Here is a 60948-nt window from a genome sequence, read left to right as displayed (position 1 = left end):
CGTGCTGAGTAAGCATGCAACCCATGCACCACACTCCCACCCATCAGGCCAAAAGGGAACTTGTTTAAAAAATGGGGCCGGGGATTTAGCTCAGTGGTTTCGCTGCCTGCTGTGCAAGCGCAAGGACCCGAGTTCAATCCCTGGTACCAAAAACAAAACAAAACAAAAAAAAACGGACCCCTGCTCCCACCATTAAAAAGTCTGATGGGGCCGGGGATTTAGCTCAGTGGTTTCGCCGCCTGCTGCACAAGCACAAGAACCGGAGTTCGATCCCCAGTACCAAAAAAAAAAAAAAAAAAAAGTCTGATGTCTGATGGTAGCTGGGGATTTAGCTCCGTGGCACCACGCCTGCCTTGCAAGCGCAAGGTCCTGAGTGTGATCCCCGGCATCAAAAAAAGAAAAGAAAACATAAAAAGTCTGATGGTAGCTGGACAGGGTGGCACTGGCTAGAATTCCAGCACTCTCCGAGGTCAAGGTAGGATCACAAGTTTAAATCCAGTCCCGAAACTTAGTAAGACTCTTTCTAAGTAAAAAACAAGCAAACAAACAAACAAACAAAACTCTGAAGGGCTGGGCTAAGGCCCAAGTTCAATCCCCAGTACAGAAAAACAAAAAAAAATCTGATGGAATCCACCCAGCTGGAGCAGGCATCAACAGGTCCTAAGTGCTCCCCAGCTGGACAGAAGCAGTGCAACCACATGGTCCTGGTGGTTCCCAGCCTGCTCAGCTTTGGCCTTACTGCCGTTTGTTCAAGTGGATCCCCTGTGGGGCTTTGCTGTCCATCCTGTCCCTGACTGTCCACTTGATTCCCTCCCTTGGAAGCCACTGCTCCCCGAGAACCAGTCAGAGGTCTCTGAGCACATCAGCACTCAGCTGCTATGCCAGCACCCCCTGCACCCTCATTTCTCCCCTGACCCCACTTTATTTTGCTCCTTGAGCTCCAGACACCCCGACATGCCCGCCTTGTGCTGATCTGGGGATGCCTCTGCCCCCCTGGAAGGTGGGCTGCGGGGGAGCAGGGACCTGGCCTACTCCTTCACTGCTGTGTGGTGCAGCCTGGACAGGGCTGGAGTGCGGGTGCCTCAGTGTTCTGTGTGCAGCACAGAGCCAGGCTGAGGACTTGCTCTGGAGACACAGGGTTCATGGGGTGCTGTGGCATGCCCCACACAGAAGCAGGGGTCAGAGCAGAGATGCTGGCAGGATAGACCGAAGGGCACTGAGCTGCCCAGAGAGGAGGACAGGGCCAGGGCTTGCCACAGTGATGACACATGGCACCCACAGGGCCCTGACCTTCGTGCCTGGGACACCCAGGATGGCTGGGGCCGGGGAGAGCCAGCTCCAGGCCACTTCAGGGTGGGAGTTGGCATCACCTCTACCTTGCAGCGGTCATCAAACATAACCTTTCATCAGCAGCTGCAGGGGTGCTGCAAACCACAAATGCCCTTGCCAAGGGGGAATGGTAAGGCGGCCAGCTGGGACCCCAGGCCTTCCTGACCCATCCCAGGGACAGACAGCCAATGTGAGGCCAGAGGGTCAATGACTCACCAAACAGTGGTTGTGGTCAGGACTCTGGTGGAATGGCAGACTGCTGTTTATAAGGGCCATATGGCATCCAGAAATGACTGTCCGGTGTGCAGGAAACCAAGGGCTCCAGGCCGTGGGGCTGGGCTGTGGCTTATCCTGGTCCCTGGGGAGCCCGGGACAGCTCCTGCAGCCTACAAGCCCTGGCTTTGCTCCTCAGCCCAGCTCCCTCTTCTGGAGCCATCTCTACCTATGCCCAAGGTCTGGGGTGAGCTGTCCAGTGGGCTTTACATCCAAGACCCCAGTGACCTTCGAAGGCAGCAGCTCAATGCCCATGATGCACAGCGGCCCCTCCAGCAAAGCTGTCTGCCCAGGCCCCTCCTAGAGGCTTCCTGCCTCCTGGGGCTCTGCACTGTGTACAGCTCCCCTCCTTGAAGACCGAGGGCTGGGGACTCTCAGTTGCTATGCAACCTGGGGAGTCACTCAATCCCTGAGGCCCTGCTGTCCTTATATGCAAAGTGGAAAGGGGTTCTTGTGCAGATTCAATGAGGCCCATGTCGGGCACAGGGCAGCGCTTTATAAACACAGGCTCCTTCAGGTGGACTTCAAGTTCAGTTTAAAAGCCCCATTCAGATCCCCGCCAAACATACTCTGAGCCATGGTCCCATACTCTGGCAAGGGGGTCTAGGGGATACTGGATTTGGCTCACCCCTTCTTTAATGGCCTGGGGGGGATCGCTGACCGCTGGGCCCTGGGCTCCTCCTCTGCAGAGTAGCTGTCCCCTCAAGCACACCAGCAAAAGAGAGCACAAGGCCCAAACTGAGGCCATGGGCAGGGGAGCTCAGGAGGCGTGGTTGGGGCCTGGCATTGCAGAGTGGTCTCTACAGAGAGCTGGACAGGAGCTGGAGGGAGCAGAACTCCAAGAGCTGGGAGGCTGTGTGTGACAGGGTGAGTCCGGGGGACGAGGCGGCCTGAGCAGCAGCGGGAGGGGTTCGGGGCCTGTAGCGATGACTGCGGGTCTGAATGACAGTGCGGCTCACAGCTGCTTGGCCTCGGCCACCCCAATCCCACCTCCTCTCTCAGCCTCCCTCCCTCCCTCCCAGTGAAGCATCCGGAGGCCACAGCCCAGGATGGCAGCCAGAGCCCAGGCCCCTCCCCGGGACTGTCAGGCACCCTGCCTTGGGCTTGTTCTCAGATCGCATCTGGCCCTGAGTACAGCAGGCAGAGTGTGGAAGCTCCTGCAACTTTGGCATCGATCTGCCAGTAACCATTTGTGCACCAGACTGCGTGCTCCTTTCTGTACATGAATTAAATATATTATCTGCCTTTGTGCTGAGTCACAGGACATTCACAGTACAGTGGGGGAGGAGAGAGGGCTGGGGGAGCCCTGATGCTCCTGGGCTGGGATGGGGGTGCGGAAGGAGCCAGGCTCGGCCTCTGCCCTTCAGGATTCAGCCAGGCTGACGCCTTGGGGATGTGGGGTGCTGAGGAGGGGTCCTCTTCGGGGGCTCTTACCACCCAACCTGCTCCCACCCCACTTCCTCTACTAGGGCTGTGGCATTCACGTGCTTCCGCTCATGACCACCCTCTGAGCGCACTGGTGCCAGGGTCAAGTGCACAGAGCCACAGGGCGAGGGAGGGAGGAGGGGACTGGGAGCCATGTCAGCGCCAAGGCGCAGAGGCTGGCCTGGCACCAGTGTCACCGTGGCCCTGCATATCTCGGTGCTACTCTCAGGACCCTGGCCCGGGCCTGACTTATCGGTGCTCGGGGATAAGACAGGCAGAGCAGTCCTTGGGAAGCGGACAGGCAGGAGCTGGGTCAGAGCTCCAAGGACAGCGCACACTCTACCACTTGCCAGTTAAGGCAACTCCATCCAGATCAGGGACACGGGAAGGGCTGGTGGAGGCAGGGAGCGCTGCTGGGCATCCCTGTGCTGCTCAGCCTTGGCCCAAGTGGGCCCTGGCAAGGAGAAGGGGGCAGGGATCGAGGGACAGGACTGCTGTTTCTCCTGCTGCTCCAGGGAACACGTGCCCTTGAGTCCCACACAAGGTGCCATGGCCCTTCTGGCTCTCAGAGGAGGGAGGTGGAATGTGTGCAGGCTCCATGGGGGCCGAGGGGGGCTGCCAATCCGGAGAGGCGGGCAGGCCCTGGGGGAGGCATGGTGGGCCTGCATCTGGCCCAGAGCTCAGCGCAGCATCTGGATTTTCCCATGCAGGAGGGGCCCTCGCTGAGCCCCAGTGCTTCGGGCTGGGAGCGGCTCCTCCCAGCCCGTGGCAGGTGACAGAGGGTTGGTGTCCAGGCAAGGCCACCAGGAGGTTATGGGGGACAGGGAGAGGAGGCAGCTGCGCCCGGCAGGGCTGCCCAGTCTTCCAGGCTGGCCCCTGGCTCTTGCTCCTCGGTCCTCCGGCAGCCACACAGGCCTCGCCCTGCCGAAATGTGTGCTTCACGTGACCTCACATCCCTCGCCACAGCAGAGCGGGCACAGCTCAGAAGATGCTCTGCCGCCGGTTCTTCCCTCGTCCTGCAGAACGGGGTGGGGTGGGGGGACGACCGCGGGACTTCAGGGAGGAGTCGGGCTGAAAGGTGCCCAAGATCTGGAGGGTCACTCATCCCCCACTCTGAACAAACAAGCACAGGAATGTGCTTAGGACTGGGGCAGTCCTGTGTTCAAATCCCGTCTGTTGTGACTGGGAACATTAAAGGTGCCAAGGCTATGGAGTCTTAAGGGTGAAATAAGAATGCTCGGGGAGCACTGGTCAGGTCCAAGGCCACTGGCTGGTGTAGGCAAAACAGTTCTCTCAGTGCAGACTGGCCAGGGGCTCAGGTGGGGAGAGCACGTGCACCAGAGGAAGCCCCTGTGCCAGAACCACGCTGACGTGGCATCCTGTGGGGTGGAGAAACCTCCCAGGAGGAGCTACCTGAGGGGGACCGAGTTGAGTCCCCAACACAGGCCCAGGCTCTTCTGGAGGGAGCCCCCACTGGGGACAGGTGGCTCGCCCAGCCCCTCTAGCAGGGAGAGCAGTGGGGGCCCTACCTGGATGCTGGAAAGCCAAGCCACGGTACCCCGGGTCCTGCTGGAGCCGAGTCTCCCTCAGGGAGAAGATGGAGGCAGCTGGGGGAGAGAAGTGGGACAGGGAGAGGGCTGGGTGGCGCCCCCACTGTCTCGGAGAGCCCTTCCGTCAGGGCCAGGCCCACAGACTCTGCCCCCTGAGGTCCAAATGAGAACCCTTGGCAGGGACCCTGCCTGCATCAGGCTGCTCAGTGGATCTGAGCCTCTGGCCTCTGTTCCCTCTCAGCCACCCCTGGGTCCGGGGTGGCCCCGCCCCATCAGACACTCACTGTCCTCGAGCTGGTGCACGTGTTCTCCCAGAGACCGGAAGTAGGGGTGACTCAGGGCTGCCTCTGCTGAGGTGCGACTCTTGGATTCGTACTGCAAACACAGGGTGGGCTACTGGGCACTGTGGGGACCCCTACAGGCACTGCAACCTCCGTAACAAGTTAGGCGGCCAGGGTGGGAGGGCCTGGGGTCAGCGGCTGGCCCGACCCGACCACGCCCCAGGCTGTCTCAGCCGCCCAGGTGTCCAGCCAGCAGAAATGGGACTTCAGGGAGGGGCTTCCTCCGGGGATAAAGGTTCCGATGCGAGGCCGCATGACCAACACTGAGTGTGGGCACGACTGGCAGGTACACTGCCCTCTCGCTGTGCTGTGCTTGCTTCAGGACAGGTGGCTCGCTGCACCTCACAACCTAGGTGTATCCTCACCACTATCTTACGAGGTATGAGCTATCAATTCCGTCTTGCAGGTGAGGAAACTGAAGCACACACAGGTTCTCTGGAACACCCCCAAAGCTACCCAGCCAGTAAGCGGGAGAGATGCGCACAGGAGCCGCGGAAGTTGGGGCCTAAGGCAGGAGGGGCGTGGGGTGTCGATCCTCAACCCCCGGGAAGGTCACTCACCAGGAGGAGGCCGGTCAGGAGGTTGATGCCGTCAGTATCCAACCTGAAAGGGGAGGTGCTGCTGCACAAGTTCTTTCTGGGGTCGTGAGGGCGTGGCTACGTGGGGGCGTGGCTACCCGGGCGAGGCTACCTGGGGGCGTGGCTGAGCAGCGGCTGCGGCAGGTACGCGGGGAAGTTGTAGGCTCGGAACTCTGGCAGTGTCGTCACACCGGGCCACGTTTCTTCTGTAGGGGTCCCTGGAGGGACGAGAGGGGGTGGAGAGGGCGTGGGTGAGGGGCCAGGACCGACGCGGAGGAGTGCGAGGCCGGAGGTGGCAGCTAAGGAGTCCTGCTGGGCGGGGTGCGGGCGCCCTCTGGCGGCCAGAGCAAGGGTGCGCAAGAGACTGACCGAGGAGGCGGAAGATGAGGTGCAGCTCCTCCTTGACCGTGGAGCCCGGGAAGAGGGGCCTCCCTGTGGCCATCTCGTAGTGGATGCAGCCCACGCCCCTGCCGGAAGCAAGGGGCAGGGGCGTGTCAGGGAGGAGCGGCCGCCCTTCCTAGGGCTGCTCCATCCGGGTACCAAGGACGCCCTGCCACTGTGGCAGGAGGCGCCTGGAACTGCCCAGTCCGCACTGCAGCCCCTCCGGGGGACGCCCTGGGTCCTAGGGAGGTGCGACCTCCCTCTCCCTCTGGGGTGCGGGCCTCCACTGCCTGGTGGCCCGGCTGGAAGAGAGGCCCACACCCTGGCCTCCTAGGAAGCCCTGGGCACAGGCATGGGGAGCATTCAGCAGAAATCTTAAGTTTTAGCTTCAAATTTGGACTGGTTTTTCATTTTATGCCAAGTCTTGGATTTGTTAATTTTGACGTAAAAATAAAAGTATTCCTTGCAAAATTACCACTAGGACTGATGCTTGGGGGAAATTCATCCTATTTACTGTAGAGAGGGGCCCTCCTGTACCCTCAGGTAACCCCCAGGCCCCTACTTCAGAAGCACGGGATTGGGGGATTATTTAAGACGGGGAAACCCTAATCTGCTGCAGGCTCATTTTTTAACATCCGCAGAGGCAGGGGCCACGCGACTTTTACTTAAGGAGTTAGGTGGTTCTTTCTGGAGTCCCCTTAGTCACACTCACCACATATCGATGGGCGTGGAGTACTCTGTGGACCCCAGCAGCACGTCGGGGGGCCTGTACCACAGGGTCACCACCTCATTGGAGTAGGTCTTCGTGGGCACGGACTTGGCCCGGGCCAGGCCTAGGGACAGCGAGTCACTGACCTTTGCTCACAGGGTTGACTGCTGAACCCTGCCCATGGCACCCACATCCTGGGGTGGCCCCAGTGAGTCAGAGTCAGACCCCACGCTGCCCCAGCCTCACCGAAGTCGGCCAGCTTCAGCTCGCCTCTGTCGTTGATGAGCAGGTTCTGGGGTTTCAGGTCCCGGTGCAGGATCTTGCGCCGGTGGCAGTAGGCCAGGCCCCGGAGCAGCTGGAACATGAAAATCTGGGGAGTGGGGAGAGGAGAAGTAGAAGGTGAGAGCCTGTCCCCCTGGGAGACCTGGCACCTCTGCCTCAAGGCCGGGGTGGAAACAAACGGGAGCAGGGATTGCAGGGGGCCAGCAAGCACAAGTCCCTGGGGGCCTGCCTGGCTCCTCCCGCCCTATGTCCCTCCTGGGCCCCGGACATGGGGGGCTCCCAGCCAGAGGGGAGGCCCGGCTGCGTGGAAGAGGCAGTGAGCGTGCAGGAAGCCCGTGTCCCCAAGTTGGAGTGTGTCATGTCAGGGTAGAGTGGGGCAGGAGCCGCCTGTATGGGATATGTGCACTTAGTTCTTTAACAGACACCGGAAGGGGCCATCCATCCCTCCAGGGTCCTGGAAGTCTCCCTCCCTGCATCCTGGTAGGCAGTGCAGGCTCCCAGCTGACAGATGGGGAAACTGACGCTTGGCATTAGAGCTGGGCTTTACAGCTGGACTGTGGCGGAGAGCTTCTATCTCTGCTCTGGGGCAAGGTCCCCTTCCCAGGCCTTGGCTCACTGCATCGAAGTGCCCTATCCCTCCTTCCTGCACTTGAAGCTCTGAGTGTGCTCAGCACCTGGGGCCCCGGCATGATGGGAGTCAGGAAGGATGGGGTGCAGCCTTGGAGGCCCTCACCTTGACATTGTGCATACTCATGAGGTTTCCACAGTGGTCTAAATACTGCTTCAGGTCACTGTCCTGCAACACAGAGCCTGGCTCAGTACAAACTCAGGAGAGGAAGCCCCTCCTGCGCAGGGCCCAAGGCCCTAGTGGGACAGGTTCCTGGCTCTTAGGTACTCCCACCCAGGAGCATCCGAGAGCCTGATTCCAGAACAAGGTTTGGGGCTCCCTCCCCATCTCTCCTGTTCCCTCATCTCCCTCCTCACACTACACCCCAGCCACAGGCAGGAGAGGCCGCCAGCCTCAGCCTGGCTCACCAGGTACTCAAACACCAGAGTGAGGGACCGGTCTGTGTGGATGAGGTCATGCAGGGTCACGATGTTGGCGTGCTTCAGGTTCTTCAGCAGCGACACTGGGGAGACAGGCCTGCCTGAGGCCCTTATGTCCTCTTCCTGGGGTCAGCAATGGCCTCCACCCCAGGCTCCCAGTAGGACACAGACTGCTGAGCCTCCCTCAACCCCTGTGGGAGTGTGGGTCCCAGGCCACTGTATGTACCCTCTCGGATGGCAGTGCAGGGTGCCCCCTCCTCATGCTCCAGCCGGATTTCCTTCAGGGCCACCAGATTCTGTGTCAGCTTGCTGCGCCCCTTGAAGACTGTGGCATAGGTGCCCTGGGTGGGGGAGCATCCACCTGTCAGCTCTCAGGTGCTGCTCTCTGCGGCCCAGGGTCCTCCCTCCTCTGGTGCTTGGGCTGGGCCCTTTAGTACAAGTGCCCTTCACCTTTCATGAAATTCTGTTTCCCCCAAAGCCCACTTCCTCTGTGAAGAGCCCTTAAGAGCTTCCGGGTCAAAATGGATGCCCTCTGTTCTGACACCAGTGTCATTTTTCCTCATCCTTGGGAAGGGGCCTTTCTCCTCCTGCGAACCGGAGCCTGCCACCCCAACACAGTGCTGCAGAATTAGCTTAGTGACACAGCCTTAGCTGTGCAGCAGGAGCTAAGTGCTTATCATGTGTCCTTAATCCTCACCACAACCCTGAGGAGAACAATTAGTCCTATTTGACAGAGGAGGAACTTGAGGCACAGAGAGAGGTTGAGTAACTTGCCCAAGCTCACAGAGCTAGTAAGTGGTAGACCTGGGATATCAATCCAGGCGGAGAGTACTCGCAGGAACAGACTGGACTGTGTGCAGGGCCCATGGGCTGCTCTGTCTTCCAGTCCTGTTCAGGACCAGGGGCCCCAGCAACACTTGCTAAAGGCTGGGCCAGGCTTTGTGGCCAAGAGGGTGCAGCTCTCGGGGAGGGACTGTGGGGGCAGGGCCTGTGTATGTCACTGGAGGAGACGCCCCAGCCCTTACCTCCCCTAGTTTGTCCAGCTTCACGTATGTTTCCAGTTTCCCAAAGCCGATGTCTGACTGGAGGAAGACAGGCTGCTGTGAGATCCAAGGCCCCAAAGGCCTCCACCTCCAGCCTCTGGGAGGGAAGGGAATGAGGCCCCCGGTGTGCAGAGGGAGCAACTCAGACCATTTCCTCCATCCCTGTGATGGCAGAGGGCCCCTCAGCAGTGTGGAACCTTCTGCCTGTGACCGTCAGGGATGTGGGGCCACCCTGCTCCCAGCTGTCTTGTTGGGATTACAAGCTCCTCCCAGAAGGCGTGTATCTTTTTCTCCATCACACGAGGGTGTGTTTGGAACCCACTTCTCAGTGCCTCCCATGGGCACACCTCTTCCTTCTAGCTCTTAACAGGGCAGCCCAGAGAGGCTCCACCCAGAGAGGCTGATTCTGCAGGTGTCTAGAGTAGGCCCAGGGTCTTTGTTTTGTAAAATGCTCCCAAAAATGTGACAGGTGCCTAGGACTGGGAAGCACAGGCCAGCTGGTCTACCCTGGGGCTCAGAGCCGGCTTAGAGCTTAGCTCTGTTGGGACCCTACTGGAAATGCGCGGTCTGGGAAGACCCGCGGTTTGAAGCACTGTGACCAGCAGGTGGCGCCAGAGGCCTAGAAAGCTTTCCAAAAACCACTACTGGCCTCAGCTGGGCCAGGCTGGGCCGAGCCAGGGAGATGGGGCCTACCTTAATGGTCTCTGACCCTCTTGGGACTCACCAGTGAGGCTCGGCGGGACATGCGGCTGAGCGGCCTGGGCAGGTCTGAGCTCTCTAGCTGTAGCTTCTGCAGGAACTCCTGTGGCAGGCGGATGTCCATGGGCAGGGAGAGCCTCTTGCTGATGTCCTGCAGTGGCAGAAGGACACTGCACTGGCTCTAAGGGGGCTGCAGGCCCACATCGTCGCTCTGGGCCTAGCTTTCTCTGTAGAGCAATCACAGCAGGCCCAGATCCCAGGCCGGGACCCAGGCTCACAGCCTCTTTGGGGGTGTCCCAGACACATATGTGAACACCTGGGGTTGCTATGTGACCTCAGGAGGTTCTTTCCCCTCTCAGGACCACTGTATCACCACCTGTGCAGAGGGAGAACCTGCAGCTCCTGCCCTCGCAGACACTGTAATTCTGTGAGCTTATTTTCCATATTCTTGGCACACGTATACGGGGCAAAGAACAATAGTCATGTTGTTCTGCCTTTGCTATGTTCCAGGAATGTCCCGAGCACTTGGCATATATTAACCCATTTAATCCTCACCAAGACCGTTCTAAGGACAAGGAGACTGTTGGACACAGGCTGAGTAACTGGCTCAAAGTCACAGAGCTAATGAATAGCACAGCTGAGATTCGAACCCACGAAGTCTGGCTCCAAAGCGGCTCCCCTCCTGGGCATACATCTGCATGTCCTGCAGCCAGGAAGGAAGGGAAGCCCTCACCTCCATGGAGAAGCGGCGCTGGTTCTGCCGTCGCCGGTACTGCATGCTGGGGGACAGTCGCCCGGGCTCCTCCCCGCCGTCTGTGGGGGAGAAGGGGCTGGGCTCCAGGGTAGGGTCTGTCCCAAGGGGACCGAGCTGCAGGCCTGAGAGGGACAGGAAGCAGCCATCAGCTGCCGTCCCTGCCACCATGCCCAGGCCCCAGCACCCCCATCCTCCTCCCCGAGGCCTTGGGGACATCCAGCAGGGCCTGGTGGGACAGTCAGGGCAGGAGAGGTGTGGCGAGCCCGCACCCTCGTTCCTCTGGTTGTGGAGCTGGTTGAACTGCTCCGTGAATTCGGCCAAAGACTCCTCGATGGTCTCCGTGCGGGGCACAGACAGTGAGAACCGACGCCTAAAGTTCTTCATCTTGTTCATGATCATCAGGAGCCAGCGGTGGGGTCCTGGGAGGGAGGGGTGAGAAGCACAAGACAACGCCCAGGTGTACCCCAATTGTGGGTTCAGGGTCCCCTCTTCTCGTCCAGCCTGCTGTCCTGCATGCTGCAAAATTGTCCTCCTCATTCTTTTTGGTACTGGGGATCAAAACCGGGCGCTGTCCCTCTGAGCTACACCCCCAGCCTTTACATTTTGGGACAAGATCTTGCTGTTGCCCAGACTGGCCTAGAACTTGCTATCCCCGCTTCAGCCTCTTGAGTAGCTTGGGTCACAGCCTCCAGGCACTGCCCTCAGAGCTGTGTCTTCTCCAGAGTCCAGGTGCTTTGAGGGGAGTACCCAGCCTGCTTCCTATGCCCTCAGATCCCCTTCTCCTGGGGAGACGGTCACGACCTGCATCAGCTGGAACAGCAAACACCTTCACTGCTGAAGGCAGGGAGCCCCCAGGACTGGCTGGTCCCAGGCACCTAGTAAGCGTGCAAACATGTCAGCAGCCAGGGAGCCTTCCTGGCCGATGAACCTCACTCACGTGGCCGAGCCCCTCTGCACACCATCTGGTCCAAACTCCTGGAATACTCGTACTACAAGTGTGTCCCCTGCTTGTCCTGGGCCCACAAGAGCCCAGAAAAAAGAGGAAAGGGTTGAAGGAGGAAAAGTGGGCAGGGGATCTGGCTCAGCTTCACCCCTCTCCAGCTGAAATATGGGGACCAGGGGCAGGGAAACAGGACAGCCCCCCGGGGAGGAAGGCGGAGTCCTGCGGCCCCTCCTATGCCAAAGTGTTGAGAACAGGGTGGATACCCTACCTGAGAACACAGTGGAGGGGTGCTCTGCTCACCCGGGCCCTTCCCCAGCCAGAAGCAGCTCCCCCTGGCTGCTGGGCCTCTGACAGAGTCCTGAACACCCAGTGGGGCTGTCCCGCCTCTGCTCCATGGCAGGGGGCCTAAGTCCCAGTGAGCCACCTCCTCATCCTGCTCTGTCACACTGCCTTCGCTGAGCTGCCATGGGGATAAGGAGGGACCAGCAGGCCACACAGAGGCCCACATCCACCCCTGCCGAGGCCTCAGGGATGGCCCATGGAGGGAAGGGCCCACCCGCCTCCTCCCTGGCTCTACCCACGCACCCGCAGCCCACTCCTGGAGGATGCTCAGCCGGCTGCTGGCCAGCACCTAGTTGCCAAGGCAACCGGGCCCCTCCTGAATCCTCCTGGTTTAAGGGATTATGGGTCAGTAACACGTTTGCTTTGCTTAATGATCATGCCCTTGTGTCCTCAGCCAGCCTGGAAAGGGTCCCCTCCCAGGCCCTGCGTGCTCCTGGCTACCCCACACGCAGGCCTGCTGAGCCCAGGCCGGTGCCTCTCAGTATCAAGCTCAGATACTTACTGCCAGCCAAACAGGGAGCCTTGCAGGCTGACTCAGTGCTGCCCAACACATCAAGGGCCGAGCACCTGATGTGTGCTGTGTGTGCGAGGCTCGGGTCACACAAAGCGCAGTCCCCATCTTCACGCAGTTCAGCTTCCGCACGGCCCCCACCTGCCCTAGACGGTCCTGGCCCCCCAGCAACACCCGCTCCCTGCCAGCCAGCTTCAGCTGCTGCCTGGGCTGTGTCTGCAGACGCTCGGACAGGAGGCTCAGACATGCCCTACCCAGCAGCTCCCATTTCCCAGCAGGCAGGAGGGCGGCAACATCAAGCATTGTAAAAAGAAATTCAGATCCCTGGTCTCACCCTTAGCTTCTGGAACTGAAGCTCTCTTCTCTCACCCATGCTGCGGGTCAAACCCAGGACTGCCTTGAGCATGCCAGGCAAGGAAAATGTCCCCTTTTTTTGAGACAGCTCACTAAGTTGCCCAGGCCAGCCTCAATCCTGTGACCTTCCAGCCTTGGTCTCTGCAGTAGCTGAGATTTCGGGCAGCATCACAGTGCGCAGGGGAAAGTGCAGTCTTACACAGCATTTCCCACAGTCTGCACTTGGAGCCACAGTTGGGATGCATTTTGGGTGCAGGGGAGGGCTAATTCTCTGCCAGGTTTCCAGACTGGGCTCTGTGCTGAGGCAGGAAGGGAGACGAGCAGGAGGGAGGGGCCCAGGGGAGCAGGAGTCCCCGGGAGAGGAGCCATCTCTGCCCTGGAAGCAGCTCAACTGCGCTGCACAGGCTGATGGCCCGGATCCCTCCTGGTCACTCTGGGGGTAGGCGTGTGGCTCCAGGCGGGCTGAGCTGGCTAAGAGAGACCAGCCACACCCCTTTCCAAAAGCAGGGCTTCCATGTTAAGCCACCCTGCAGCCTGGGCTTTACAGGACGGCGAGTTGCACTGGTGGCTCAGGAATCCCCCGGGAGCTGCCGTGAATCTGGCTTGGGGTGCAGGGAGCTTCTCCAAAGCGTTGGGGCGGGAGGGCCCCAATTTCTGCAGGACAGAGGACAGCCACACTAGCTTCTCCCACAGTTCGGTTAGGAGCAAGGAGCCACCAGGGTAGGGGGCTGGGCTGGTGTGGAGGGTGTGACAGGGTGAAATTGGGAGCAGCAGACTTGAGCAGGGACATGGGGCCACAGCAGTGCAGGAGGGTGGGGACCAGCTGTCCTCCACTGCCACAGAGGGATGGTGGTCAGATGCAGGGATGGGCTTCCTGATGGTGATGGCCGAAGCACAGCGAGGACGCCTCTGTCTCTGCTGGGGACAGTCAGCGCGTTGAACTTCACAGGGTCTTGGGTGTGACAGGGCAGACAGGTCGAGACTGGTCTGTTGCTCCCAAGCTCAAGACACAAGATGCTTCTGTCACATTTCTCTTGGTAGAGTCAGCTCCTCAGATTTGGGGGCCGAGGGGGAAGGGAGACAGGAAAAAGGCCTGTCACCTTGGTGCTGTCTGCCTCTCACCCCCAGCTGGGGACAGAAGGGTTCAGTGTGACATAGCCTGAGGCCAGTCCAGGGCAAGGCACAGTGTGGCCTTTGTGCTCAGGCCAGGGAGCCATGTGGGGCTGTCTTTGTGCAGTTGGTGCCAGGGAAGAGCAATGGGTGTTGAGGGGTGCTGGGCAGTGGGTGGTGTGGGACAGCAGCAGTGGAGGCCCTCAGAGACCCAGCCAGCCTGCCCACTGCCTCCCTCCCAGGTAAGAGGGCACAGCTGTCCACCTGCCTTTTACTTCCTCCTGGGCACACACCAGCCACCAGCACTTCCTGCCGGAACCAGAAAAGTGGGTGGCACAGGAGGAGGAAGGAGGAGCCAGGGGCACTGTCGGAGGCCACCATGCACCCTGTAAGACAGGGCCAGACTCCACCGGGCCAGCAGAGGAAGCCTTCATTCTGTCCCTTGCCCAGCAAGGACGAAGAGGCTGGGACGGGAGCCACTTGCTCAGAATCATGCCGCGATTTTCTGGTTGCTGCCAGGAGCAGACCCACCACACTGCTCCTCTCTTCCGGCTGGAGCCTTCCTGAGCCCCGTGCCTTCCCTGTGGCCTCAGCTGAGTGCTGTCCCGTGTTCCAGGTCTCTCCCCTCCCAGTCTCATCAACAGCTGTGTGAGCCCAGGCTCAGGTTCTGGAGCCACCAGGAGCAGGCTGTGCGATCACAGGGAAGTGACATAATCCCTCCCAGCCTCGCCTCCGTCAGTCGGTCAACAGTTATTTCTTGAACACCTACTACACACTTGGCAGTTACAGGCATGAGAATCCAAGGTAACGGAGATGGACATTCCTGTCTTTGTTTTTTTTTTGGCTGGGGATGGAACCCAAGGCCTGGAGCATACTGGGCAAGTGCTGTACCAGAGCCACATCCTCAGTTCCTCTCCCCTGTATGTGCTAATGGAGAAAAGGGGACGCAGACAATACAATAATATGTTAGATGGTGGCAAGTCCAATAAAGGAAAATCACGCAGGAGAGAGGAACAATGTGAGATGTACGGTGTTGCAAGTTTAAAGACAGTGGTCAGGAAGGCTCCCTAAGAAGATGATGTCTCAGAAATGGGGGGGCTCCAGGTGGAATTCGGGGGAGGCAGGCCACAAAGAGAAGGGCAGGTGCGAAGGTCCTGAGGCAGAAGTAAGTGGCAGGCAGTGTTCTAGAGCAGCAGTCTGGCTGGAGAGGGGCCCAGCAGTCCATGCAGAGCAGCCACGTTGGGCCTCACAGGTTATAGAAGGGTCTGAACAGATGAGCGCAGTGGGGTAGTTGGTAAGAAATGGCTGGATTCACTTTAGTTTTGAAGGGGAAGCCACTGGGATTTGTAGGTGTCTAGTTTGCACTTGGGGGCGAGAAAGCAGTCACGCAGGCGAGACTGGAAGGATGGAGCAGTCGCTGGGAAAGCTGAGGGGTCCTGGGAGTGGATGTTCTGGTGTCAAGTGTGGCACTTGGTCTGCCTGCAGCTGGACTGGCTGAGACGCCTCTGAGATTAGCAAAGCCACTTCCGGACCTGCCTGGGTGGGCTGCGGGGTGGGGCCTAGGGGACCCTGGCTGGTCCCTGGCCTCCTCTTCCTGCTTCCTGGATGCCATGAGGTGAGCAGCTTTCCCCTGCCATGCCCTCTGTCATGATGGTTCTGCCGTCAGCTGGCCATGGACTGAACCACTGAAATGTGAGCCAACACAAGCAGTTCCTCCATGTAGGCTGTGTATGGCAGGTGTCTTGTCGCAGCGGTGAAATGCTGACTAATACAGGAAGACCAGGGACTGGGTGCTGGGCAGGTTAAGTGTTTGACATCCAAGGTGGGAGCTGACACCGCACAGCACTGCCCAGAGTGTCCAGGAGACGCTGGCTGCTCTCTCAGGTGCCTGCTCAGACATAGCGAGCAGCCAGGAAGCAGGCTCCATATAAATTCCACCAGACAAGCCCTACACACTGCCCTTCCCCCAAGTGCTGGGGCCCTGGGACGGAAGACGGCCAAGCAGCACGGGGCACGGTCAGCCACAGGGGACAGGGCCACAGGGCCACCAGGGCAGGGCTAGTGCCAGGCAAGGACCCTGGCCACCAAGGGGATAGGCCTCACGCCCTGCGTTAGGGGGTTAGAAAGCTCTGATGCACACCAGGTATCTGTAGTCCACTCAACTTGTAGCCCCAAGTCTGTGACCATCGTTGCCTGGCCCAGGGCTGCCCCTGCAGGCTGCAGAAGGGGAAGCCAGAGGAGGGGGCTGGCAGAGCATCAGGGCTCTGAAGTAGCCTCCGCTGCCCGGAGGTCCCAGCCGGGTCAGGCATGGAGAGCTGGAGCCAGGTTCACCGCTCCCCCCGGACCACCAGGTGCCTGCGGGCACACACGGGCACCTCCTGAGTCCCAGACACAGCATCAGATGCCCCCCCAAGTCCCTCTTTACAGTGTTTTGTTTTGGATCAAGGTCTCCAAGAGCCCAGGGGCAAGGGATGGAGGCCAGAGCTGCCCACTTCCTGAAGCCCAGTGTGTCTGATCCTCAGTCCCCAGTGCTGCCTGCCAACCAGGACCCTGGTGGCTCCCTCTGCCTCTCACTCCCTGCCCCCATCTTGGTCACTCAGCCACGCTGGGCCTTGGGTGAATTTCAAAGACCTACAGGCCACGGTCGACCAAGTTTGCGGACGTCAGAGGCGCACCTTCCTCTCCCTGAGTGCGGTGCCTGCAGGGAGTGGGCAGATAGCATCTCCTGCATCCTCCAGCTGACCCCGCTCAGCAAGGGGCAGACAAACCTCAGGGGGAGCTAGTCACCCCGGCTGCCCGGAGCTTTGGCAGTGGCAGCAGCAGAAATCCGGGAGCCCCCTTCCCTGACCTCCCCATGCCCCAGCCAGGATGGGAGAGGCCTGGGGCCTTCAGGCTGGCCAGGACCGAGGAGGACAGACAGGCCTGCATTCACCTTGCCCGGAACAGATGCTCTGGACAGTGACAGGACTCGGAGAACACTGCCACAGTCTCTGCTCAGGATGCAGGAAGCAGGCAGGACGGCCTTGAGGGACAAGAGGGGCAAACCTGCAGGAGGCCAAGCGTCTGGGGCTCGGGGTCCTCTGCTGGGGACAGATCAGCCCTGGACCCCACAGTGTATTTTTTCTGTGTGTGGAGGGGTGGGGGCGTGGTGAGTGGTAGCGAGTGCAGTGTCTCACTCTGGTCAGAAGCATCCTGAGGGTCATATGTGTCCAGCCCTGTTCTCCAAAATTCTCTACTGTGGGTGTCGTCGAAGAAACCCCACTTACTAGCACTGTGCCTCAGTTTTCTTGTCTGCTAAGTGGGGCTAATTCCTAACCTCCAGCCCTGCAAAGCTAACACTGCCCCCAGGGAAAGCCCAGACTCCAGGGCCCAGCAGTGCAGGCCTCTGCAGTGCAGATCCCCGTCTTCATGGGCAGCGGCTCTCACCCTTCCCCAGAAGGTCTGAACACACCTGATGTTCCCGGAAAAAACCCACACGCACACCCACACCTTTGCACACGCCATCCCTGTGGCCTGGGTGTCCTTCCTCAATTCTTCCCTGGTAAAGCCACTCCCAGACTCCACCGTGTCATCTCCCCTGGGAAGCTGGGTGCAGTCACGGTCCCTTCCCCCTGCGGCTCCCACAGCAGCCTGAGCACATGGCCAGGCTGTGGTGTCCTTGGGACATGAGCAGCCCTGGCCCCTCGAACAGGGTACAGGACCCAACAGGTGCCCGGTCTGTGGGAGGAACGAACAAGAGGCCAGAGGGGACCCAGTCTCTTTCTGCAACAGTCCCCAAACATCAGACCCCTCAAGGATGAAGACTGCGTCTAGGTCATCTCTCAGCTCCGAGCACACTGCTGCTGCCAGGAAAGTGGCCTTCCTTCCACGTGGGGTCAGGCAGCCAGGAGATCTATTCCTAGGCTCATCTTGGCCCTGCAAGGCCACCCCGGGCTGAAGCGCACTAGGGTGGGCCTGGCCCTGTGCCCTCTTTGGGCACAGTGGAGCACAATGGAGCAAGCTGACGCTGTCCTGCCCAGCAGCCCTGGACCCCCAGCATCTCCTCCTCATCCTCTCGGGCCTCAGAGGCCACAGAACATGGGATCGGGACCCTGTCCCTGGCAGGGACCAGGGGGAGCCAGCCAAAGGCTCAGGATGGGCCTGACCTCAGCCCAGATGCCCTCCACAGTGCCCCTCGGGGCTCCTCTTTCTTTTTTTTTTTTTTTTTTGGTACCGGGGATCGAACTCAGGTCCTTCCACTTGCGAGGCAGGTGGCGGAACCACTGAGCTAAATCCCCAGCCCCATCCTCTTTCTTTTTTGAGACAAGATCTTGCTTTGTAGCTCAAGCTGGCCTCGAACTCATTATATAATCCAGGCTGGCCTCAAATTCATGGTGATCCTCCTGCCTCAGCCTCCAAGTGCTGGGATCACAGTCATCTGCCACCATGCCTGCTCCTCGTGGCTTCTCTTGCCTGAAACTCTGCCGTCCTCAGGTGAGGCGTCTCTCCTGTGCCCACACGGCACCCTGATGTCCCTGCAGAGCGCCGGACTCCCCACACTATACTTGTTCACTGATCTACTTCCCTAGTCTGCCATGAGTGGGCAGGGCGGGTCTGCCTTGTCATTACGCCCCAGCGTCTGACATGAGCCTGGCCCAGACTGAACCCGTCTGGGTTTGACCAGTGAATGACTGTATGAAAGTTGGACTTGAGGCCTCAGCCATAACCGAGCCCCCCACCCCCAGCCACTGTGTGGCCCTCATGGCCAGGGGGAATGGGAGCCTGGGGAGAGCGGGCAGCGGCCTGACCAGGAGCAACTCCCTAACTAAGACCTGTGCAGGTCTCTGGGCAGGAAGTGCCACAGCACAGTGAGAAAGCCCAGAGGAAAGATTCCAACAGACAGGGTTGGCAGGGCCTTGGGACCCTCCTCCTGCGCCCCTTCCCCTGGCTCAGGCCTTGGCCTGGGCCCTGCAGACAGTCCCTCCTAACCCCTGAGGACTCACTTCTAGCTCTTCTGTGTGAGCGCTCCATCGGCCCTGCTACTCTCTGGCTTCCTAAGCCTGAAGGAATAGAGGCACAAATAACATCTTCTGGTATTTTTTTTTTCACGTTTTGAGAGGACCCAGCTAAGACTGGACTGCAATCTTTGAGGAGGCTCTGGATTTCCAAGTGGTAAGATGGGCAAGATGCCCTCTGTCAGCACAAACACCCAGACCACAGGCAGGAGCAAGGGGCTGGGGCAGGCACAGCACCCGGCTCCTACATTGCCTGCTCCCAGACGAAGCCTGTTGTTCCCCTCCCAGCCACGGGAGGCGCCCTCTCCTCCTTCCAGTAGGCTCTATAAAGACCCTCACGGGAGGGCTGTCACCCACCTCAGTCAGTATTTTCAAAACTCCCAGGGTCTGCAATCCAGCAATTGCAATGATGGTGTATATACCAAAGGAACTGAAATCAGTGTGCTGAAGAGAAAGGCACCTTCTCTTCCACGTTCACTGCAGCGTTATTCACAGTAACGAAGATACGAAACAACGTAGGTGTCCATCAACTGATGAATGGACTTTTCACGCGTGGTATACATTCATAGCGGGATAGTATGGTGTGAACCCACAGGACATTTTATGGAGTGACATAATCCAGACATGGGTAGATATACACAGGGTGATCTCACCCATATGTGGAACCTTAAAGAGCCGAACTTACGGAAGTAGAGAGAGGAATGGCAGTTACCAGAGTTCGAGAAGGGATCCAAGGGGATGGGACAAAGTTAGAGTAGGAGAAATAACTCTGGTGTTCTCTGCATAGCAAGGAGACTAGCTAATATACTGTACATTTCAAAATATCTAGAAGGGAAGACTTGAAGTCTTCCTATCACAAAGAAGTGATAAATATTTTGAGATGGTGATGTGCTAATTACCCTGATTTAATCATTACACAAAGCATAAATACAGCAAAATATCATATTATACCCCATAAATATGTATACTTATTATTAGTCAATTAAAAATTTAAAACTATGAAAAAATTTTAAATCCAAAGTAGGCAACCTTTTCTTAGTTCTTCTTAGGTCCTCCTTAAATCATCAAAAACACCTGTTTCCTCTCTGCCTGCTTCTGCGCAGATGCTGCTGCCCCCATCTTTTAGACAACAAATAGAATAAAGGGCATCGAGCTCAACCACCCTTGAGCTCCCCTCACCCCAGTGCAGTTCTCGGCAGCCTGTCACAGCCCCTTACTCGAGTCTCTGATTTCTCTCTCTATGCCCAACTTTACCCACAGAACTGCAAGGGCCTTTAAAGCCTGCTCCCCTGGGGACCTCAGAGTCTCAGGAGCAGGGAGGGGAGGGGAGGGCTTCCCAGCATCCTATTTATACTCCGGCCCCACCAGCCTGGCCCACACTGCCCCAGGTCCACGCTCTGACAGGAACCTCTGGCCGGTCTCCTCCAACCTTTCTCATTCCAGACTGAGTGGCTGCTCTGAAAAAGCAGCTGCTGGGCCCCTGGCCACTTGGATGGCCCATCCTCATTCTGCCTGGTCCACCTTCCCTTAGGCCACCAATCCTCCCTCTCAGCCACCACGGCCTCCTCTGAGGAGCCTCCGAAGAGCCTACATGTGTTCTCTAGATGTTCCCAGTCAGTGTCACTCACCAACCAGGGCCCAGGTTCCTCAGGGGCTTCTTCTGTTCACTCACCCACTCCACAAGCACCTCTCAGCGCGAGGCACCCTCCTCAGCCTCCCACCTGGCGGTCTGCTGCCTCGGCCACCATGACAGCTTGGTCTCCTGGTCTCCCCTCCACCTTCTCCCCCAGGTCTGGAGAACTCACTTCCTCCTCCTATCCCTGCGCCGGCCCACGCCCAGAGTTCCCTCTCTGGCCCTTTGCTCTTCCCCATGATGCACATTTCCTGGGTGACCTCATCATCTCCCTTGGTGGAAACACCACCCATGTGCTGATGACTCTCAATCCACAGCTCCAGCCCCCCAAACCCCTGAGCCTCAGACACACCGGCCCACCTCTGCCTCAATGTCCCCCCCAGGTCCCAGGGGGGGCAGAGGGCAGGTGCATACCACCTGGGAACGCTGTATGTGTGCAAGACAGACAGCACTGAGCTAAATCCCTGGCCCCAATGCTTCCTTTTAAATAAAAGCAGTTTTGAGTTTGAGATTCCAGAAGCATTTAGTGCAAGGCCTAGAGGGAACTATGATTATCTTGGGCAGGGGTCAGGAGCTTTTTCTGTAAAAGGTCAGAAACCATTATTTTAGTCTCTGTGGGCCGCACTATCTGCTGCATCTATGCAAAGCTGCCTTTGTAAATGCATGAGTGTGGCCATGTGCCAGTAAAACCTAAGAACATTAAAATTTGAATTTTATAGGATTGTGTTTGTCCATTTGTGTTGCTGTTTTGTTTTTATGGGGCTGAGAACTCAGTCCAGGACTATTAGCATGTAGGCAAGCTCTCTGCCACTGAGATACACCCCAGCCCTTTAGGTAATCCTTTTTTTTGGTACTGGGGATCGAACTCGGGACCTTTCGCTTGCGAGGCAGGCGGCGGAACCACTGAGCTAAACCCTGGCCCAATAGGTAGTTCTTTAAGTGTCACAAAATACTATTTAAAAAAAAAATTTTCCCCACCCACTCTAAAAAATACAAAGACGATTCTTAGCTCGTGAGCCATACAAAAGCAGGCAGGATTTGGCCAAGTTATGGGTCACCAACCTCGCCCTTGAGCATTCAGTGCTTCTTTAAATCCAGCACCCACCTCTTTAGGAGGGACTTTTCTTCTCCTCTCTGACAGGGGTGAGGCCTTCCAGGTTCCCTGGCCATTTGACCAGGGATCCTGGTCACATGGGCTCTAAGGATCTGTGGGACAGAAGGGTGCGTCCTGCCTGGGGCCCCCAGCACAGGCCGAAGCCACAAACCAGCACGTTAGTGGGGCTTCAGAAATCCCCTGCCTGTGGTCTTGTTTTTCAGGCCAAGGAGGCTAGACTTAGAGAGGGCAGTGATCTGTAATCTGCCCAAGGTGACTCAGAGTGACAGAGCAGAGCTGAGACCAGAACTGGGCTTGTGACTTGGAGTTCAGGGTCCTTTCTACTCATCCCCCCATGGCTGCTGGGCCCCAGGACCAAAGAAGACAGCAGCACACTCAGGGTGCCTTCCACAGGAGGGGCCACACTGAGCCTGCCGTCAGCTCAGAATGTGGACCCTAGCCCAGCCCTCACCAGGCAGGCTGCCGGCAGGGCTCCACATCAGGACCAGGAGGGGCTCTGTGACCCCTTCCTAGCCTCATCTTGCCTGGAGACCCTGCACTGCTTCAGTTCTGAGGGAAGCTCTGTGGCAAGGCACCTGCCACACACCTGCTTCTAGGCAGGGGTGGGGCTGTGGGGCAGCCATGTTCCTCCTGGGCCGGTCATGCCACAAGGGTCTCCTTTGCTGAGTGGCTTGGTTCCCAAGGGGACTCCCCAGGCAGGAAAGGGCAGGCTTCTTTTTTTTTTTGGTACCAGGGATCGAACTCGGGACCTTGTGCTTGAGAGGCAGGCGGTGGAACCACTGAGCTAAACCCCCGGCCCCAAGGGCAGGCTTCTTTAGGCAAGCAAGGTGCGCAGGCAAAATCACTGTAGCGCTTTGACAAAACTTTCTGTGACAGTGGTGAAAATGGAGAGGGTGCTCACAGTAAAGGAAGACACATTCTAAGAAGAGAATTCCCTTCCTCGCTGGGCCTGAGCCCTAGCGTCTATGGGGACCCTGGCTTTACAGAAAACATAAGTAGAAGCCAGAGGTACCAACAACTGCCAAGGGGAACCTGCCGCCTCCCTGCATCACCAGCACTCAGTATGACGCCAGGCGAGGGGAAGGCGGAGAACAGTGGACATGATCTCACTAAGTCTGGACAACCACCGGAAGTAATATTGCCACCCGCCCCTTCTACAGCACAGGAAACTGAAACTCTGTGAGCAAATGACTTAATCCAAAGCAAGCAGTTACTGAGTGGCAGAGACAGGACTTCGGCTCATCCTGAAGTCCTTACACTGCCCCACCGCGCTGGACAAACACAAACACGCAGCATACAAATAACGAATGAACACATCAGGCAGCCATGACATGGTCATCAGTCAGGGGGACACGGGTGAGGGCCATCACTAAGAGTTCCAGGAAAGAGCTCTTGCCACTGTCCCTTCTAGAGTTTTAGCCAGTGTTTTCCAGAGCAGTGTCCTGAGTTACCAAGGCCATACACGCTGCCAGGGAGCTCCAAGACGGTTTTTAGTTCAAAGCCAAACTTCAGGGGCTGGGGATTTAGCTCAGTGGTTTTGCCACCTGCTGCGCAAGCGCAAGGACCTGAGTTTGATCCCCAGTGCCAAAAAAAAACCCAAAAACAAAGCCAAACCTCAGTTGTTTCCCTAGCCCTGCTCCTCCACAGACAGAGCCCTGGGGACTTCAGGTGCAGATGGGCTCCCCTGCAGACAGGGGGCCTGTCTTTTGCACCACAGGCCCGCTCCTGCCAGGCCTGGCCACTGGCTCTGGGGTGATCCAGGTCCCTGAGCATTGCAGAGCTGGGCTCCGAGTGCCTTCTTTCGCACAGAGCTATGGCCATAGAGGCTCAGATGAGACTGACCTTGGTGTGTTCCCACCTGAGACGGGAAAGTGCCCACTCAGCAGGGAACGCCTGGAGGGCAAAGGTGAAGGGTCCAGGGTAGGAGAGAGAAGGTTGCATCTGGGGACAGAGCCAAGGGCAAGAAATGCAAGTTATTCCCAAAGGGAAGCTGACTGGTTGGGTCTGGATCCAAGCCAGCTCCTCCCTCTCGGACAATGGAGCAGAACAGGGCTGCTAATAACTGAGTAGTAGGAGAGGGTCCAGTATCCCAGGGAGAGGAGGCTCTGCCAAAGGCTTGTGGGGCCGGAGACTGGCAGCTTCCTCCTTCACTCTGGAAGCCAGTAGGTGGGGCCAGCAGCACAGATTCCCAGTCCCTGAAGCAGGTTCCCCTTCAACCTCATTCTCTTATCTGAAGCCCTCCTCCCCAACAGCAGGAAGGACTCTCCAGTGCCGCCCCGGGCCCTCCTGCCCTCGGGGTGTAGGAAAGCTGCCTCGGTCACTAGCTGCGCCAGTCCTTCTGCCGTGTCTGGGACAGTCCCTTTCCAGGTGAATGTCCACCAGTGTGACTGGTTAGCTGGCCTCTGCTAAGGGCACTGTGCATAACCTAAGTTCCTGTAACAACCTTGCTATTCTGAGCCCCACTTCACGCACGAGGAAACAGAGGTCAGTGACGTTCAGGAGTTTGCTGGGGAGAGGGGAGTCACAAGGTCAGCTAGAGCTGGCCTGCACATCACCCGTGTGCCCGCTTTCAGGTCCCAAGCTTAGTTACGAAAGGAAAGAAGGAATCAGAGGAAGGGTTGATAGAGATTTTAGACAGAACTCTAAAATGGGGTAACCCCACAAAGAGAGGCTGGGTGGGGCACAGCTGGCCACAGGCTTTGCCACACGGTGTAGGGCCTGTTCCCCTGGGCACAGGAAGGCCCGAGTAGAGCACAGATGGTCTGCAGAGGGGACAAATTCCCCGTCTCCTCTAGGCCCCGTGTCCCCACGAGACAGTAGAGTCTCCTGAGATCTCAGGAACCTGCTTGCACCTCAGATCTGGTCCCTCTCTCCTGCCACTCGTGATGAAGCCTGGCTCTGTCTGGCACAGGACAAAGGGGAGCCTCATTACACAGGGCACCACCCCCATCCTTCCTCCCCCTAAGGACTGAGGGCTCCAGAGTGGGCTGGTACCTGCCTGTGCTGGCGCAAGGCTTGGGGACAGGGGCTTGGGGACAGGCGGAAGTGAGATGGATCCCACCTCTGCACTGGTCTCTGCTTCCTGGCCTGTCAAATGGGGATAATAATAACGCCCAGCTGCTTGGCACACACGCAATAAATGGCAGTCACTAAGGCATTCAGAAATCAGACTTAACTTACTCAAGTCTATACTGGCTCTGAAAAGCTCCCATGTGTTTGGAAGAAGCTCCTCCTGGCTTGAGTGGTGGACTTCTTCCATCTTCCTGGCAGGTTTGGGCAGCCGGTGGGGAGAGTCCCAGGAACCCCATGGCCAGGGACACCCCACGCCAGGCTCTAGGGCAGAGCTGACCTTAGCCCTCTAGGTCATCAACTGCCTAGAGAGGGGCTGGCACCAGAGCTCTGCTGCAGCAAAGTCACCCTCTCCTAAGAGACCCCTTGGGATACAACCCCCAGCCTTGCCTTCTCCTGACTCTAGGTGGCATTTTCCCAGGACCTGCCCATGGCAAGCTAAAGGTGGGGAACCTCTGGAGACCTTCAAGTCAGCTAGATGGCCAGGCCACATCCAGTTATCCTTGGTGCCTGGCCCGGGTGGGAAGGGACAGGAGCATGCAGAATCTCGCAGGGTGCTGACAGGCAGGGGCCAGCCAGGGGTTCTGTGAGTCACAAGGCTCAGGCCACACGCCAGAGTGGGAAAGGCTGCGGAGGGCTGGGCTGGGGGTATGATGGGGAGACCGCAGCAGCCAGCGCCCGGGAGTTCTGGGGACCTGACCCTTCCCCTAAGCCTCAACGCTCTCAGGGCCACCGCCAGAAAGAGCTCAGAGGGAAGTAAAAGGGAGCACTGGTGCCTAGCGCGGTGTTGACCTCTCAGTACCGAGAAACAGCCACTGTCTCCCTGCAGCCTCCCACCACAGGCCCGGAGATGCTCCGGGGAACCTGCCCCCTCACCGGGTGAAAACAGAGGCCTCCGGCCCGTACCCCACTCTGATTCCGAATTCGCCCGAGGGCAGCGAATCCCCAAGCCTCCTCGGCCGCCGCCCAGCGAGCCCCCACCTCTTCCCCACCGTTGCTTTAACTCCCCGAGTTCCGATGGGGTGTGGGGGCGGGGTCACCGGCCCTCGGGGTTTCCGGGTGACCGAGGGCAGAGGCGCCTTCCCCAGCGGCCCCTCCTCTGACACCGCCCCGGCACCCCCGGCCGGCGCCGGGACCTGCGGGGCTCACGTGTCCGTCCACGTTCTCCCCAGGGCTCCGTCCTCCCCCCCACCCCCCGCCCCCGGCTGAGATCTGGAAAGTTCACGGGAGCCCAGAAAGCCCTTCAAGGCGGCGATCGGGACCCTCGTCACCCGGGACTCCTGACCCTTGCCCTTCCCGGAAGCAAGGGCGCTTAGGAAGCACCTGGTTGGCGACTGAGCGGAAAACTTTGCGTTGTAGGATTCGGACAACAGCTCGGGGGCCAAGGGAGTCCCAGATGGAGAATCCCCACGGGGCGCGGGTCTGCGGCTGCGAAACAGCCCTCCTTCCCGGACGCCTGGAACTCGGGAGTGGCCTTTCCGGGGGACCCCCGCCCCCAACACATGCACCCACGCTCCCGACCTGCGACCTCCCCTCGCAGCCCGGGCATTGCCCTCCAGCCTCTCGCTCCGCTGAGAAGCAGCCCGGCGCCTTTAAGGGCCGCCCGCTTACCTTTGCTCCGGTCCGGGCGCCGCGGTCACCCCGCTCCGACCTCGTCCCCGGCGCCGCCAGCCGCGCCGCACCCGCAGACTCACCGCGCGTCCTGGGTCGCGGCGCGCCCGCTCCCGCCAGCCACTGCCGGGCTCCCGGGGGCTGAGCGCCGTGCCCTGCGCCCTGCCGGGGTCCCTGCCGGGGTCCCTGCCGGGCTCCGGGCGCTTCCTGCACTCCAGAAAGGTGAGTGGCTTCCGAGAGAAGCTTCAACCTGAGCTGGAGGAGGAGGAGGAGAGGGGAAGGGAAGGGAGGGGGTGGAGGAGGAGGAGGAGGAGGAGGAAGAGAAAAGCCCGGCCCCCGCCCGAGTTTTTCACATGTACACGTTGACTCCTCCCCCCATCCCTCCCGCCTGCCCACAGCAGCTGCCAATCCCCAGGGCTCCCTCAGTCCGGGTGCCCAACCCTTTCTCCCACTCTGGGATACAGGGTCCAAGTGCCTCTTCCGGTTTCCTTGCTGGGGCTGGTGGCTGTTCTGGGGGGCCTGGCTGGCCCTGAGACTTGACTAGGGAAGGAGGCCTCTGGACTGGATCACCCCAGGGGGGCGGGCCAGGGCACCGGGGCTGGGTCCCACAGTGCCCATCTCTAAGTGTCGGTCTTCCACCTGGCACCTGGCGCCCTGGGTTCCATTTCCTTGACAATGATAGCCCAGGGCCTCTTCCTCTGCGTGGTCCTCTAAGGTCGCTTAACCTTCCAAAGTTCCCACCTTGGCAGTGGTACCTCTCCAGAGCCAGCGTGTCCACCTCCAGCCCTGACAGGCAATGCAGTGTCTTCTCGGGATCAAACCCACAGGCCAACTAGGAGTCATCCAAAAAGCTGCACAGAGCTGAGGGGTGGTAGTGCACATCTGTGACCCCAAGGCTCTGGGAGGCTGAGGGAGGAGGGATGCAAGTTTGAGCCCAGCTTGGGCAATTCAGCAACTTAGCAAGACCTCGTCTCCAAATAAAATTGAAAAAGGACCACCATTGTAGCTAGCTCAGTTCGAAGGACCTGTATCCAATCTCCCATGCTGAAGGAGAAGGAAGGGGGCGGGGAGGAGAACGAGCTGCTGCTGTATAGAATAGTAAGTGCTGGTCAGCTCTCATTTTTACAGAAGGGGAAGCTGAGGCCTGGGAGATTGAACTGGTCCAAAGTCCCACAAGGAGTTAGCCATGATTGGAACCCAGGTCCATGGCCATGGTTCCCATACCATCTGAGTTCAGGGGTCCAAAACAAAAAGCTGGGTTGGCATGAAGAGCAGCATCCGGTGTGGGCCCTGTCCAGCCCTGCTTCCTCCCAGGGCTGTGCCCTCTGTCCTGCACTCGCTGGACAGGCCTATGAGGAGGGCTGGTCCATGGTGCGCACGCGCTTCTGCCCCAGCCCTGTCCTGGCGAGAAGGATGTTGAGCATGAGACGGTTTCTTTCTGGGAGACACTGGTCAGCCTGAGATCTGCCTTTGGCTGGGGACGGAAGAAGGGGGACACAGTGCCTTGCCTGGGAGCCATTGGCAGGAGCCTTCAAGTATCTCAGAAAGGGCCCATGTTGGATCTTGCTGCTCAGAGCCAGGGAAGCGGGTGGGCTGTGGGTGTCTGTGGAAAGGGCGTGCGCCGAGGCAGGGAGGGGGCAGGTGAGGCACGCGCGTGCGTGCCTTGGATGCCAGTGGGCTGTAAGCATGTGCTCCGGGTCACCCTCCTGCTCTGCTCCCTGTCTGTGTGCTCGAAAACCTCCCTCCAGACCTGTGGTGTGCCCACCCTCCTCTCATGCCAGGGTGAGGGCCATCTCTCAGCGCTGGCTCTGTGCAGCAGCCCACCTCCTGCTGAGGCGGGACTTCGCACCTCCCACTGATTGAGGACACTGATTGAGGACACGGGGACCGCGTGACCTTGGGCAGCTCCATCTCTGACTTGTTTCCTGCCTGTAACCGGGGGACGGTAACAGTCCCCCTCTCCTGGGGCTGCTGGGAGGTTTCAATGAGATGTAAACTTGGCACCCAATCAATGCTCTCTGCTCTTTCCCTCCTCTGCGGACCATCAACTCCCTCCTTCCGGAGCCTCAGACCAGAGACTCCTAGCTGGGGTTCCACTGGCCCTGGCTCCTGGGGTCCCTCCCCTGGGGGCCCTGCAGCCCCTTCCTTCCCTCTGTTGGCCGACTGGATCCATGGCATCCCTGAGAGGCCCTGGGTGCTCTTGTGCTCTCACGGTGTGGCAGCGTGGCCCTGCAGGCCTGAGTGGGATGACAGCGGGGACCCCAGCAGCAGCCAGCCCCTGTCTCTGTGGTCCTCTTTCCTCCTTGCTGTGATTCACGCCACCGCGATGCAGACAGCACAGGCTTCCCTGGGCGCCTGAGGGCTGAGTGGGGAAGCTGAAAACCGCTCACCCTCTCAAACTGTGTGGGCAGTGCATTTGAATAGCAGGCTTTTGGAAACCCAAACTTAAGCCTGTTGGCTTCCCCCCCATGAGCTGCAGCATCCAAGCAGGAAGACCTGGGCCAGCAGAAAGCCTCCTTCTGCACACAGCTACAGCCTTTCCTGGGCCCTCCCCACACCCAAGCAGGCATGGGCTTGGATAGCACTATGGGGATCCCAGGGTGGCTAGAGACCTGATTCTGCCCTTAAGATCGGGAGTCACTTGTTTATCTGGGCCTCAGTTTTCCTCTTCAGCCAGATGGGAGGACATGCAAGTCCGCCCACCTCCCAGGATGTGACAATTAGATGAGACTATTGCTTTGTAAACTGTAAAGCGATTGCATGGGTGTGAGGTCATTAGAGTTTGGCTGAGGGCCTTTCTTGGGCTTCTAGAAATCAAGTGAAGACATGCTAAGTGGGAAACCGAGTAGGAACAGAGGGGCTCTCCAAGGGCACGGATACCCTTGGCAGGAGGGAGAGACCGGCAGCAGAGATGGGAGGATGGACCGACCCCTTACAACCCGCTGGTTAGGGGTACGAGTCAGAGGGCAGAACTCGGCTGGGCAGACCAGTTTCTTACTCCTCTGGCTAAACCCAGGCCATTGTTTTCCAGTGATTTATGTGGACCAGGTATAATTGGGAGAAAAATATCATTTCTTTGGTTCCCATGTGATTCCAGCAGAGAGCCCAGTGTTCTCTGCCTCGTCACTGTACCAGGCAGTACAGCTTCTCTTCACCATTTGGGTTAAATGTACAGGCATGTGTGCACTCGTGCATGTGTTTGCACAAACACACACCCCATTCATGACCACTCTGGACTTCAGTAGGGTGACAGCTGCATCCCCAGAAGGTTCCAGACAGAGTCATCATGTAAACAGTCAGCCAATCGTGAGCTTGTTGAACCTAGCAACCATTAAACCAATTAGAACCCCACCTCTGCATCTAGCAAGGCCTCCCAAATTTATCTCACACACACACACACACACACACACACACACACACACACACATGCACAGCAGGCTGATGCATTGCCATGGCAACAAAACCACCACTGAGAGCCAGAGCACATAGGAAAGTGTCCCTTGGCAACTGGACCAGAACAGTCGCTGGGTGGGGATGCAGGCCATGCTGGCTGGGGTGGGTCACTGAGGGTCTCCAGGCAGGGTCAGAAGGACAGAGGGAAGCCGGTTCTCCTGGGCTTTCTAGCCCCAGTTCTTAGCCCTGGGCCTTGGTTTGCTCACCTATGGATTGGGGCCAAAGACTCCCACTTGTGTTGTATTGTAATAATATGTGCTTAGAACACCCAGTTACTGTTCAACTAAAATAAAAGAAGATAGGGGTAGGAACAATAGGTTTTCTTTTCAGAAAACCTTAAGAATTTTTGAGGCTTCTGGATAAGAGAGTTGACCAATCTCTAGGAAGACCTAAACCCAAACCCTCAAATCCCAATCGTGAGTTCACGGTGGAGTTGGGCTGAAGTCCAGGTGGCATTTCCTTGGCATCTGCTGTGTGCTCGGCTCAGATGCCAATTTCAGCTATGGCCCGGCAGACTTGGAGAGGCTGGTAGGACATCTGATGGTGACTTTGGGAATGTCCAGAAGGCCTGTCGGATGGCCCGGGAGACACGTGCTTATGCAGGTGGCACACTACCTTGGAGCGACTTTGTTCAGGGCCAAGAGGAGAGCTGAGGCTGGAACCTTGTGGCAAACTGGCCTCACAAGTGCAAGGACCCGAGTTAGATCCCTGGTACAAAAAAAACCAAATCTGCCGCTCCCTCAAAACCCTCTCTTGGGTCACCGTCACCAGAGAGATCTGATGTATGGGTTTGTTTTGTGATACTGGGATTTTGTGTTTTTTCTGGTACCAGGGATCTAACTCAGGACCTTGTGTTTGCTAGGCAGGCGCAGGGCCCACTGAGCTAAATCCCTGGCCTTGTTTTGTGATACTGGAAATGGTACCCAGGGCCTCACACATGCCAGGCAGGCTCTCTTCCACTGAGCTACATTCCCAGCCCAAGATCTCAACTCAGAAAAAATTTGACAATGGGATCCTCTGCCTAGTTGCTTCCAGTAGCTCCAAAAAGTGGGCCTTTGGGTCCCCGAGATGCCTTCAGAATCTACTGAGAGCTGAGGAAGCCCTCCCCAGAATCAGAACATGTATGCACAGCCTTTCCTCTGCGGGCCTCCTCAGACACATCCAGGGGATCCCTTGTGGGTATTATGACCTATGAGGCCCCTTGTGATCTGGCCCTCCCAGCTTGTGTTGATTGCTCTATACCATGGTATAGCAGATATCCAGCCACACCAAAGCACATTTACTGCTCTTGCACACACTGCTGTATTTCACTACCTCATGTCTTTGCCCATATTCTTACCAAATGGAGAAGCATTCTCCTTCACCCCTTACCTAGTAAACTCTCATTCATTCTTCAAAATCTAGCTCAGGGGTTGGGGATTTAGCTCAGTGGTTCCATTGCCTTCCTCACATGCAGAAGGACCTGAGTTCAACGGCCAGTACCAAAAACAACAACAGCAACAACAACAAAAAAACCCAGCTCAGGAGTTACCACCTCCCTGATACACATGGCTTGATTCTGTCTAGACAGGATGGATTGCTCCCCTGTCTGTTCTGCACACGTCTCTCTTGTGTGTCTCCCTAGGCATAGGGGCTACATGTCTGTCTCCTTTATGGACTGTGAGCTTCCGGAGGCCAGAGACCATGACTTTTGCAATGGTTGCCCCAGTACCCAGAATATAGCAGATTCTTGCCGGGGTCTGGGGAACCAAAATGGCAGAAGGCTGAATTGGCAGAGAAAGTGGAGCGAGCAAAAGAGGAGGAGAAGGAAGAGATGAGATCAGACCCAGGTGGACGGAGGGCATCCAAGAATTGGGAGTCAGGAGAAGCTGGAGGTCAAGATTATTGAGGACTGAAAGGCACCATTGAATCTGGCAACTAGGAAGCCACTGCCAGGGTGACCAGTTGTCCCGGGCTGCTGAGCCTCTCCCCCTCCACATGAAAGCTTATGTAAGTTGTGCTGGTTGGTCCCCTAGACTGGGCCTTAACAAGGCCAGCTCTTGAGGTAGGAGTGGTCCGGGGGGTGAACCGAAGGCAAAGAAAGGACATGGGCAGCGCTGATGACTGCTGAGCCATTGGTACCAAGAGGAGGAAGAGCCCTAGCCCGAGTCTTTGGACCCACTGCCCTGGAGAGAAGGCAAACAAAGCCAGTGGCACGAGGGAGGAACACCGCATACACGCTGGGTGAGTTCTTCCTGGAGGGCCTGCCGCTCAGTCACCCGACTAGTCCTGCCACCAGCCCAGTCCCCACTGGGCCAGGCCAGCAGCAGCGCGCTTGTCTAGTCAGGACCGTGGCAGCTCTTCTCTTCCGAACTGTTATTTAAAGACTCCTGTGGGTCTGGGTGTGGCTCAGCGGGACAGTGCTTACCTAGCATTCGGAAGCCCTGGGCCTGCTCCCCAGCACCTAAAATGAATTCCATTTTACTCTGTGTAGATCGTCTGTTTCCACTCTGAACTTGAAGGCAGGGAGGGTTCTTCGTTCCCTGACTCGGTTGCTTCCTCTCTTTCCTTCTGCCCATAAACACTAATTAAGTTTATTTCTCGGTCAATTTGCCAGCTGCATTTGCTGCCTTCGGGGAAGTCTCTATCTGGGTTCAGACCTCCTAAAAACTGGCGTTTCACACCCCTGAGCAGTGGGTATAAAAACAGGGCCAAGACTGTAAGGTTACAGGCCGGTATGGACTCTGTGGGGTGTGTGTGAGGTCCATGAGAGACCGAGACAGAGACAGAGACAGTGGGTTTTAGAGACTACAAATTTGCATGTTTCTGTGTAATCCTGTCTTTGTGACAGGAGTAAATTATTCACCACCCTGTACCTCAATGTCCTACTCTGTAGAAAGGGGACAAGACTGCTCTCACAGAGCCATCATGAGGGTAGGTAGAAATGTATGCAAATAATTTAGTAAATTTCTTGGAACATAATAAGAGGACTGTTAACGTTAGCCATTGCTAGGTTGCAGAGAGAGAGAGAAGAGATTTTGTGAGATTTTCAAAAGGTTCTAAGAAACCAGGCATGGTAGTGCACGCCTGTCATCCCGGTGCTCAGGAGGCTGAGACAGGAGGAGCATGAGTTGGAGGCCACCCTGGGCTACATAGTGAGACCCTGCCTCAAAAAACTGAAAGCCACGTTTCTGAGAGCCACAGGTGACTGACCTGTGCACTGTCTGCAGTGGCTCCCTGGGCCAGGTGCTAACGGGGGCCTCAGTGTGAGGTTCCCCTCTTCGCCTTCCCTGGACGGAGAGGCACAGGACCCACAGGACCCACAGAGCCTGTGGCCGACCCCGGGGCTGCTGAGTAGCAGATCCAGGTTGAAACATGTGGGAGACACCAGAAGCCTATTTCCCCCACCGCCAGTCGCTGGTCGGTTATTGGGTTAGAAAGAAGAGGCCTAGGCTCTGATCACATTACAAGCGATAACCTCCACAGCAATTAGGCCCCGTAAATTACAGGGCCTGCCACTGTCAGCTGGCTGGCACCATCTCATTAGCCAAGGTGCCCAGAACCCTCCTGCTGGGAGCCGCCTCACTGCCCAGCTCCTGCTCCATAATTAAACACAGACCCTGGCCTCAGAGGCTCCCCACCCTTCCTGGGGGGCTCCAGAAGGCAGTGGGGAGGGACTGGGCAAAGGCGAGGCCTTGCTCCCAGTGCTGCTCTGCAAAAGGGAAGCCAGAGGTATGAGATGCAAGCTTCTGGGCCCCAGGCCCTCCTGTGACCTGGGGAGCAGATCTGGGGAGTCCTGGGGAAAGGAAGCCAGTGGGTCTGGAAGGAGAAGGGAGCCCCAGTTTTTCCTATGGGGATGTCTAGGGCCCAGGTAGAGCACATAGGACAAGGTGGAGCTGCAGGAGATTCTGACGCTGGGACCAGGAAGTGAGGTGCTAAAGACAGGAGTCCTGAGATCCTAGCTCCAGGTGTGCCTGAGAACAGCAGGGCACCCCACCCATATCTCTCTCTCTCTCTCTCTCACACACACACACACACACACACACGTACACACACGTACACACGCATGCACGTGCGCACGTGCACTGCCTCTTCAGAAGCATTCGGGCTGATGGGATGGAGGCCAACAGGGAGCTACATGAGATGCCACCCCGAGGCCCAGGAGCTGGAACTGGCCAGGGGCCTGGGCCAGCTGGCAGGTGCACAGAACACCCAGGCCTGGAACAAGATGTGTGCCAGGAGAAACTGTTCCCAAGCCTCTTAGGGTACAAGTGTGCTCCCCTTGCAGTTGTGACTTCTTGGGGTGGAGGGTGGAGCTGGCCATCCCCTAGGGCTTCTGTACTGCCTGGAGAGCTGAGAGGGACCAGGGTCGCCCCAGCAGCTGCCCTCTGCTCACTGCCACAGAACCCTTGGCCCCTCTTCTAAACCCATTCTGGACAAATATTTCAAAGCTGTCCTGAAGAGCAGCGTGCCCTGGACACACATCTCCAGCCACCCATGATCCCCCGGAGGGCATAGAGGAAGCCCCAGGCCTCTGAGTCCTGCCCAGCATGAGGCTGGGAACAGGAGACAGGAAAGAAGCCAGCTGCCTGGGCCTGCACCCCCAGCCCACCCCAGAGGCCCTGGAACCCTGCACATGACCCTTCATGCTCCAGATCTGGATCCTGATGGAAGGACAGAGCTGCAGAGAAAACAAACAAGAAGCTGAGTTTACAGGGGCAGACAAGGGAGACCCAGTGGCTGGAGCCTCCAGACCCTCTGAAGGCTTGGATAGCCACAGGTGCTGCTTGATGTACGTGGTAGCACTCAGCAGCTGGGTTGGTGGCTGGCATCCAGCAGAGCCCAGGGCCCGACTCTGAGGAGGCAGGAAGCTGCCCTCCACTCCCCGCCTCCCCTGGGTTTGTTCTGCCTCTGATGGGCCCCAGGCGCACACTGTGACCTCGCCCCCCATGTAGGGAGGGAGAGGTGAGCACAGCTGTGGTGGTGACTCACGGTGCTGTCCTCTGTGGCTAGCATAGCCCAGACAAATGCCCTCCCTCCGAGCCCCTCGGGACGTGTGCCCAGGGCGGAGGGAAGGCAGCTGTCCCACTGCTCTTCAGCCCGTACCCAGTCGGGACCAGCAGGATGTTGCCTGCACCACAAGTGGACCCAGCCCTGGGGTCCATTGTTCCCTGGAATCATAGCTAATTTCCCTGATTTCCTCCCAGACCAGCTTCCCCTTTTCCTGCAGCCTGGGAGGCTCTGGGGCCCCAGCATAGCCAGGTGTGGCCCAAAGGCTGGGAGTGGGGCCTGGGAGAACAGGGAGGGGTCAGCAGGGGTCAGGGACAGGGAGCAGCCTGGGCCACTGCCCCTTTTCCTCTGGCTGAGCCCTGTGACCAGAAGGTGGGGTTCCCAGGGGCTCTCAGGTCCACAGCCCAATGGAGTGAGGGGCAGGTACTGGGCCTGCTCAGCTGGAGCACACCTGGGTGACCAGCAGGGTCCAGGGCCCCACACCTGAATGAACAGGTATGTCCAGCCAAAATGCACCTGAATATGTCCGTCATTTCCCCGGGAAAAGGCCTCTGAGCAGCTGGGCTGTGGCTGGAAGTCTCGCTGGGTGAACAGGTATGGCCAGGTACAATACCTGCATACACCAAGCTGTCCAGAGTCAGGCCAGTGAGCCACGTGGCCGAGCAAGAAAGACCCCTTTCAGGGGGCGGCCTCACAGGATGGTGGGACTCAGCAGTGCCTTGGCAGCTGAGGAAGGTAGGGCTTTGCCGCCCGGGATCTGTACCTCCCCAGCCTGCTGTCCCCAGGGCACTGACGTCTCTCCAGGTCTCTTCCCCTGGATCCCAGCCACTCACAGACCCACGACTGACTTTGCTCTTCACGAAACAGCTGGTGACTAAACCTGATCCAATATTTACTCCCAGAGAGAGGGCAAGGGGCGGGCGACGCCCCACAGCCTGAAGGTGCAGCTGGCTCGGTTCTGGGGCGGGGGGAGGATCTGCTCTCTTTCAGGGGGCACCAGGGTCCTTCAGCCCTGCGGTGCCTGCCCAACCTAGCTGACAACTTCCTGTCTTGGCCCGGGCTGGGGAGGGACTAGAAGGGACTTTTGTCTCCAGGGAGCCATCCCCGGGGCAGGTGGGAGCCGAGCAGGCGGGGACCTCACTCAGCCAGGGGTTGTCAGAAGCCCCGACTGTCCCTGTGGGATGAAATGCGCCCCTGGGAGTGACAGGGCAGGAGAAGGGGGCGTGGGGACTTGGGTGAGACTTTGCTGGGGAGTGAGGAGGAAGCAGGTGCACTGTCAGCTCTGAGGGGGCCCTGACTGCCCCTCAGCAGGAGTCGGGCCACAGTGGGTTGATGAGAGTCCAGCAGCTTGGGGATTCCCCACATTTGCCATCTTAATCTGCTTCTCACTGGCAGGATTCGCAATAAGCCTTGAACCCCAGAGGGCGCTGCCAGGTTATTTAAGGGAGAGGCAGCCTGGAAGAGAACTCCCTCGCCAGCCAGCGCTGCCTGGAGGAGAAGCCGAGAGCTGAAGGGAGCTGGGGCTGCTTTGTGGAGGGGCAGAGGCAGGCGGGGCTCCCTGCAGGCAGAGAAGGTATAAGTGGGGCGGGAGAGCCTGAGGCTGCTTGGGCAGCTGACCTGCCTCAGGTGTTGAATATTCCAGACCACAGTTAGCCCTCATGGTCACTTGAGGCAGACAGGGTTGTCCCACTTTACAGGTGAGGAAACTGAGGCTCAGAGAGGCGAAGGCACTTCCCAGTCTCAGTGCGAGGCAGGGCTGCAGGCATGCACCTTCCTCTTGCCTTATGCTGGAGCTGGCTCCGCGTCCCAGTCAGACGCCAGGAGCCCAGCACAGGCAGCTCACACCGGGGAGAGTCTGCCGCACCTCAGGGTGCCCCTGCTCAATGCCAGCTTCCTGCAGTCCCTCTTCCACCACTGAGGCTCTGCCCGCCGGAAGCGGATGCGCAGGGGATGAACGGTGTATCCGCAGGAGCGACCGGCTCACATGCTTCTCGTTGACCGTGTGTCACCTGGGCCTGCGGTGCTTTAACTTCTCTAAGCTCTTTCCTTCATGAAGAGAACCTGCTCACGGTCTGTCGGGAGCTCAGTGGTAGGCGGCTTGCCTAGCAGGTGCAAGGTCCTGGGTTCAATCCCCAGTAGTGCAAAATAAATGAAAGAGGAAGAATGAATGAAGGGCAAGGGAGAGGGAGAGAGAGAGAGAGAGAGAGAGAGAGAGAGAGAGAGAGAGAGAGAGAGAGAGAGAGAGGGAGGATATCCTCAGCTGGGCTGGCTTCAGGGATGTGTCATCTTGCTGTCAAACAGGGCCCTGGACTCAGAGGGACCCCGGCTCAGCAGAATGCTCAGTTTGCTTTGGGTCTCCAAGCGTTTGAACCCATGCTGCTGATTGGTTCCCTTCAGGGTTCCCAGGCCCAGGTGGTGCTCTGCTCATCCCACACACATTTCAAGAACCAGAGAGAGCCAGGCAGAGGTTGCCCACCCTTCAGCTTCAGGCATGTCCGGAATGGGCATCAGTAGCAGTTCACGCCCCTGCTCCCGAAGAGAGGGACTTTCAGGGGACACTATAGGTCCCCCTTCCCGGCAGTTGAGGGTGGTTTGATGCCACCAGCTCAGGTAGGTATCAAATGCCTGGAAACGATGGCAGCCTCCAGTGCCCAAGACTCACCTGGTGCATGGGCCCAGCAGCACGGGGTGGCCACTGCCCCCACGGGGTGAGGGGTGCAGGCCCTGCAGAGGCCGGGCTCTGAGCAGCGGGGTCAGGAATGGGTTCAGGAGCAGTGGAGCCCCACCAGCTTCCAGCCGCAGATGAGTGAAAACATCTGATCTCAGTTGTTTTTTGTTTGTTTGTTTTTTGGTACTGGGGATCAAACTCAGGGCCTTGCGCTTTCGTTTTCAAGGCAGGCGCAGTGCCACTGAGCTACATCCCCAGTCCAGTTGTTTTTAGACCCCTCTCCCTGCAGTTGCTCAGTTGGCAGTCTGGGACCCCAGACTACCCCTGAGAAGTAGTACTGCAGGGAAGGCGGAAATGGGGAGCCTGAGGGGCTGTCTGGCCCCCTCTCCCCGAGTTACCCCGAGTTAACCCGAATCCAGCTCTAGGAGCCTTTTACGGGGACCCTGGGGTAGGCGGGGCCAAGGAAGGGGACCGGAAACAGGGCCTGGGGCCAGGTGAAAGCACGTGATGGGTAAGGAGCTCACGCCTCACCCCCCAGCCCATCACAGGCGTCTGAAATCGGGGGCTCCCACGTGGCATGAAAGTGCACTGCTACCTTTCTGAGTCCCGCACTCTGAATGTTGGGGCCTCTTCCTGGGAAGGAGGGACCCTGGTGGGGGTCCCCATTCAGGGATGATCTTAAGGATAATAATATTAACTGTTAATCTTTCTATGCACTTGCTTTGTGCCAAGCCCTGTTCTAAGAGCTCTTCATGCAATATCAGCTGACACTCACAGGAGCCTACAGAGATAGAGATCATCGCCATCCCTAGCTTGAGGCTGAAGAGACTGGAACACAGACAGGTCCAGTAACTTTCCCAAGGCCACACAGCTGGGAAACAGTAGCACTGGGATTTGCACCTGTGCGGCCTGGAGATGGGAGCCTGTGTTCCTCTTCCTACGCTTAGACAAGTGTGACGCTTCTGACCCCTAATTCAGGGCTCTTTCCAAGAGAACGCCTGGTGGAGCCCCATCCAGTTAGCTTTTAGTTGGAAAAAGCTACACGGACCACTTTTGCTGACTTAGTTTCCCTTCTTCTACACTTTGTTTGTTTTTTTGGTACCAGGGATCGAACTTGTCGGAACCACTGAGCTAAATCCCTGGCTCTTCTTCTATACTTTGTGCCAGGCACTGCTGCTCAACCAGATCAACCCGAAGTTTGGCAAACCGGCTTCTCTCCGGAGTTCAGAACACCTTTGGTGGCCTCTGCTGCCACCTGCTGGCCACAGCGGGGTAGACTGGTTTGTGGGTGTTTTCAGGCGTTCCTCTTTTTCTGTCTGCATGATGTCATCCTCCCCTGTGGCCGTGGGACCATCTACATGCTGTTGACTCCCAAATCTTTCCGTCTTCTGAGATCCTGGTCTGTGTATCTGGATGCAAACGTCTCTGACCCTCCAGTCCCCTGACACCCCTCAAGTGACAAGGGTTCCTAAAAGGCAGAGCTGGAACCAGGCCCCAGGTCTCCCAGCTGCTGACTCAACCTTCACATTTCCAACAGTGCAGCACCAGACACGGGCACAGTGACTGCCAGAGAAGGAAGAGATAAAGATCAGTGCTGGCTGGTGGCAGAGGCAGGATTTGAACTCCAATCAGAGTAGCGACCAAGCCAGGTTCTTTCTCTAGCACACTGTGACACTGCTGGAGGCATGTCGGCTTCTAAAACACACAGCTAAGGAGTATGGGCCAACAGAAGGACCCTGGCCAGGCACAGTGGCTGGACACAGGCTTGTGGCGAAAGTGTCGCTGGAAGGGGCGGGCGCTGACTTCCGTGCCAGGTTGCGGAAACTGAATGGGTCCCATGGACGAGAAAAGATGAGGGCAGAGGGCGGGAAGAAGGAATGGAACAAGGAAAAGGGACAAAGAAGGAACAATCGGACTGAGGAGCTGAAGCATGATGGAGACAGATTCCTACACCTTACACCACGGAGCAGGGTGGGACATCATAGCCTGCCACCTGTGTGTACCTTGCAAGTTAAGGATGGTTCTCTCTCCCTCTCTCTCTCTCTCTCTCTCTCTCTCTCTCTCTCTCTCTCTCTCTCTCTCTCGTGCTGGGGATTGAGCCCAGGGCTTCATACAAGGTTTTTCACTTTTTAAAAAAATTTTTTTTATTTTTTGGTACCAGGGATCGAACTTGGGTCCTTGCGCTTGCGCGGCAGGTGGCGAAACCACGAAGCTAAATCCCGGGTCCTTGTTTTTCACTTTTAAATGCTTGAAAAAAATACAAAAGAAAAATCATTTCAAATGATGCATGAAAATGATGTGAAATTGCAATTTCAGTTTATTTCTATAAATAAAGTTTTATTGAAACACAGCCGAACTCATTCACTAATTCGTCGTCTCTGCTGTTTGCTGCGTGCCCAGAGGTGAGCAGCAGCAATACGAGGCTGAAAACAGCCACTGTCAGGCTGTCGACAGAAAGCTCTGTCCATGTGTCCCTTAGAAAAAAGGTCACCAGCTACTGGTGTGGCCCGAGTTGCAAGGGAGCACCCAGGCAAGTTCAAGCTTCAGATAGAGGGTGACAGAGCAGCCGCTCTGACTTTGCATGAGAAAACTTTGCCCCACAATGAACCTGCATGGTCCCAGCCCGTGGTGGACTGAGCCTGCCCTGGAGAGGAACCCCAGCTCCCCCTTTGTGAGGCCTCGAGCGATCCATACCTCTAAGCCCTTGTCTCTCCACCTGTACCGCGGGACAGCAACGCAGACCGGGGAGGTTGCTGGCAGTTGTGTCCGGGAGCACTGTGATCCCGCGGTCAGAGCACCCCATACCCCATGGGGGTGGGGCGTTCGCCCTCTGCAGACCTCGCCGCTGCCTCGCGGTTCGCCGCCAGACTGCACAAGTGGGTGCACCTCCCGCTGTGTCCACTAGAGGGCGGAAAGGCCCTGCCGCCCTCCTGGAGGAGTCGGTCGAGGCTGGCCCCGCCTGGGAGCGAGCCCTTCCTGCTGTTTACAACGTGGCCTTTGATCAGCTCCTGGTCTCCGCATAGCCTGCAGGGGACCAGACTGGCGCAGTTTCCCGCTGGGGGCGGGCCAGGCTCTTTCTAGCCCTCTCTGGGCTTGCAGGGGCAGGGTGGACGGAGGCCGGGTCCCTGGATGAACGCTCCTGGGCCCAGACCCCGACCCTGGGGTGCAGGCAGAGGAAGTGGCATGATACCCTCTCCCCCAGGTGAGGAAATGGAAGCCCAGAGAGGCGAAGTAAGTTGCCCAAGACCCACAGCCGTGGCTCTCTTCTGGACAGGCCGCCCTTAGGGACCACCACTCTGGGGAGGCTCCGCCTTCCGCACCTTCTCACAGCGGCATCCCAATCCCGCCCTCCTCGCTGGCCACACAGCAAAGCACAGACAGGTGCTTCCACGTGTCTGTGAGAACAGATTCTCAGGGAATTGGAGGACATTCAGTTTTTATTTGGAGGCAGATTCTTGTTAAGTTGCCTAGGTTGGCCTTGAATTTGTGATCCTCCTGCCTCAGCCTCCTGGGTAGCTGATTACAGGCCTGTCCCACCGTGCCCAGCTGCAATTGTCTGTTAAGAGCTTTGGAAGCGGTTGGAGGCAGACAGGCAGATACACACACAATATAGTGGATTCGCGAGTCAGGCAGGTTGTGTGGAGGATAGAGGCCTGGGGATTGGAATGTTCAGGCTCTTTCACGTCTACGTGAGCCAGACAGGGGCATGTTCCAGCAGCAGAGCAGGGAGCAAAATGGGAGCCCATAGAGTAGGAGGCCGACTGCCAAAGAGCCTTGAATTTCGGGTGAAAGGAAATAGATCTGTCCTGTGGGCAGTGGGAGACATTGAAGGTTCTGGCTGTGACAAAAGCAATGCTGCTTCCGAAAGGCTGAGGTGGCAGTGGAGAGGACAGCAGTACATGGGGAAGGGCACCACGGAGGACATGTCTGCATGCAGGTTGAAGGGCAGGGGGCTGGGGTTCAGAATGAACTTCAGGATGTCAAGCCTGGTGTTCTGGGGGTGAGGAAGGATGTGGGGTGAAATGCCGCTGGAAGAGGTCAGGGTACAGGGCAGAATGTGGGAAGAGCCAGGCCTAGCGCAAGTGAGGAGGGGCAGCCACACTGGCCTCTGAGGCCCAGGGGAATGTGGATGCCCGCCAGGCAACCCCAGGGACTCCCAGGGAGGGTGTATGTGGGGTCCCCCGCCCCCCAGTCCCTTCCCTACCCCAGCTGGGGAGATCTAGGCAGCTCTGGGGGCCGGAGCCCCGATGACTCCTGAGGTGCATGGCGCCGAGCAACCGGCAACCATGAGGGGTGCATGGGGGGATTTCTCTCCATCCCGCAGGCAGAATAAATACAGGACAGGGCTTGTTTTTTCTTGTGCTGAACACAGGGCCTTCACATTGAGCTACATCCCTAGCTCTTTTTATTGTTTATTTTGAGACAGGGTCTCACTAAGTTGCTAAATCACCCAGCCGGGCTCAAACGGGGTCCGTTTTTCTTTTTCTTTTTTTTTGGTACCAGGGATCAAACTTGGGACCTTGTGCTTGCGAGGCAGGCGGTGGAACCACTGAGCTAAATCCCCGGCCCTCGGGGTCCCTCTTTCTTGCTCAGCTTCCCAGAGTGCTGGGATTACAGGGGTCCTTGCCGTGCCAGGTTCTGACAGGACTTTGCATGGACAGAGTGGAACAGAGCTGCTCCTCCTGTCAGAACAGGAACAGGTAGCTGTCCCCAAGAGCAGCTGTCCCCAGTGGGACAGCAGGGGACCAGCCCGAGGGGCCCCAGGGATAAGGAAGATGGGATAGGAGGAAATGTGGCCCTTGGTGACACCCTGAGTTGCTCCTCTGGTCCCTGCTTGAGCCATTTGTGAAGGAACAAATGTCTTCTATTGTTTAACCCAGATAGGTAGAGTTCTGTTTCCAGCAGATGGAAGATTGCCGTCATGCCACAGAAGCTGAAGAGTGTCGACGCTTGGTAACTGAAGGAGAACATTTCAAAATGGAGAGAGGAGAGAACCGGGTCAATTGTGAGTGTCAGGCCAGAGACAGACACAGAAGCTTTTAGAATCAGGCCGCCCCTGTGCCCGGAGTCAGGACGTTCAACCCCTGTACATCTGGGAGAGGGGTGCTGGGTCCTTGGGGAGCTCTTCCTGGGGGTTCTCCTCGCCCCTGTATCCCCCAGGCCCTGGTTAGTTCCTTTCCAGAACCGTCTGCAGTCTTGGGCATGCCCAAGCCCGTACCATACCCCACTTCCCTAACCTCTACCTCAGATAAACAAATGTCTGGCATTTTAGAGACTCCGTGGGCAGAAAGCGAGCACGTTCCTCCTTCCTCACCACCCACCTTGGGCTGGATCCCCCCGTGTCCACCTCATCCCCTCTGCGCCCTAGCGCTGGTCTGCAGGGTGTCTGAAGGTGACGGAGTGGACACGGCGAGCGGCCGCAGAGGCAGGCGGGCGCCCTGCCCCAAACTCGGCCCCCAGACTCCCGCAGGGCCAGCCCCTTCCTGAGCGGATTAGCTTGCGGTCTGGATGGCGCAGCTCCGAGAAACGAGAACGCTGCTGTGGCAGAGCTTACCTAGGCCCAGGCAGCCACCCGGTGAGTCCCGGCGCGCTCAGAATCCGCTGCCGCGCTAAGCTGCTCTTTTGTCCGGATTGTGGCTAAGACACCTCGCCCAGACTTCTGCCCTCCCGGACCGAACTCCATGCCCTGCGTCCCGGCCGTGGGCGGCAGAGCTAAGGGGTGCAGCCCGCTGCCTGGAGAGTGCAGAGGAGACGGCGCCCAGGGTCACATGCCCCCCCCCCCCAGACAGCCGCCAGGGAGCGCTGGGCACTGCAGGCCTGGGACCCCAGAGCAGGGCCGGGGCTTTCCAGGAACCGGGCCGGGGAGGGGCCAGGGGAGGGCGCGGTCGGAGGACCTGAGGCTCTTCCAGAAGGGCTGACCGGCTCTACCCAGCGTCCCAACCCAGACCCCTGGCTCCTGAAGACCTCCTCCTGGAACCTAGAGGGCGAGGGCGTCTGTGGCTGGATTCCTCCATGCCAAGGCAGTGCAGGATCAGAAGCACAGATGTTGCAACCAGGCTTCCTGCCTGCTGCTTTCTAGCTGTGTGACTCAGGGAAAGTGATCGAACTTCTCTGTGCTGCCTCTCTGACTGCTCTGCAGCTCGGCTGTTCCTTCTGTTTTCTCCCTGCAGTGTGTTTCTCACCTCAGAGCCGGGCCTGAAGAGGGGCCTCCTGCACATTGATCCCCCTCCATGGCCCTTGCCTGCCCCCCAGCAACCTCCCCCAGCTGCTTCGTTTTCCTTCGGTCTCTGTGTTGGGATAGAGAGCTCCAGGGGCCAGGCTTGGTTGCGGGTGCCCAGAACTCTGCCCAGTGCGCTGATAAATGAGCGGTGTTGTTTCCCCAGGACTCTGGGCTGCTGTGGGGGCACCTGGGTAGGGGGACATGGCGGGTGTCGCTGCAGTCCCTGGCATACTCTGACACTTGTGTCCTTCCCCCAGGCCCCAGATCTCCTCCACTGCCATGCTTTAAACATGAAGTGTTCCCCAAGTATCCATGTGCTGTGGGCTTGATCCCCAACGCAGCACTGTGGGCCTAAAGCGGTGACTGGCTCACAGGGCACTGGCCTCACTGTGGATTAATCCACTGAGCAGTCAAGCCGAAAGGGCTGTTGGGAGGTGTGGCTGCAGCAGGAAGTGAGTCAGTGGCGGGGTGTGTGTGTGGGGGTGGGGGGGTGGCTTGGGAGGCCTCTCTTCCTGCTTTCCCTCCCTCTCTGCTACCCAGCTGCCTTCAGTTGAGCAGGGGTCCTCCGCCAGGCCCTTCCCCATGATGTTTCTTCCGTAGAGCGGAAACCTCTCCTCCTTTACACTGAGGGTATCAGGTATTTTGTTTTGCAACAGACAATTGCCTAAAACAGGTGTCAAGGACACAGTGATGGGCCAAGCCAGGCAGAGGACCAGAGCCTCCTGGGACCAGCAGAGGGAGGCACAAAGTGAGAACTGGTTTATCTAGACGGGTGCTGTCCCTAACTTCCCTTGGGGTTTCCCGGGTTCCCAGGGGACCTGGTTGTAGTGTAACCCAACAGAGTTCCCCAGGGTGGAGTGAGCCACACACCGCGCAGAGCCCACCAGGTGGGGATGATGATCATGATCCCTACTGTGCCAGGGTGATGCTGGGGCTGGGAGTCATCCGCCGTCCGCTCCTCTCGGCTCCCCCTGCCGGCTCAGTGACTTTAGGGAGTTAGGACCTTCCGTGCTAGGCATGTGCTAGAGGCAGGGAACGGGACCTGGGTTAAGCACAGACAGCCCCCACTCCCAGAACTCAGAGTTATGAGACACACAGGCAACAAAACCGTGAAGATGAAGTGCGGTGAATTAAGATGAAGAGTCGGGCAAGGTGTGCACAAGTGTAATCCCAGCCCTCTAGGCCAGAGGATCACCAGTTCGAGCCCAGCCTGGGCAGTTTGGTGACTTAGGGACCAAAAGAGTTAGGGATCGAAAGATTTTGAGGGCGGCTGGGGATTTAGCTCAGTGGTTTCGTCGCCTGCTGTGCAAGCACAAGGACCCAAGTTCGATCCCTGGTACCCTCCCCCCAAAAAAAGATTTTGAGGGCCAGGGATTTAGCTCAGTGGTTTTGCCGCCTGCTGCACAAGTGCAAGGACCCGGGTTTGATCCCCGGTACCAAAAAAAAGATTAAAAAAAAAGACTTTGAGACTTTGGTCTCAAAAAATAAAAATGGCCGGGGATGGAGCTCAGAGTGCAATAAAACAATCAATAAAGAAGGGAAAAGATGAAGAAGGTGTAGAATACAGTAGAAGTGAGTGAAACAGACAGGAAACAGACCTCACTGGGAGCCCCAGGACTGCCCTCTGCCTCAGTGGTGACGCTCGAGGCAAAGACATGGTGTGTTAAGCTCACAGATGCTTGGCACCCCAAACCCCCCACCTCCCTGCCCTCTCATGGCAAGGTCGATGCGGCTGCCCTTCAGCATTTCGAGAGCTTTGAACGATCAAGGGCTTGAATCAGAGGCTCCAGGGCCCTGCCAGCTCCGTGTGCTCAGAGCTGCAGAGAAGTGGTTCAAAGTGTCTGGGAAGAGGATGCCGACAGCCTGGCAGCTCTAGCCGCCCTCCGGGGAGCTGAGGTGCCCTCCTCTGTGCCCCTGTGTCCTGCTGGCATCTGGCGCAGTCAGGCATGTTTTGAAAACTTGGCTCTGGAGCTGCACAGCTGGGATTTGAACTCCACCTCCACCCTTTCCTAGCTGTGTGAGCTTAGACAAGTTACCTAACCTCTCTGAGCATCAACCTCTGTATTTTAAGGTGTTCACAACAGTGCCTGCACATGTTTAGCTCTATGTGTGCTTTGTCTTTATTTCGGGGGTACTTAGGCTCAAACGCTGGGCCTCCCACATGCTAGGCAAGTACTCTACATCCCCAGGCCTTTTTAATTTTTATTTTGAGACAAGGTCTCACTAAGTTGCCCAGGATGGCTGGAAACTTGTGACCCTCCTGCCTCAGCCTCCCAAGTAGCTGAGATTGCAGATCTGCTCCACAGAGGCACCCAGGTGGTACAGTCACTGCCTTTTCGACATTGTGTCCCAGTTACTTTTCTTCCTTCCCTGGTGAGAGCAGCGGGCCGGAAGTGTTTGTTGAGTGGTGACTGACTACACAGCGTGCGTGCCAGTGGGCAGGGAGTGGTTGGGGTCCAGAGGAAGATGCCAGGGTCACAGGCCTGGTCCTGGTGCCGCACTTCTTTTCCTGCTCTGGGCCCCCGGGGCATCATGACCACCAGCCAGGGGAGGGAAGTTGCAGGCTGGGCTCCAGGGCAGGAATCAGCGAGGTGGAGTCCGGGCCAGCATAGAGGATTTCAGCTTCCACTGCTGGGCTCCTGGCCCAGGGACAGCCTGCATGGCCCTGCGGGACGGGTGGGGAAGCCAGGGCAGGGCAGAAGGCACCCTGGGGCTCCCCAGGGACAGCGATGGTCCTGGCAGGGCCCGGACCCACCAGGTGGTGAGGGGATGTGGGTCACACTTGGGCACCCCAGGCCTCCCGCCCACTGGACAGCCTCGAAGACAAGCACAGCCCCCACCTCAGCCCCGGGAGCTCTGGGGAGCTCTGGGTGGGGACAGGTGAGACACTGAGCCCCCTCTCAGCTGTGTGCAACCTGAAGCTCATGCCGGGGTGACCGTGTTCTAAGTCAGCCAAGCAATTGCTTCTTCTCTCCCACAGTGGCTGGGGCTCGGAGTTCGATCTGGCCAATCATCAGCGACGCGCAGATGGCTGGATCTGGGGTGAGGGCTCTGGCTCTGATCATCACTCGTACTCACAGCTGGTTCTCCTGTTTCCTCTCGGCCCTCAGTGCCCACCCCTCATAGACAGGGCCACCAGATGGCCAAGAGAGTGCTGCAGGAGGCCACCCTACAGAAGCCACAGTGGCCTGCTGTGGGGACCCCAGTGGCAGGAACTCTGTGGCAAGGGTTCACGAGCCACAGGGAGACACAAAAGTGGCTGGCAGGCTGTTCCCTAAGTTGCCCAAACTGGACTAACTTTGGGATCCTCTTGCCTCAGCCTTCCAGAGTGCTGGGATTATATGCATGGGCCACCTTGCCTGGCTTGTTCTGGGCAACTTATATCAGTGGGACATACACCTTGTGGCCTTCTGTGAATGGCTGCTTTCTTTAAGAATGTCTTCAGGTTCATCCATGTCAGTATTTCATTCCTGTTTATGGCTGAATAATATTCCACTGTTCAATGTAGCACATTTATCTATTCAGCAGTTAATAGACATTTGTGTGGTTTCTACTTTATGGCTATTGTCGATTATGCAGTTATGAACACTTGTGTACAAGTGTTTGTTTGAACATATGTTTCCAATTCTTTTAGGTGTGTCCATAGGACTAGAACTACCAGGTCATCTGCTAACTCTACGTTTAACATTCTGAGAAATTGCCAAACTTTTCAAAGCATCTGCACCATCTTACCAGTAACGTAGGTGGCAATTTGAGGTCAGATTTTCATTTAGAATTTTGCTTAGGAAGTGATCCCGGAACACAGGTAGAAGCGTAGGGCAGGAAGAGAAAGAAGGGAAGGCAGCCAGTGACAGATCATGATCAGGCAGTTACCACGGAGAGCTATAGAAGGATGAGGCCGGTGGGGTAGCTCTGCAGCCCGCACTGAGCTTGCACTTGGGGTTCCCCGACCTGAGGAGCAGCGGGTGGGTACGGGAAGTTTTCAACAACTTGCAACAGCCATTGGTTGAGAGCTTCTGGCTGTGTATATTCATTTCCTGTTAATTCTCTTCTTCTTGATGCCATGGCAAGGTAAACAGGCACAGCAGGCGGAAGTCATCTGACAAAGACGCAGATGCTGGCAGAGGGCGTTCAGCCTGCTGTGGTTAGGGCAGAGGTGAGGGGGTACCATTGCGCCTGCCACCGAAGCTCCTGCCCTCAGGAGCTGCATTGTGCTGAGAGCTATAGGCGAACACATGTGCTGTGAAGCCAGGCAGGAAAATAAAGCAGGGACAGGGAGGAGAGAGAGGTGGGAGGCAGTGTTAGCCCAGGGCAGGCATCCTGAGGATTTCAGTTGAGATCTAAATGAAATGAGCGACGGGCTGTCTGAAGCCAGCTGCAGGTCTGCATTAGAGCCCAGGCTACCAGAGCGGCAAGAGCAAAGGCACTGTAACAACCAGCTTTCCCATCACTGTTACAAATCACCCGACACCCACAGTTTAAAGGAGGGAGATCTATTTGACTCACAGTTCCGAGGATTCAGTCCAGGGTCGGCTGGCTCCAAAGTGGCAATGGCATGGTGGAAGGGCGTGGTAGAGGAAGGCTGCTCACCTCATGGTGGCCAGGAAGCAGAGCGGGGAGGGAGCAGCTGGGGCAAGAGATACATCACACGCTCCCTGTCACACCCCAGTGACCCACCTGTTCCGACCAGGCCTCATGTCCCAACAGCACATTTGGCTACGAACTCTTCAGTGGATCAATTCAAGGATGAGTCTAGCACCCCAGGATCCAATCACTTTTCCAAAGCCCCACATCTGAACACATGAGATATGGGGGTGGAGTCCATTCCAGATTAAACCATACCAGGCACCGAGCAAGTGGGGAGTAACCGTAGGGTGTCGGAGCCACTGCATGAGGACCAGAGTGGTTTCTGCAGAGTGAATGAGGCAGGGCCCAGTAAGAAACAAGATCAGAGACCAGTCAGGGGCCTTGTCAAGTTGGCCCGGGTTGGAAATAGGTTAAATTTTGTTCAAAGGTAACAGAAGCCACTGGTGATGAGAGCAGGGAGTTTCTGGTCTGGTTTATTGTCTCGTTTCTTGCTGCTGGATCTCAGGAGTAGTGAAACTCCCTACCCAGCATTCAGTGGGGCTGTTAGGCCTCCAGAATGTCTAACATTGCTACTGGGCACCTGGCCTCATCTGACCCCCAACATTTGTCCCTTCACTTACTGTGTCCCCAGCGCTGTTCTGCTGTTGTAGGCGCTGGTCAGTGAGCATGCTTGCTTGGAGCTCTGCCTTCAAGGGACCTTGTCACAGGGTCCTTGTCATAGTGGAAAGAACAAAAACATTCCTGGAGAGCCCACGGGAGAAATGATGGAGGCTTTAGACTCCAGAATGAAGTGTCCACAAGGGATACACAAGGCTGCGGGTGCTCTGAAATGTCAGGGTCGTCAGAGGAGCTCCAGGGGCTGACCACACTGGAACCCCTCTCAGCTTGGCTCTCCTGGGAACGCTGGCCACACCTCCAAAGAAGGTGTCATCTTCCTCCCTAGCAGAGACCCTGCAGCCAGGGTGGAGGAGGGCATGGGCGGCTGGATCTCCTCCACGGGGAGAGGACAGCAGGGATCCCAGAGTGGGGGACCAGAGTGTGCTCCTCAGCTGGTCCAGGCGAGTGGCCTGGGAGAAGGAGGGGTGGCTCAGGGGCAGGGGAGGAGGGAGGCACTGCCCAGCCACAGGGGAATATTGATGAGTTTTCAGGCAAGAAGTGACGGAGCTGGTGGGGATGGTGTAATGAAGACAGATGATCCCAGGCCAGCTCTGTGCATCTTCCTGCTGGAGGAGCAGGGTGGGCTGCCAAGGGCCCAGTGCCCTCTCCTCTGGCATCGAAATTCTCCAGCTGCCCTGGCTTCTCCCCTGCCACCCCCTGCCTCCTCCCCTTCTCTGCTCCCTGCCTGCCTTTCTCAGGATGGGGCCCTTTCTCTCCACTTTTCTCTCTTCTTCTTTCTCTCTCCATTTCTACCCTTGTCTGTCTGCAGCTTTTCCTGCTCATGGCTCTCTTGCTCTGGCCACCCCATCCTCGGCCTCCCGACTGTGACCTTCAGAGCAGCATGCAGCCATTTCTCGGGGGTCTCCTGCCCTCTGGCCGTGCCCTAGACTGAAGCCAACTCTGCCTCACCAACACCTGGCCACTATGCAGCTGGCACCCTTTGTGGCTGTAGCCTTCTTCAGTGGTCCAGGTTGGGAAAAGCCAGGAATTCTGTTTTTCTCTGATTCCTTCATGTTCTCTCTCTCAGGATTGAACCCAGGGACATGCCCTGAGCTGCATCCCAGCCCTTTTTATTTTTGAGGCGGGTCTTAATAAGTTGCCCAGGCTGGGCTCAAACTTTCCATCCATCCATGCATCCATCCATCCATCCATCCATCAGCTGATGGACATTTGGGGTGTTTAGGGCCCTTAGTTTTGAAACAGAAGTGCAAGTATGGAGTCTTTCATCACTCCTACCTGCATGGCCTTGAGTAGCCAGGTACATCTTTGAATCTTGACAGTTTTACCTGTGTAATGGAACTGTAAAACTGTCCATCTCTAGTGCTCTTGTAGAGCTTAAGAAAAAATCCTCTATGGTCCTCCAGCTCGATGAACTGCACACTGCATCTCATTGTTCTCATTTGCTACAGAACTGGAATCTGTGTTCAATAAAGAGTCACATAGTAAATCAGGTGGACTAATGTCTGCTATTGTGTTCGCTGTCTTCTAGATCATTTTATCAATTTTTAATGCATTGTTTTTCAAATTTTAATATCTTTGAAATTAGCATCCATCTTACAACCAATGATTGTATAGTAGTTGTCAATAGTCTTCATTTTGTAGTGATTTGTAAAATAATTGTGCTTATTACAATCAGTGGTTGAAGGTCAGTGGACTATGCTAGGCATACCTAGCTCAGTGAATGTCATGATGAACAATAAGAGAAATGAAATTGACTTCCTAATGAAGTCCTTTTGGTGACAGGACCATGTGAGTTAACCCATGTCCCAGCCTCAGAGAGCTCAGCTAAATGAGTTGGTCGAGATGGAAATACTGATTTACTGGAGCTGACATAATGTCAACACCATTTCCAAAGCCACAGAGCCACACCTTTCAGGCACAAATGGGTCCAAAATGCGTCTCCTGTGGTAAGGCTGGAGAGTCAACGGGGACTAGATACGACCAGGCTTTGTAAGCTGGGGTGCTTGAAGGGAGTGAGAGGTTATTTGCTCTCTCATCTCCCGAAGCTCTGCTTCCCTGCCCTGCCCCTCCACCCTGGCCAGCGTGGGAGAAACCATGTACAAATACTGAATATTTTTGCCTTCATTAAGACAGACCAGATATTGTAATTACGTCCCAGGGAGCACAGGGCTCCACTGAAGGGAGGAGGGGCAGGTGGATGAAAGTCAGTGAGACATGCAGAATTCATGAGCTTGGCTAATTGGGCACCTCCACTAAGAAGCATAATTTAGCTGCTTGCGGAAGAAAACCGTTGCCTGGTTGTCTTAGCCCTGCTCAAACCTTGCCTCTTTCTGGAGCCTTCCATGGGCCAGGCGGCCTCTGACCTCTCAATGGCAGGCCAACAGCCAGAGCCTGAGCGCCCACAGCTCCTGGGACATCTTCTTTCTTTCCCCCACTGGACTGTGAAGTGTTAGAGGGCAAAGTGCTGCACAGCCCTAACGGGTGATCATGCGTGTGTAGCTGGAATGTGCAGGAGTCAGGAGTCAGGAGTCAGGAGTCACAGCCACATTCGAAAAGCGTCCAGCCAGATTGCTGGCATGGGCTTGAGCTGGTGGCAAATGAGATTCTTAGGAAATTACCTCAGACAATGCTGTTCAGTAGAAAAGGGTGAAATCTGCCTTTTTAGCAAGCTCCCCTTTAACACCATGCTCAGTTCAGCAGGAAACCCCAGTCTGAGGACGGAGCTGAGTGATCCTGCAGGTGCTTTCCCATCCTGATGGCCTGAGATGTCTGTTCCTGTCTTCTAAGCATTCTCTTCCCCTCGCCCTTGTCATAAAGGCTGTCTTGTGCCTCCGTCCTGCCAGTGTAGGCAACTGAAGCTCAGCTAAGGCTCAGGGAGAAAGCCAAGGAGGAGAATGGAATCGCTGTCCCTGATCCCAGTAGGAGCACAGGGGAGGTGGGAAGGCAGAGGGTCCAGGAAGGAGCTGCACTTGGGCCTTGGCCGTCTCTGAGGGCAGGCTCCTCCTACTGCCACCCAATCAGTCTGCCAGGGAAGGGCAGAACGCGCCAGCTAGATACTTTCTGATTGCACTTCCAAGAGGGCTCACGAGGTCACCAAGAAGGGCGGCCTGTTGAGGTTTAGCAGCATTAGTGTCAGAGGGCAAGGAGCAACACCCAGCACCTTGTGTGTACACCAAGTCCACAGAGCTGGTGCCAGGACTGATGCCACTGAGACCCCTGTCCTAAACCTTCAGCTGCGTCTCTGATGGCTCCCCTTGTCACAGGTGGGCACGCATATTGTGTGGTGCTCCCAGCTGAGCACTCTGTATGCACTGCCTAACTTCAGCTCCAAGCCAACCCTGCTGTTAAACCCCTGTGAGAGGCAGGAGATATGGCGCAACTCAACATGGCCTGAGTGTTTCACCTCTTCCTCAGAGGCCCATCTCAGCCCTCAGTGCTCTTCCGTTCATCCTCTCCAGCCTGTTCCTGCCTCTCTGGCAGCAAGCAGCTTGTGATTCATCTCAGCTTGTGTCCGGGCTCAGGATGCCTCCCTGCTGTGGATGCGGCCCTGCAGGGGGATTCTGGAAGCCTTGCCACACTGACAACCTCAGCTTGCTGTCCAGTGAAGGCCCAAGACTGGGGCTTCTGAGTCCCCTGCAATCCTGTTCTTGGATAGTGGGCATTCTGTGCAGGAGTTCATGGTCATTCCTGTTGAATATGTTCACCTGTGTGCTTCTTGGGTGTGTCTACCCCATCCTCTACATGTGCACACACACACACACACACACGCATGCCTTCATACACACACATTCCTCTCTGTGCAGAGGTATACATTTTGGAAAATCTGCTCCATGGTGACCGACTGTTTGCCACCCTTTTCCTTCGGAGTAGGGAGACGAGTCTCCTAACCATGTGGTATACTCAAGCAGGACGGCTTCATGAGCAAGAGGGGAGACTCTAAACCAAGCTGCCTGGGTTGGAAACCTGGGCCTGAGAGCTTGGCTCTGTGGGCTTGGGAAGTTAATTTAATCTCTGTGTTCAGGGATCTTTTTTGTAAAACTGGGATAACCACACTGACCTTACTCGTCAGTTTGAGGATTGACTGATGGTAATTGGAAATGCCTCTCCTCCTCCTCCTCCTCCTCCTCCTCCTCCTCCTCCTTCTCCTCTTTGCCATGCTGCTTCTGGCTTTTCTGGGGGTCCCCAGTCCTACTTTCCTGACTTGACATTCTCTCGCATCTGCTGGATCGCGCTTGGCCTGAGTTACAAATGAGCACCCAGGATTTCTGTGGTGGGAGGGCTTCAGCTGAGCCTAACCCAGCCCCTTGTTGTACAGCCCCTGCACCCCTGTTGCTTTCTGCCATTCCCAGTCACTGTGTCACACCTTTCCCCTCTCCAGCTTGCGTGGCTGTGGGATCCCCCGATCCCACAGTGGGAGCCTCTTCTCCAATGCCGTCAGTGAGTGTCCGCTTCCAGCTTGCTGGGTTTATGGCTCTCTGTGCAATTGCAGGGTCCTCTGGGGGCTGTGCAGCTCAGGAGTTATGGGCCAACTGAGACAAGGCTTTCAGTGCGCTTGGCCCAACTTGTCTGTCACCTCCTGGAGCCAGCTGCATGGAAAAAAGAAAAGGAAATACCAGGGCCAGTATGCTGACCACGTTTTTATGGTCCTCATTCAAATCCAAAACCTTCCCCATAGGGCCTGCTGGGAGTGATTCAGAAGAGAAAGGCAGAGACCATTCTCCCAGCAGGCAGGAAGGAGGACCACAGGGAGGACCGCCTCTAGTCCCGACAGTGTGGTCCTACTCCATAGCTCGTAAAGCGGGGCCTGAGGGCCAGAGCATCACGATGAGATGGGAGTGGCAGGGGCTCTGGTTTCTCTAAATTCTCCACCACTCTCTCCAAACCAAGGTTAATAGTTATAAAACCAGCTGCGAGAAGATACCCAACCTCCATCCAAACCACCGCCTTTGGCCCCTCTTGTAGAGATGCTGGGCCTAGGACCAGGGATTTAGCTCAGTAGTTTCGTTGCCTGCTGTGCAAGTGCAAGGACCCGAGTTTGATCCCTGGTACCAAAAAAAAAAAGAAAAAAAGAAATGCTGGGCCTGACTCTCTGCCAGAGAGGAACGCGGGGAGGCCTAGCTACAATGAATATTTCCAGTTAATTTTATGTGAGTGATGATAGATGTTGTGTAGCTACTTTCTTTCCAAATAAGGAAAAAAATATAACAATAATTTCTTAAGATAAAGGACATTCTAACACAACACACACAGGGAATGGACAGAATGTCAGACTGTAGGACAGTCCTTTAAGCCGAATTAATTTGGCTTCATGAAAACACCACTACATTGCCTTTATATTTGCTTTCTGCAGCAGGGGTGTGATGCTGGGCCTAGAGTCTGAGTCCTGGGATTGAATTTGGGGTCTGTCATCAAGCATGGTGTGACTTTGGGTAAGGAAACCAACAGATGTGGACAGTAGCACACTGCTGTCTGTCTATCCATCTGCCAAACAGGCGCGATAACGCTGACCTCGCAGGGTGGGCCGAGAGGGGAGGAGTGGACACTGACGGGTGTCCGTGAAAAGATGGGCAGGTGGCACAGGGTTGCTCCTTAGGTTCCCAGGATGACCCAAGGAAGTAGGTGTTACCATGACCACTGCACCAGGCAGGACCCTGAGGCTCGGAGGATGAGCATAGTCCGAGGTCACTCAGAGGCCCAGAGTCAGTACCTCCGCCTGCCTGAGTACAGAACCCAGCAGAGAGGAGGGAAGGGAGGGGACGGGACGTGGAGAGGCGAGTTCCTGGTCCAGGTCCCACCTTCTCATGTGGACGGGAAAGCGAGTCCATTGCTGAGATGGGAGGCAAGGGAGTGCTGAGGGTGCAGCCACCATTGCTAAAAGTTGTTTTGCAGCTTGTTTTCTCTGTGACATGCAATCAGACAAGGGGCACTGTCTTGTTTATGGAAAAAAAATAGATTAAAAAACCTTATCGTTGAATCCCTGCCTGGAACTACTGATACTGTACAGTAGTACCTGGCGCATAATAGCAAATCATTTGTTTTGTTTTGTGTATTGCAGTCCTGGCGATCGAAACCAGGGGCTTCACACTGAGCTACATCTCCAGCCATTTTTATTTTTTATTTTTATATAGGGTCTCACTAAGTTGCAAAGTTGCCCAGGCTGGGCTCAAACTTGCAATCCTCCTGCGTCAGCCTCCCAGAGAGCTGAGATTACAGGCATTCACGGCCACACCTGGCTATAAATTTGTTCATTTAATAAGTATTATGGAGTGCCTACTAGGTACTGGCTGTGTTGCAGGTGCTGGTGAGGAAAGAGTGACAAAAGCAGATTAAAGCCCTGCTCTTATATTCTAATAGGAGAGTCAACAACAGGTGAAGCAATCTGTCATAAAGCTGCACCAGCCGGCAGCCGAGGGGTCTCTTCTCAGCAGGTGACGGGGACAGGAGGCGGGGCTGATGCGGAGGCTGTTCATGCCAGCAGGGGGAAGGGTGCTCCTGGGAGAAGGAACAGCAGTCTCAAAGCCTGGTGGCAGAACCGATGCTGGAATGCTCCAGGGAGCCAGAGGAAGGTGTGACAGGTGCAGAGGCGCTGAGGGTGGGGAATGGTAGGAAATGAGAGCGAAGGGGTCAGATCGTGTAAAACCTCATAAGCCAAGTTAAGAAGCTGGGGTTTTATTCTAATTCCAGTAAGAAGTCTTTGGAAGGAATTAAGCAGTGGGAGGGATGTGAGCTGATTTATGCTTTAAAGCATTCACTCTGGCTTTTAGAAGGAAAGTAGACATCCAGGAAGGGCGAGTGGGAGAGGAGAGTGGGGAGTGGCTGCTGCGGTCCAGGGGAGCGGAAGGGGCTGGGCTTGGCAGTGGGTCTTGCTCGCAGAGGGCGAGGAAAAGAGGAGTCAGGACACTCTGCAGGTGTTGGACAGAGCCAAAGGCGCTAGTAAATGAGACAGAGGAGGGGCAAAAGGTATAGAAATCAAGAATTCCACTACGGACACGTTAAGCTTGAAATACCCAGTAGACATCTATTACGGCTTCCCCCAAAAGATCTGTTGAAGTCCTAGTTGCCAATGCCAATGGATGTGGCCTTATTTGGAAAAAAGGTCTTTGGAGATGTGATGAAGTTATGATAGGGTCCCAAGAGCAGCCCTAATCAAATATGACAACTGTCTTTATAAGAAGAGGAACATTGAACCTAGACACATACCATGTGAAGGTGGAGACAGAGGCCGCCATGCAAAGATGGAGATGGGCGAGGCTGGGGTGATGTTGCCACACACTCAGGAAGGCCTGGGGCACCACTGGGAGCCTCCCCTCGAGGGTTAGAGGGAGCAGGGTCCTCCCAACACCTTGGTTCAGGACTTCCAGCCACCCTAACTGTCAGATGTTGCATTTCTGTTGTCTTGAGTCCCCCCCACGCCCCCGTGAGAGACACTTTGTTTTGGGAGCACTGGGAAGCTGATATGGCATCCACGTGGAAAGATCAAGCTGGGATTTGGTTTCTAAGTCATAGCACGAAATGTGATTGCCTAGAGATTTCGCAGGGACAGTTGAGAGAAGAGCCCAGGGAGAGACAAGGAAGGGCCAAGGAGGCAGGAGTGGGAGCATGTCAATCAGAGAGTCCGTGGTGACACTCACCGATGGGGCGTCCAGCCAGGCCAGCTTCCCCCCTTGGAGGTTATTGATCACTTTTTTTGAGAAAGATTTCAGCAAGGTGTTGGGGATAAAAGTCACCCTGGAGCGAGCTGAACAGAGGATATATTTTTAAGGTAGGAAACTTTGAGGCATATTTTTACCTGAGTGGTTATCATCTAGGGACGAAGAAGAGGCCAATGACCCAGGACATGGAGGGAAAAATGCAAGGATAGCAGCAGCAGTAGAAGGGATCCACTCAGCCCCAGATGGGAGCAGACTTCATCTTGCCTAACTGCAAGGATGGCCGACAGCGTATAGCGGACAGCGTGAGTGGCGATCTCACAGCTGGGATGCAGTACTTTGTGATGGGAAAATGAAGTGACATTCATCTATTTGCACTGATTTGTGTTTATTACATCAATGAAACATGGGACAGAGTCGAATGGGGGATGGTGCTAGAGGTCCGCAGAGAGAATGGATAGAGAGGGAGGGAGGGAGGGAGAGAGAGAGAATACAAGACAGTCTTTGGAGACAAAGGGAAGAAGGAATACACCAAGGAGTGTAGAAGGCTTGCTGGTAAGGTTGAGTGCTCTTTTGAGATTTAAAGCGATAAGTTTAGAATGACTGTTGTATGGCTTTCTTAGTAATGTTCAGCTCCTTGGGGACAGATGACATGTAGGTGGCAGCTGGGTTTAACCAGGACTGGGGTTTTGCACAATAAGTACAATGGAAGGAAAGAGAGGCAGGGAGAATGAGGGAGAGATATCAAGGACCACGGACACTAAGTGAGTAGGGGAGACATGGTCCAGGCAGTCTTGAAGGACAGTAAACTTGGGTGGTGAGTTATTCCCTGGGAGAGGGAAGAACCGTTGGAAGGAGGGGCCCAACAAAAGTGAGTTTGGTGGCAGGGAAGGTTTGGGTGACAGATGCCTGTTTATTGGAGACCCGGAGAATGGGGAGGAGATAACAGGGTCTGGTCACATGAGTGGAGAAGAGGGCAGTGGGTGAAGATGCTGACTTTCTGCAGAGGAGGAAATCTGGCAGTCCACAATCTCACCTCAATGTGCCTGCAGGCAGGGCTCCTAGGGAGGCAGTGTCTGCAGGGGCCAGCCAGGGGTCAGGAGAGGAAAACCGTGACAGGAATGCTCAGGGAAGGGCTCAAGGACAGAGAGACATTGGTTGGGAGCAGCCAGGGTTCCCGGGACACAGGGAGAGGTGGGCTCTGTTAGTAGCTGTGCAAAGAGCTTTGGGAATTGGGGGCTGTGGGATTGTGCATGATGTGGGATGCTGGGATTTGTGAAATGTGGGGTGGTGGGGCCTTCCTGACTCTGTCACTGAGGAAGGCGAGTGGTCAGTTAAAGATGCAAGGGCCAGGAGTGTGGCTCAGTGGTAGGGTCCTTGGCACTTGGTGAGCATGAGTAAGGCCATAGCACAAATGCATACACGCATGCAGCCACGAACAGTCCAAAGCATTTGGGTGGCAAATACAAGAAATCTACCCATCAAAAGGATAAATGAAACCAATGCTCAGATCCTGGAGATGTCTGGTGCTGTACTAGGCACACAGCACATCTCAGATCTAAACCATGCCTCTACTTCTGTATTTCTATCTCATGTGGATGCTCTGGCCTCATAACAGGAGCAGACCTCACCCCACACTGCATAGGGCAAGTGCTCTGAGTCCTGGGGGTGACAAGAATCTCTCACTTTGTGTTTTCAAGACCAACTGGGGACTAGACTGCACTTGGCTTCTACCACAATGAGGATGAGGTGGACTGGAGGCAAAGATGCAGGCCAGGAAGGTGACCTGGCCAGCGCTGGAGCTGCAGGAGGTCCCTGGCCTGGACTGAAATATCTCGCTTCTCTGGAAGTCCTCAGCAGAGCAGCGGCACATGCTTTCCTTAGACCTAAAGACGGCCATTGCAGGCCTGGGCCTTTGGCTTCCCTTCCTTTTCCCTTTCTCCAGAGTGAATTTTTCTACTTCTTTTAATTCTCCCTTTTCTAGTTTTTCTGGTCACATTTGACCCTCCTTGTTTTACTGCTGCTGGGGTCAATTCGAACCTTCCCCTCCCCCAGGATCTCCTACAGAATGCTTCCTGTCTGTCTCACCCCCTCCCCAATACCACTAGATATAGAGTCTGAACTTTGATTTTTTAATGAGCCTCTAACGTTCCCACTGACATTGCGCCCCAGCGTCCGGGGTCACCTGGCCTGGTCTCTGATTGGCTGAGAGTGTCTCTTTGTGCTAGCTATGAATGGCAGCCCTGTCCTGTCCCGGGGCCTCAAAACCTGCAGAGTAACAGGAGAAAGCCCCCTCACCTCCTCAGGCTGTGCACCTGCTGGTCTTGGTTTTCCTTGGGGGCCACAGGGCACCCTGGGAGGTAGCCAGCTCTCTAAGCCTCAGGTGTGTGGCTCCAGCTTAGCAGACTGGGAGTCCTGCCCTGTGCTGCCCTGCCCTCCCGGACACTGTGGAGGCCGCCCAAATGTGGCCTCTTCTCCTCATGCCCACTCATCTACCGTTACCTGCGGGGATGTGCATCTCCCTAGCGCAGCAGGTCTGATGGAATGCTGTTTCCCTCTGCGGCCGAGGGCTTAAACTGCAGAATTTCCAGGCAGGAAAATATCACACCTGGTTGGCCATCCACACCCTTGCCTGGAGACAGAGTAGAGTGCAGGCCCTTGAGTCAGCCTTGTTCCCTGATGCAGACTGATTTTCTTTGATAATCCCAGTTTTTCAAACGACACATCTGCACCCAGTCCATCAAAGGTGCATGGAGTGCATGCTTTAATGTCTCTGTTGTATTGTTTTATTATTGTATTAAAATTTTGCAGTATTCATTTGGGGTAGGACATGCATACGCATGGAACATCACTACTAGAAGGTAAATCATGAAAAGGAGGGGCCATATTTCCCCAGCTCCCTTCCCAGAAGTAACTACTGTTACCGCTGTCTTGTGTATTTGTCCATAGCTAATCCACACATGTATCTTACTCATTTTTTATGACAGCCTTTTTGTGTGCGTGTGTGTGTGTGTGTGTGTGTGTGTGTGTGTGTGTGTGGTGCTGCTGGATTGAACTCAGGGCCCTTTTTTAAAATTTTAATTTGAGACAAGCTCTCGCTAAGTTGCTAAATTGACCAGGCTGGATTCAAACTTGTGATCCTCCTGCCTCAGCTCCCAGACTGCTGGGATGGCCAGCATGTACCACTTCACGGCTGTCAGGAATTCCATTTAGCAGATGAGGGAACTGTGGCTCAGGAAAGGTAAGTGAAGTGCACAGTGGGTTAGTAACGGTGACAATTCCAATCAAGCTGTGTGCGAGTCCGAAGCTATTCTGGTTCTGCGATAACATGTTCCCACATCTGCCCTTTCGTCATCTTGCCCTCCAGCAGAGCCATTCACCGGGCAGCAGGGTTGGCGGCCGCCTGGGCATGCAGAGCCCTGTCCCAGGTGCTGAAGGGTCCAGTGGAGGCAGGGGATCCTTTAGCCCTGCGCTCAGGGGGCCAGGAGGAGCTGCAGAGGCCAGCAGATACCCTGAAGTCCAGTAGAGAGAAGCAGGGAGCCACAGACTCTTCTTGGCCACTGAACTTGTGCATGGCACCAGGAAGGCCACTTCCCCTTGCTGACTCAGTTTCCCCATCTGTCTGGTGGAGATAAACTTAATTCTCAAGGCTGCTGTGAGATAAACTTAATTCTCTAGGCTGCTGTGAGGATCTAGTGGTGATAAAGGTGGAGGTGCTGGGGAAACACAGAATCCCTGCACATGGAAAGGAGTCCAGGCCACGGGCGGCTGGCTTCTCCCACATGCAGGCCCAGGGTCCCGGAAGGACAAACTCCACCAAGTTGGAGCTAAGCAATACGGTGGAAGCAGGGATGTCCTCCGCACACGCAGATTTGGTCCAATTACAGGGGACACGGCCCAGAAGTAAAATGGGGTAGGGTTGGGGCTCCCCAGCTCCCTCTCTGAAAGGTGGACAGTCGGGGCCTTGCCACAGGTCCCCCCTGTCCAGGACTGTGTCCTTTCCCTCCCTGTCCTCTCTTCACTAACTGGTCGGCTTTCATCTTCTAACTCTCATTTCCTCAAGGAAGGGTTTCTGGGCTCTCCTGGACTGGAGGAAGAGGCCCCTTTATTCTCACGCACCTCCAGGCTCCTGATGAGCTCATGGCACGCGGTCAGTGTCCGTCTTGTCCACCAGACTGTGTGCTCGGGGGAATGGCACCCCGGCCACCGGCTCATCTGTGTATCCCCAAAGCCCAGCACAGGCCCTGGCACGTAAGACACACTCAGTTCGGTGTCGCACGACTGGTTGAAATTAGTTATTCCTGCCGCTGGGTTCAAACCTTGTCTGGACCGTGGAAGAGCAGCTGTGCAGCTGGTGCTGTTTCATTTGACTGCGCCCGCGGTGCTCCCGGTGCCCAGCCTGTGTCCTGTCCCTCACGGGCCGCCTATTGTTGAATGAATGAAGGAGTTCTTGGCAGGGAGTTCCTACAGGGACTCCCTCTGTCTACAGTTAAGGAGCTACTGAGGAAGGTGAGCAGGCTGGAGAGAGGAGAAAAGCCAAGACCCCTGCTGCTGTCTCTGTCACTGATGACGGTGGCGAGGCAGGACCTGGGCCCAAGACTCGGGACTTGGTCCCGAGGGGACCACGCCTGCTAGGGCTCTCCGCGCCGACTGAGGTGGCTCCGATGCCCCC

The 60948-nt window shown here is 56.6% G+C and overlaps 1 protein-coding gene and 1 long non-coding RNA gene across 6 annotated transcripts; one reads left to right on the top strand and one right to left on the bottom strand.

Moving 5' to 3' along the window:
* Window positions 1-2812: 2812 nt before the first annotated feature.
* On the bottom strand, window positions 2813-26229 carry Cdk18 (cyclin dependent kinase 18). 5 transcript variants are annotated; one of them, XM_004862098.4, is made up of 17 exons: window positions 26093-26229; window positions 24593-24745; window positions 10681-10830; window positions 10391-10533; window positions 9683-9808; window positions 8941-8997; window positions 8142-8256; window positions 7904-7998; window positions 7602-7664; window positions 6833-6956; window positions 6590-6710; window positions 5866-5963; window positions 5609-5714; window positions 5479-5521; window positions 4862-4952; window positions 4557-4634; window positions 2813-4043 (listed from the first exon to the last, which is right to left on the bottom strand). In XM_004862098.4, exons 2-17 carry the CDS (start codon window positions 24669-24671, stop codon window positions 4009-4011), a joined length of 1524 nt encoding a protein of 507 aa, XP_004862155.2. In that variant the 5' UTR covers window positions 24672-24745; window positions 26093-26229; the 3' UTR covers window positions 2813-4008. The 5 variants fall into 5 exon arrangements, with proteins under 5 accessions (XP_004862155.2, XP_012934082.1, XP_004862157.2 ...); XM_013078628.3 differs by lacking the exon at window positions 24593-24745 and having other exon boundaries at window positions 26093-26217; XM_004862100.4 differs by lacking the exons at window positions 24593-24745; window positions 26093-26229 and adding an exon at window positions 20338-24563.
* On the top strand, window positions 26208-39552 carry LOC110345294 (uncharacterized). Its single transcript, XR_002388522.2, has 2 exons — window positions 26208-26314; window positions 37935-39552. It is a non-coding gene; the product is annotated as an uncharacterized LOC110345294 (long non-coding RNA).
* The last annotated feature ends 21396 nt before the right edge of the window (window positions 39553-60948 follow it).

Source organism: Heterocephalus glaber, unplaced genomic scaffold (assembly GCF_053883595.1).
Source record: "Heterocephalus glaber isolate CG9 unplaced genomic scaffold, H.glaber_assembly_v1.0 deba00001600, whole genome shotgun sequence".
NCBI classification, from domain to species: Eukaryota; Metazoa; Chordata; class Mammalia; order Rodentia; family Bathyergidae; genus Heterocephalus; species Heterocephalus glaber.
The sequence above is the reverse complement of the archived record's forward strand: the minus strand, read 5'-3'. Positions and strand labels throughout refer to the sequence as shown.

Excerpts from the sequence above, each read along its gene's own strand:
- Cdk18 (XM_087193990.1), bottom strand. The coding sequence starts at position 10,948 with ATGAGGAGGACAATTTTGCAGCATGCAGGACAGCAGGCTGGACGAGAA. Across the intron at positions 4,953-5,478 it reads TCCTGACCGGCCTCCTCCTG|TACGAATCCAAGAGTCGCAC; the intron begins GTGAGTGACCTT and ends CTGTGTTTGCAG. Across the intron at positions 4,044-4,556 it reads CTTGGCTTTCCAGCATCCAG|GACGAGGGAAGAACCGGCGG; the intron begins GTAGGGCCCCCA and ends CCCGTTCTGCAG.